This window comes from Chenopodium album, chromosome 6 (assembly GCF_948465745.1).
Source record: "Chenopodium album chromosome 6, dcCheAlbu1.1, whole genome shotgun sequence".
Lineage (NCBI taxonomy): Eukaryota > Viridiplantae > Streptophyta > Magnoliopsida > Caryophyllales > Amaranthaceae > Chenopodium > Chenopodium album.
Window position 1 is genome coordinate 38627063 of NC_137839.1, and position 72089 is coordinate 38699151.

Genomic DNA, 72089 nt, shown 5'->3' on the forward strand with positions numbered 1-72089 from the left:
GTAGATCCGCGCACTATCATATGCCGACAATCTAAACTCATCCAACTCATTGAGTTGAAGGAGTCTCGTCTTACCTACGGCCTTAGAATCCATGTTAAGCTCTTTGATCGCCCAAAAAGCTTTGTACTCCAATTCTACGGGAAGATGACATGCCTTACCATAAACTAATCTATAAGGTGAAGTACCGATCGGTGTTTTAAATGCAGTCCGGTATGCCCAAAGTGTGTCATCAAGCTTCATGTTCCAATCTTTTCTTGACTTGGCTACTACCTTTTCTAGGATCGCCTTGATTTCCCTATTAGAGACCTCAACTTGCCCACTAGTTTGAGGGTGGTAACTAAGCCCTGTTCTGTGATATACGCCATACTTCTTGAGGAGGTTATCCAATTGTCTTTCATGGAAGTGGGTACCCCCATCACTAATAATAGCTCGTGGAACACCAAACCTGGGAAATATGATCTTCTTGAAGAGCTTAATGACTACCTTGGAATCATTTGTTGGTGAAGCTATGGCTTCAACCCACTTGGACACATAATCGACGGCTACAAGTATGTAACAATTCCCATTGGAAGATGGGAACGGCCCCATATAATCGATACCCCAAACATCGAATATTTCAACTTCTAGAATCCCAGTTTGGGGCATCTCATGCCTCCGCGAAATGTTGCCAGTCCTCTGGCAAGAGTCACAAGCCTGCACAAAAGTGTTAGCATCTTTAAACATAGAAGGCCAAAAGAAGCATGACTCATTAATCTTGGCCACCGTTTTAGTGGGGCCATGATGTCCACCATAGGGTGAAGTATGACAACTGGTAAGGACGCCGTGAACCTCCCATTCGGGAACACACCTGCGAAATAATCCATCTGCACACTCACGAAACAAAAAAGGGTCATCCCAAAAATAATGTTTAACATCATAAAGGAATTTCTTTTTCTATTGGTAGGACAAGTCAAGAGGTAGAGTACCACCCACTAGATAATTAGCAAAATCGGCGTACCAAGGGTGATTCTCTACAACTGCATACAGGTTATCATCAGGGAAAGAATCATCTATAGGTAAAGAATCTTTACCCTCATCATACCTGATACGTGACAAGTGGTCTGCCACTACGTTCTCTGCTCCCTTTTTTTCTTTTATTTCAATGTTGAAATCTTGGAGCAAGAGAACCCAACGGAGTAACCTTGGCTTTGATTCCGCCTTGGCTATCAAGTATTTCAATGCTGCATGATCAGTAAAAACAATAACTTTATAACCAACTAGATATGATCTAAATTTTTCTAAAACATTAATAACAACAAGAAACTCCTTTTCTGTGGTGGCATAGTTGACTTGGGCTTCATCTAAGGTTTTGCTAGCATAATAAATAGCATGCAAAACCTTATCCTTCCTCTGTCCGAGCACGGCTCCTAGTGCAAAGTCACTTGCATCACACATGATCTCAAAAGGGAGGTTCCAATCGGGAGCACATATGATGGGTGCCGAATCAAAGCCTGCTTAATCCTGTGAAAAGCCTCAAAACACTCGTCAGTAAAAATAAATGGGGCATCCTTGAGCAAAAGCTGTGTCAGTGGTTTAGCGATTTTAGAAAAATCTTTGATAAAGCGGCGATAAAACCCCGCATGACCCAAGAAGCTTCTAACTCCCTTAACATTAACTGGGGGTGGTAATTGCTCAATCACTGATATTTTAGCTTTGTCTACTTGTATGCCCTTATCAGATATAATGTGACCAAGGACTAATCCCTCTGTCACCATAAAGTGACATTTCTCCCATTTGAGTACTAAGTTGCACTCCTCACATCTTTTCAAAATTTTAGCGAGATTAATTAAGCATGAATCGAATGAAGAACCATATACGCTAAAATCATCCATAAAGACCTCCATAATAGACTATATGAAATCAGAAAAAATGCTCATCATGCAACGTTGAAAAGTAGCAGGTGCATTACATAAACCAAAGGGCATTCTACGATATGCAAAAGTGCCGTAAGGGCATGTAAAGGTGGTCTTTTCCTGATATTCAGGGTGAATCGGAATTTGGAAAAATCCCGAATACCCGTCCAAATAGCAAAAGAATTTGTGATTAGCTAACCTCTCAAGCATTTGGTCAATAAAGGGGAGAGGGAAGTGATCCTTTTTAGTGGCGATATTTAGTCTACGATAGTCTATGCACATACGCCACCCTGTTACAGTTCTGGTGGGAATTAATTCATTTTTATCATTAGTTATCACAGTCATCCCACCTTTCTTCGGTACTACCTGCACAGGACTTACCCACTTGGAGTCAGAAATAGGATAGATGATACCTGCATCGAGCAGTTTCATCACCTCTTTCTTGACTACTTCCTGCATGTTTGGATTTAATCTTCGTTGGGGTCGAATGCAGGGCTTATAATTTTCCTCTAGATGAATCCTGTGCATGCAAAAATCAGGGCTAATACCCTTGAGATCATCAATACTGTACCCTATAGCCTTCTTATGGGTTTGTAGGACCCCTAGAAGTTGGGAAGATTGTAGGTCAGTGAGTGCAGTACTGATGATCACGGGGTGTAGTTCCTGCTCATCTAGAAAAACATATTTTAAATGAGAAGGGAGAGGTTTTAGCTCAGGTTTCTTGACCTCAGCAGGTTTTGATTCCTGAACTAAATTTACTACCTTCATTGTCTCCTTGGGGCTTAACTCTTCTAAGGAAAGAGCTTTTTCAATACTTTGGACCTCATTACCCCAAATGCTTGCATTATCGCTAGATAAATTCCCGCAGAGAACTTCCTCCAAGGGATCCTTCGCAAGAACCTGTGGCAAGCTATCAACACAAATATTGTCCATTATATCAATTGTATCAATATAACAACAATTTTCCTCCAACATAGGCCCTTTCAAAACCTTCCCTAAATTAAAAGTAATATTATCGTCACCTACAGAAAGGGTCAGTTTACCATTTTTCACATCAATAATAGCTCCTGCAGTATGGAGGAAAGGCCTACCTAATATAATGGGTATTTGTGTGTCCTCTGCCATATCTAAAACAACAAAATCGACAGGAATAAAAAATTTACCAACTCTGACAGGTACGTCCTCTAAAATACCTAAAGGGTATTTTACCGAACGATCTTCCATTTGCAAAGTTATATTAGTAATTTTTAATTCCCCCATATTTAATTTAGCACATATAGATGATGGCATGACACTGACACTAGCACCCAGATCACATAAAGCTTTATCAATAAAAACATTCCCAATGTGACAAGGGATAGAAAAACTACCGGGATCCTTTAATTTAGGAGGTGATTTATTTTGCAAATAAGCGCTACACTCCTCTGTGAAAGCTACAGTTTCTACTTCATTAAAGGCCCTTTTCCTAGTCAGAATGTCTTTCATGAATTTAGCATAAGCAGGTACTTGAGTGATTAAATCAGTGAAGGGGACTGTTACCTGCAGGTTTTTCACAACCTCTAAAAACTTACCGAATTGTTTATCAAGCTTACTCTTCAGTTGTCTATTAGGGAATGGAAGCTTGATAACTGGGCTTTGCACAACTCCTCCCTTATCCTGCAAGTTACCCTGCACAGAAACATTAGTAGGATTAGTATCTTTTTGTAGCCCTGCAGGACTAGCAGGATTACCGTTTGGTATAGAGGAATCTAGATTAGAAACCGGTCCATCTTCCTGTGGCATAGGAGGTCCATCATAATGTGAACCACTCCTTAGAGTGATTGCATTAGCATGATCTGTAGGATGGATAGGTTGTGACGGTAGAGCTCCCTGCTGACGGGATTGTAGGGTAGATGAAAGTTGTGCAATTTGATTGTCCATGATTTTATTGTGGGCTAGAATAGAATCAATTTGCGCATCCCTACTCTCCATGTGCTTTTGCATATTAACTAGCATCGCTCTAATTTCTGTCATGGCAGGGTCGGAAGATGATGAGGGTGATACTTGGCTTTTCTGGCCGGCATTAGGATGATAATATTTTTGCTGTGGTGGGGGTTGCTGTTGTGGTTGTTGTGGAGGTGGAGGGTTTTGTACATTGGTACTCCGGTATGAAAGATAAGGATGGTTTTTATAACCGGCATTGTAGGAATTGGAATAGGGGTTATTTTGCCTATAGGTTTGGAAGGCATTAACTTGTTCCATAGAGCTCCTACAATCTTGCTCCCAATGACCTACAATTCCACAATTTTCACAGAAAGCTTCGTGGTTAGCAACAGCAGAAACATTAGCTACAGAGTTAGGAGCAGCAGTAAGATTATCTAATTTTTGGCAAATAGATGTTAATTGAGCTTGCAAAAAGGATACGGAATCGACATTATGTTTTCCCTTATTTGCAAACCCCCTCGGATTCCCATATTGAGAATTGTGTATTGTCATGTCTTCGATAACCTGTCCTGCATCATCCACATTTAAATTCATAAACCTCCCACTAGCTGCCGAATCTAGTACTGATCTAGAAGAATTTCCAAGTCCATTATAGAATGCTTGGATCAATTGCCATTGTGCTAGATTGCGGTGGGGGCACTCTCTCTGTAGATCCTTGAACCTCTCCCAAGCCTCATATAATGATTCGTCGGCCTCTTGAGCGAAGTTCTGAATAGCACTTCTTAGCACCGCTGTTCTCTCTGCAGGATAATATTTATTATAGAAATTCAAAGCGAGAGTTTCCCAGTCAGTAATACCAAGTGCAATTCTATTCAAACCATTAAACCATAATTTTGCTTTGCCACATAATGAAAAGGGAAAAAGAATCTCCCTGATTTGGTCCTGCGTAACCCCGGCTTGTCTAATGGTGTTACAATATTGGCAGAAATCTGCGATGTGAAGATTAGGATCTTCACCCTTAGCTCCGCTAAACTGCTTCCTCTCTATCATAGTGATAAATTGGGGCTTTATCTCAAATTGAACTCCATCTAGGGCCGGAGTAGGAGTAAGGTGCGGGAAGTCTGCGAGCTTCGGTTGCGAATAATCACTGAGTTTCTTCTGGGCCGTCATCTCTGATTCTGAATCTGAAGGAATATCTGTATCACTAGAATCAGGGAGAGAATCTCTTCGATCGTTATCCTCCTCAGAACCCGCCAGAATTTGTCTATAGATTCTCCTTTGCCTATGAAAAGAACGCTCGATCTCAGGATCAAAAGGGATATCACCTGATCTAGAACACCTGGGCATAAACAAAGAACTAGAGACAAATATGAGATTTGCCTCAAAGAACTAATGTTCTCTGAGGCAAAAAGGGGGGGATAATCTAGACTACAAAAAATATAATTAGAAAATAAAAAGTAAAACCGTTTCCCCGGCAACGGCGCCAAATTTTGACAGGGTAAAGTCGTATCCCCTAATCAAAAATAATTACCTAAATCACTAACTACAATAGATAGGGAAGTAGGGTCGAACTCCACAGGGAAACAAGTCTTTTTAATTCTAATTAATTGTTATAATCTAAATTATCTAAGTAACCAATATTTTAAATATGAATTCTATACTACGAAGGATGAGTTTAGGGAGAAAAGAATCAATAATAAGGAAACCTAGGGTCACAGGTTCACCAATAATTAATATTCCGGGATAGAACGAAGCAATTAATAATTAACAATGCATCAATAACATGATTAACAGGCTCTCGCAATTTATTAACCAACATGGATCTAACAGGCTCTCGCAATTTATTAGACCTAAGTTCCTATTAAAAATAGCCTTTAATATTAAATCAACATATGCTCGATTCATCAATTCAATATTGCTAAACATTCACAATCAAATTACATCTGCTCGATTCATAATCTAATTGCAAAGAATTAAAACAATTCAATAGGAAATTATCATGCAATATCAACAATCAATAATAACAAACTATCCCTTCATATTAATTATGGATCCCCATAAACCCTAGAATTAAACTACTCACTAATCATCATAACTAATCCAATCAAATAAACAATTAAAAACATAAACAAGAAAATAATTAAAATAGTTGAAATTAAAGAGGGGAGAAATTGTACCAAAACAAATCTGGAATTAATGAAGGAATTAAGAACAAGAGTTTTGAGAGAATTCTAGAGAGAGAAAAATACTAAGTAGAGAGAGAAAGTCTAAGAGAAGGGAGTCATTAATTATCCGTACAAAACGAATATATATCTCTCCTAAAACACGAATTAAACAAAGCTTAGTCAGGTTCTAACAAAACATGCGCCCGATCGGGCGAAGGGGGCGCCCGATCGGGCCCGCCTTTTTTTCCTATGCCCGGACTATTTTGCCGCGCCCGATCGAGCCTACGCTCACCCGATCGGGCGCGGCTCTCCTTGGCAGCTAGCATACGCGCAGCTCGCCCGATCGGGCGTAAGCTTGCCCGATCGGGCCCGGCTTCATCTTCAAGGTTTGGACTTCGATTTGGGCTAGATTTCTCGGCCCAATCCATATTTCCTCTCGGGTCTCGAATACGTGGTCCAATTACCTCGTGATCCAACTAACCGATCCCTTAATCACCGGCTCGATGGCTCTAGCCGGCCGTGGGCTTCAAAAACGGTCGTGTTCCTCCAATTTTCGTAGTCGCTTCATAAAAATCCCGAGAAAATGCTCCAAAGGCGCAATTCCCTGCAAAACTTAACCAAAATTACGAAAACACTAGAAAACACATATTAGTAATAAAAGTGGCCCTAAAGGGCCAAAAACACTACTAATTATGACCAAGGGACGGGGGTAAAATACTATATAAAATAGACATATCATCTTCTCCTTTGGATGTGGAGTAGGCTTCCTATCACTGACTAACTTTCACCTCTCAACATGAGGAGTCTTTTTTAGCCGACTGACCCTTGCTAGAGCCAGTCGTCCTCTTGTTGATCAGGTCCTTGATTTCACCTTTGAAACTTGTCATGAATTTCATGAGCTCGTTTCGAGTGACTAGATCCTAACCTCGTGCCGCCTGGGTGTTCCCGAGCGGTGGTCCAGTAGACCTGCTAGTACCAGCTTTGTTGTTACCCCGTTCCAGCCTATCTTTGGGACGAAGGCGCTTTGAGATGAGTGACCCATCAGGGGCCACATAAGTTTCGACCTCGCAATCATTATCTTAATCATGATCCATGTGGACCTCCCCGTCGGTCGTGGGCCAGTTGGGTTCAGGTGGCGGTACAGAATCTTGAACCATCTTAGAGGTACTCTCCCCACAGACGGCGCCAAATGTTTTTGGTGTTTTTGTCTCTCGGGAGAATTATAGCTCGAAGATTGGTCCGACGCGCTTTGTACCTGCAAAACACGGAGACTCTGGTTGGTAGGAGCTCCGCCTCCGTCGATCAAGTTAGTATATGTTGAAGAATACGAAAAGGTGCGGAAAAGGTAAAAGTGAGATCTTCTCGGATTCCGAGATCAGGTGTTTTCTCTGTAGGAGTTTATAGGTAATACGCAGCGGAAAAACATGAATCATATTCAATTCAAGTATCAATCCCAAGAATCACATGCATAACACACAAGACACATAATCATACCTTTGACGCGTGAATTCCACGAAGCTATTCAACAGGCAAATCAGGGAGAGAATAGAGCCCCAAGCATTGCTCCTCTACTTAGTCCACGAGATTCGAACGAGTCGTCCACTAATACTAGATTGGTCGAGTGATTGAGGAAATTAAAACTGCGATCACCACCTTTATGGACAACCGACCACCGCACGAACCACCACCATCGCGACACACCACCGGCGCCTAGGAGGAGGAGAGAGCCGTGAGAGAGAGGACTATGAGAGGGGTTGGGTTTCATGTTTGCTAATTAGGGTTTGATCACACTGATCAGTTAATTGCTTACTTACTGCAAACCTAGGCACCTAGTCTATTTATAATCTCATTATAATTAGACTAGGGCACGAAGCCCAAAACTTCCTTGTCCACTCCATATGGTCGGCCACCTAGAGTGATGAGGCCCGTGATGGGCCTCGTCCTCTAATGCTCGATCTATCCCCTTTGTGTGACCTTATAGGATCCGTCCAATTGGGCTTTGGCCTTTTTTACTAGTCCAAAGATCATTAGTACCTCTAGCTATGGCAAAACGACGACCCAAATGTACGAACTTAATTATCTCCATAATTTGATCCAATTATATATCTAGTAATTGCACACGACGAAGACATAACTCCTTCAATCTCCCACTTGTCTGAGACAAGGGTGCAATATTCAAATTCCTTAAGTCAATATATGTGTCGATTTGATAATATGATTGCATCACATGTCGAGATCATATTAATCTACAAATCGTTTCTTGAAATCTGAGTTAGAATTACAAAACCAAATGATTATTGTGTAATGCATTTGAACGCGGCCACGTATTTTCTGAATTCTCCCTCTTCAAGCGGCCATGACACATTTCCTAATTTAATAGGTAGACTCTATCCAATCTTGTGGTAACATGACTCCCACTCAACTTCTGAAATAACCGGGAAACACCCTTTATAATCTCCAGTTACGGCTAGACGTTTGAGTGTACCACAGTCACAACATCCATTGAATGAAATCAATGTTCCACTCATGTCAAAGGAATCCACTAATATATACGGAAGCTCTATACTTGAACTTCAAAGTAGGTCAATAGTTAGATCATGCATCATTCATGCATATCCAAGTGATTGACCGAGCATCACTATGCCCCTATAGCCCATGAAACTGCGCTATTCAATCAATCTTACATGCTAGTTCATTTATTGAAATCATTTATGTCCACTTTAATGATCTCGAACTAGGAACTTTAAATAATATATGAATTTTGTTCACCTGTGGGGTTTCAATTCACCAGGTCATCAACCTAATGAGCCCATCAATTCATAATTATTTTGGACATTTTATTTAATTTCCAAAACCATAATTAAATAAGAGAAATAATAATTTCTATTTTAAACATAATTCTGCAAATTGATGCATTTCTCATGTAATATGTTTTCTCAAAACATATGCAACTTAAATTACACAACTTGCTTCAATCCTAAGACTTTAATATGACTCTCATATCTTAGTCCATGGAAGGGGTTTAGTGATTTCTCACTCATAATAAAATTTTGCAGAACACAACCTTCCGCTGGTCAATGATCTCATATTTGAGGTGATATCTTATATCCTTTTGTTTGGATTTGTGATGTGACTCTGGCTCCTTTGTTCTTGGGCAAAGGTGACCTGTTAGTCACATGACATTCTAATCCGAACTTCCTCTGTAACTATCTGACTATAGTTTAATACACATATTCTGACATTGAGTATGCAACAGTGCTCTGCTTTGAACTCTTCAAGCTCACTGTCCTTTTCCATCCAGACACAAATATGCATTCAGATCACCATCTAGAATCATCTTGCTTGTTTGGAAAACTTGCATTCGTGTAACCTTTTGACAACTTGCTTAAATTACCATTTAACACAATAGCTAGAAGAATTCCTTTTGGTGCTTCTCAAGTACTCAAGGATATGTTCCTGGTAATTCTCCATATGCTTATTCTGAATTTGCTTGAAAACTATTACATATGCATCAGTCATATGCAAAATCTTGCTTTGTACATTTCATGGCATAAGTAATGGACCCTTTTGCAAAAGCATGAGGCACATTATCCGTAGAACTCAACTCTATTAGCGTTTGAAGGCACTGAGTTTTACTGAGTGTAATACCATGAAACATGGGAAGACATCCTCTCTTAGAGTCTTGCTTTATGAACTTGTCAAGATCCTTATCAACATAAGTCTCTCGATTCATTCTAATCATTCTTCAAGATTCACTTCATGGATCTTAATTCCCAATATGTACTCAACATCTCCTAAGTCTCTCATATAGAAACAATCTTTCTAACCATTGCTTGATTTATTCAAGCATTGATATATCATTTCATATGAACTGTATGTCAACTACATACTAGACTAAAAAAGACCAATTACTCCCACTAAACTTCTTGTCTCTACAAGATTCCTTTTCGTTCTATTAAGGAAATCAAACTGTTTGATTGCCTAATCAAAATGAATGGCCCAACTCATTGATGCTTACTTCAATCCATAAATGAATTTGTGAAGTTTGCAAAACTTTCTAGGAATTTCTGGATTTCAAAACTCTTAGGATGTATCATATACATTCTCACCATCAAGAACATTTCATGAAAGTGATTTTGATATCCATTACTAGAATAATCCGAATAGGCTTACCCAACTAATAGGTTTGACCCTATTTGTAAGACTATTATGGACTAACACATTTTTACAAACATGGAGTCCATACTGGATTTCATGGCTTTGAGTCATATCCTGAGTTGGCATTTATCCAAAGCTTGCTTGTAGGGCATGGATTCTAACCGTTCTAATAAGAAAATTTTAGAATCCACCTTTTCTCAGAATTTCAACAAACTGCATGTTTTGATCCCAAGTAACCTACGATAGGTATGAGCGACAATAGAATTATTCTCTTCAACTCTTTGAAGCCTTTCATTCTAGTGGGACGATAGAAGCCTCGCTAGTGGAATTAGCTTGCTTCGACACATGTTTTATCAAATTAGCTGATTTCATATGCCTTCGTCTCTGATGTAGTGTTATCCACATCCATTTGTTGCTCGTCTCGAATCTCATCGAGATTTAACTTTAACTTTACTCCCACTTGGCTTTGTAGGAAGACATTCTTTCTATAAAGACACTATCGCGAGCAACAAACACTTTGTTTCTACGCGATTGTAGGAATAATACCTCTTAGTTTCCATGAGAAAAAACCCATGAAGAACTACTTTTCTGATTTAGGGTGTATTATGTTATCTTTGTAAACATTTTACATTGATTTCATAACCCTTAATCCTGTTTAGAAAAGATAACTTTTGGAACATTTCCAAATCATAACTCTTATGACATCTTTTCTACTGCTTTGGTTAAGTTTCTTGTTTAGTTTATCGCAATTGTTGTTGTTCTAATGCATATCCTCAAAACGATATTTGTAAATCATTAAATCTTGGATCGAAGAATGGCAAGCAAATTTTGATTCCTTCTTCATAAGAATACAATTTAATTGTAATGTTTCTGGATTGTGAATTAATTCAACAATTCCCTTTAGATGATCATTCCTTTTTTTTAAGTAAAATATTTATCACAACAATCATATTGTGGTGTTAAATTGTTTATCTCAAATTGATTTTACATTTCATTTTTGAAATTTTGAACATTTCAATGTTTCCAAGCTTTACTTCATTAAGTAATTATCGATATATTTACTTAAATCGTTAGTAAAAGCAATGAAATAGTTAAATCTCTTTGCTAATTTTGAACTTATTGGTTCACGTACATCATATGTATGAGTACCAAAAGGTCATTTTAGCTTCTTTTACCCTTTCTAATAAAAGGAAACTTGGTCATTTTAACTTTTATCAAGCATGACTTCTAATTCTCAAGTGATTCATAATCATATAAGAATGAGAGTCCATCCAAAACTTTGGATGTGCAAATGGTTTATGTGACCCAACCTTACTTTGTTATAAGTAAGTGTATTTTGAATCATCTAAATCTTATTTTGTGATCTACTTATATCAATGTCATAAAACAAAATTAACTCATGTCTAGCAAAATGAAAACAACTTATTACCTTGGTCATGGATCAACACTTGTCCAAGCCAAGTAAACCAAATTCAGTATTCAAAACAAGAAAACCGAAATATTGTCTCATCAAAACTGGAAATTGTTCTAAAATCATGATAAACTAATCAAAATTTTAAACTATGAAGCTATCTCTGGTCACTCAAATACTTCTAGTGCACCTTCAAGCTCCATTTCCAAGCTAGCTTCACTTATTTGCAGTTCCTGCGCAACATCACTATGTTAAGCACTGCAACTTGGTATCACATACCTAAGTGAAAGTTAAAATATTTATAACAAGAGTGTTAGGTAACTCTTACCTTCCACTTCATCCTAGTGAGGACATCCATGTTCAAGCACTGGCTTATTCTCCTTTCAGATAATCCTCTACATGATTCTTGAGTAAATCAACTAGTTTGACTCCAGAATCTTCATCATCTTGACAAAGTTTCTCGAGGTCAAATCCATCATGTAGAGAATGCAGAATTATATCATGAACTTGATGATCTTCATATGGTCTCCCTAACATACTCATGCGGTCAAATAGTTCAACCATCGTATCCATATGAATCTGTACTGACTGGCCTGGCAAGAGTTTTCTTGAAATTATCTCGCCATTGAGCTTGTAGGTTTCAAAACTAATACTGCCAGTCCAGGAGTCGTCATTCTTGGGAACCATATTAATGATTTCCTTGACGTTTTCATCCATTTCTCCATCAACATGGGAATTCAGAATTCCATAGCAAACATCACGTAAGCACTTGAATAAGAGATAAGGTTCATAGTTCATGAATCTTTTAGCCCAATCTTCTGGAATAGAAGACAACATCATATGCGCAATTCTCTTACAATCTGAAACATTTCTCAAATGCTTCTCAAGAGTCATGCCTGGACTAAATCTACCCTCGATTGGTAAGCCTAAACGAAATTCAAGATTTTCGTTCCTTAGAACACTTCTAAGTTCGCTTTCCCAATCATTGAAGTTGAGAAAGTTAAGCCTTGTTATCATCATTGGAGGTAAAGAATTGTCATCATAGTTACGGCTACCCATCTATGTCAAAATAAGGCAAAGTTTAATAATTATGTTTAATTTAAAATTTAAAGTACCATAAACACATTCATTTGATAACTTTAAAACACTTTATTCAATAATTAATTGATCCCAATTGAATTTAAGTGATTCCAAGATCCTTTATTTGTGCAATAATTGACCGGACTTTGGCCCTACCATCAACCATTACATTTTCAAGGTGAGTAAACTCTTTACTGATTACAACTCTTGTAATTCTTGGTTGAATAATTAATCATCACATGTTTAATTATTTCCCTTTGCTTCAAGGTTCTAAACTCTTTAGGTAACCTTGTTGAGCATAACCAATTAAAAGTGTAAAATTTGTTTTACCCCCACTCCCCTAAGATATAATATGACACCCAACTTTGGCATGACCCATCATAAATATCAAAGGTTTCATCAGGTTTTTAATTGGAAAATCAATCTCAATATTACTGGGATCTAGATTTATTATGTTGTGATTATTTAGTGAACTCTAGCGCATCATCAATCAACATAAATAAAATCTAACATGCATAATCTACTAATGCAATAAATCATGACATAGTATGGCCCCTTAGTCCTAAGAAAACTAGAAATGAAAAAGCTCCCACTTGAATCATCATGGATCTCCATCCACCTTGCTCCTTTGGGCCTTCATTTCATAGGCTTCTTTGGACTAACACTATTTAAATAACTATTCTATTTACTTTAAATAAAAGTTACAAAAATACTTAACGGTACGCAGACCGTATTTAGATTACAAAAATACATCACGATGCGTAGATCGTATTTAAGAATATATGGGACATACTAGTCTATATATATAGCAACATAATATCATATATTATAAAAGTGCCATATAATAAATCACTCAACATGCTTGTCTAAACTACAACATCGAATGTTCATAATAAAGTCAACGCATTTCCTAAAATATCTCATATTTTAATCATAATTAGATAATATCATATATTATTCATGACCGTTTATTAAATATCATATATTTAATTTAGTCATGAGATAGAATCAAATCATATTTTAATCTAGAAAGATAAATCATATTTAATCTTTCATGATTATCCTAACAAAATTTAGGAGATTCTATCCTAATTACTAGCCAATCAAATAATTTTAAAATCAATTATATCCTAATCTAATTATGGGATAATCACATTATTTAAATCAATTGTTATCCTTTTGGAATATGCTCAGTATATCCTAGTCAATCTTATTCAAAATTAACCACTTTAATTAGGATAATTACCAATTTAACAACTTTAAATATGGATAATATCAAATATAACAACTTTTGAATATTTGATTTTATTCTAAAATAATAGATTTTATCCAAATAAAACAAATTTTATCTTTTAAAATAAAAGATCATATTTTCAAAATATTTTATCTTATCCAAAATAAAACTGATTTTATCCCAAAATAATTAACAATTATCTTGAAATAATTTTTAAAATGAGATAATTAAAAAAAATTTTTTTTTTTGAAACACTGCAGGCCACCACCGCCGCCCACCGTGGTTGGCTAGCCGAAGCTAGCCACGGTGGTTGGCTGCCATAACAGCAGCTAGGGCTGTACACCGGTCTAAAACCGGACCGGACCTGACCCGGACCTGAATGGACCGGGACCTGAATTCTTGATTTATAAGGACCGGAGACCGGACCTGAATCAACAGGTCCGGTTCCGGTCCAGACCTAAAAAATCAGGTCCGGTCCGGGTTTGGACCTGAATAGACCTGATTAGTTTTTTTTTTATTTTTTTTTAAATTATATAAAAGTGTTGACCTGTTTGGACCTGTTTAGACCTATTATGGACCTGTTTGGACCTGTTATGGACCTATTTGAACCTGTTTATGGACCTATTTAAACTTATTAAATAAAAAAAGTAGTTTTACCGGTTTCAGGTCCGGACCTGAAATTTCCGGGTTTTACCCGGACCGGACCTGAAACCCGGAATCCTTGAATTTCAAGGACCGGGACCGGACCTGAATCTACAGGTCCGGATCAGGTCAGGTCCGGTTCAGGTCGGTTTTCAGGTCCGGGCCAGTTTTTGTACACCCCTAACAGCAGCCATTGCCGCAAGGCAGCAGCGGGCAGCTGCTCTGGCAGCCGTGGCAGCAGCCGTGCAACGCTTGCACGCTGCTGCCCACAGCCACCCCGACCTCCTGCCCTCCCTCCCTCCCTCTCGGACTGCCACCTGGTCGGCAGCCGCCGTGGCTGCGCCACCCAGCCGCGGTTGTCGACCACCTAAAACAAATTTTTTTTTTTTGTTTTAATTTAATTAAAATAACATTTATTAAAATTAAATTAAATCAGTCCAAAAGATTAAAATTAAATCACATTCAACTTTAAAATTAGGGTTCTTCATAAAATTAATCCCAATTTAATTCTAACTTTTAAAATTAAATTGATGATCATACACAAAACACTTTTTTATGCTTAAATCAATCCGATTAAAATTATGAATCATAAAATAAATCGAATTAAATCAAAATCAAGCACAAAAATCATATTTTAGGGCTAGGATTTTCGAAAAAATTCGAAATTTAGGGTGAGGGGGTTCGAAAATTTCGAACATATTAGGGCTAAAATTCGGTCTCTTCATGGCTATTTTGAGCATAATTAAATCACATTTAATCAATTCCAAAAGTCTAATCACATTAAATATAATAATTGAACCATAATTAAATTAATTTCTCCCTCTTAATTGATTATAAAATTAACATGGACATCAAATAATCGTATTATTATGATCTAGCGCGTTCATGCAAGAGGCTAACTGATACCACTGTAGGAGTTTATAGGTACTACGCAGCGGAAAAACATGAATCATATTCAATCAAGTACCAATCCCGAGAATCACATGCATAACACACAAGACACATAATCATACCTTTGACGCGTGAATTCCACGAAGCTATTCAACAGGCAAATCAGGGAGAGAATAGAGCCCCAAGCGTTGCTCCTCTACTTAGTCCACGAGATTCGAACGAGCCGTCCACCAATACTAGATTGGTCGAGTGATTAAGGAAATTAAAACCACGATCACCACCTTTATGGACAACCGACCACCGCACGAACCACCACCATCGCGACACACCACCGGCGCCTAGGAGGAGGAGAGAGCCGTGAGAGAGAGGACTATGAGAGGGGTTGGGTTTCGTGTTTGCTAATTAGGGTTTGATCACACTGATCAGTTAATTGCTTACTTACTGCAAACCTAGGCACCTAGTCTATTTATAATCTCATTATAATTAGACTAGGGCACGAAGCCCAAAACTTCCTTGTCCACTCCATATGGCCGGCCACCTAGAGTGATGAGGCCCGTGATGGGCCTCGTCCTCTAATGCTCGATCTAGCCCCTTTGTGTGACCTTATAGGATCCATCCAATTGGGCTTTGGCCTTTTTTACTAGTCCAAAGATCGTTAGTACCTCTAGCTATGGCAAAACGACGACCCAAATGTACGAACCTAATTATCTCCATAATTTGATCCAATTATATATCTAGTAATTGCACACGACGAAGACATAACTCCTTCATTCTCTAATGTGAGAGAATGTAGGGGTTTTGTAATAAATGTATGTCCCATAAACGGGGGAAATCTCCCTATTTATAGGGTCATTGGAAAAAGTGCCCTTTCTTAGGTCATTTCTGACCTAAGTTTGGTGGGTTGTGACGTAATACGACTTTCTTGGGATTTGGGCCAGGAAGGCAGCCTTTTCTCCCATTTGTTTGGAGGGACACATGTCATTAGGCGATTGATCCATTTGGATCTCTCATGGGTTGACACGTGTCAGATTCTGATAGGGCCACGTGTCTTGGGTATTTTTACCTAAAACAATATGTACCTAGAAGCTATTCCTTCCATAATAGTGAGTTGATCGTGATGCCTAGAGTTGTTAATTAAGGTATACAAGTTGGATTCGAGCTAGATTAAGTCAAGTTTGGGGTCATGTCGAATAAATCTAGCATCCAGATGATGAGGTTCATGTTTGAATCTAATCAATCCGGTTAAGGTTATGTTAGGTTGCTTAAGACTTGGCAAATAGGTCGTTCGGGTCAGGTTTGGATCGGTTTTCAGGTTGTGTTCGGGCCAGCACTTCGGGTCGCCATTGGGAAGGGTCAAGTTTGGGTCGAGTCAATTTGGACCTGGTCAAATTTTGGGTCCATATATCGGGTCAAGATTAGGTCGGGTTAAAATCGGGTCAGGACTATTCTAGTTGTTACTTTGAGTGAAGCTTTATTAGTAGAATTTTTTTTATACGAAATAATTATTATTTCTTATATAGAAAATATAGTTGTTAGTGTTAATATCATTATTATGTTATTGTTGTCATCTTAATTTAGACTTGTCAATCGGGTTTAGGTCGCTCTGGGTCACGGTCATTTCGGGTCGGGTTGCTCCAGGTCACGGGTTGAGAAATGCTCAACCCTAACCCAAAGTTTCGAGTTCGGGTCAACCCAACGGGATTAGAATAATTTTTTATTTAATTATTTTTTGGTAAAAATTCCTGGTTTTTCAAGCTTACTTTGCTACTACCTCCGTTAAATAATGTTATGTGCAACTTTTACCAAAAACGAATGATTAAGGTTATGTGCAACTTTTTATTTTCTTTCCTATTATAATAAAAATAAAAATAAAAAAGGTTAAAAAGACCAATATACCCTTATTTAAAAATCAAATTTGAATAATTAAGTGGGTTGGTCCCATTTTCTCTCTCCCTCATCATAAATTCATATTTTCCGAACCTTTTAGGTAGGGTAGTCCCATTCTCTCTCCCCTTTCTTTATTAATTCCCATTACACTAGCTAATTTTTGCCCCTTGAATTTTACCTTGGTAACCGCAACCCCCTCAAAAGTTGCACATAACATTTAACGGAGGTATATATTTTTGTCCAATTTTTTAATCGAACATTTTCACTATGCTATTTTTAGCCATTACATACTACATAATTTAAATCGTCACCATTTCACCAATATCAATTCTTAACTAATTAAATAAAAATAATAAACTTAAAAATAAAACTTTGAAACATACCAAAAGGAAGAGACCAACATAATTATATATGTGAACTATAATATCAATAGACTTGTCAATCGGTAATATGACGGTGATGTGAGATATACGGATGAAATTAGTGTGGGTCGATAATTGGTGTAGGAGGTGATTGGTATGGATTTGAGCTATAGTTATATGATATAGATAAATGAGAAAGAGATAAAAAAAAAAAAATTAAAAAAAATTAAAAAAAAAAAAAAAAGAAAAAGAAAAAAAGAAGGCTTGATGGTAGACAAACAATCAAACTTAATCAATAAACTAATATTATTTTTCTAATAAATATATTTATTAAAAAACCAAAAAATTGCGGTGACGGGTTGGGATTCGGATCGGGTTTAACATGCAAATTTGCGAGTTGAACAAGTTCGGGTTAAAATCGAGTTACGGGTCAAAAAATTTGTTCAAGACCCACAAAAAGGGTTCGGGTTCGGATTGGGTTTGCGGGTAGAGTCGAAAATTAATAGATCTATCTTCAATACAAGATTATTGTAACATCGAGAAAAGTAATATTCAAAATATGTAAATTACTTTCACTGTTACACATGACAAATAAATTTATTAAAAAAAAAATGAGCATGTTTAATTGCGATTATTTTGTATTTGGGTTTGTTCGGGTCAAGTATTTGGCTTAAATTGTAACTGGTCATTTCAAGTATAAGGTAATTATAGTTTGGGACACTTCAGATTTCATGTCTTTTTGGGTCAATTAATTCAAGTCAATTCAGATCGGGTCACTTTGGGTATCGGGTCAATTTCAAGTCGGGTCACTTCGGGTCAAGTCAATTTAGGTTTTGGGTCGGGTCGTCGGGTGTGTGTCAGGATTGCCAGGTCTAGGCTGCTTCCCAATTAAATTGTAGTGCGAGTTCAATTTGAACCAAATACATGTTTAGTTCATTTTCTTGTATAAAATTGTGTTTTATACTTATATGGTTGGTAAATTAGAATCTGAACCTGTACAATTGCATACAAGAGGTATCAGGTATATTGTATATCATATGTTATGAAAAACAACAATGTATCAATATTGTTAAGCCAAAACTAAGACCATTATCATTGTAATCACATAAAGTATTAAACTCAAGAGTAATTTTAATTGAACTTATTTTGGGTTCGGTAAAATACAAGTCAAGTTGATATCTAATTTCATGTTATTTTTGGGTCTGGTCAGTTGCTAATGACAAAGGTAGTCGAAACCAATTTTTCAGGTCATTAACCATTGTTCAATTACAATGGTGAGTCAATTGATAATGACAAAGGTAGTTAAAACCAATTTTACCAAGTAAATTGGTGGGGTTTACACAACTAAAATTTGGACATTTGGTAAATGGGGATGTTTTTTCCATTGATGTTGCAAACAAATGTAGCACATGTGCAGGCAAATTCAACAATATGCATACATTATTACACCCTCATGCCCCCCTCTCCAACCCAAATTCTTCCATAAGAAAATTATCAATGGTTGTTAACATTCTAAGTTCCGGAATTGAACAAAAAACCTCAACGACATCGGCAACCCCTCAATACAAAATTTGTTGCAGTGTATGAGGTTAGACACATTCCGTTGTATGTTCTCTAATAGCTGCTTCTATTTCTGCAAAATTACAATCACGCTTGTAATGAAACAATGGCAGGTATGAATATAATTAAAGCTTATGAATGTAGATAAGATCATACATTTACAGGTTGTACAATCAAACAGGGAATCCCAGGGCGTTCTTGACTCAGTGAATACATGGTAGTCAAACGTTTGAATTTGGGGGCGGATCATCTTTCCAACCTTTGCTAAGTAAATCAATGTTGATTGAAGCAAGCTGAGAGAGATTCTAGAGAAAACAATAAAGAGAAACACAGGAGAATGAGAATGAAGTAATGAACCATGGTAATTTCCTCCTTGCAAACATATAACAAATTGCAACCTATACTTCTACAAAACTTGCAGGAAAAAAAAAAAATGGTTAAATGGGAGACCGGAGACCATAACATTTAAGTTTAACCAATTATTGTGAGCTACTCATGCTAGAGTTGATTCAAAAAAAAATTGAACTTACATCCAATCAAAACTTGAGAGATTCCCTGACTTGTACAATTTCACACATGATAAATCTCCCATAAACATTGAATATAGCCTGTCTTAATCATATTTCCTACTTTAACCGTGTATTTCTTTATTCCAAATTTAGTGTCAGCAATATAAAATAGGCATCCTAGATCAGGCAGGTTTTAACCATCCTTGGCATTACAACAAACCCAAGAAAACCTGAATATACCCCATACAGTGATAGAGGGTGGATAAGCACCGTAGTCTTTGGATTATAGGTTGTTGATTTGGTCCATGAGCTATTCTCTCCCTCTCTCCCCCCTCCCCCCCCAACCCCATTTTCTCCCAAATATAGTTTCTTGTCTTTTTAGATCTAGCAATGGCATGTCAGTTTATACAAAAAAGAGAATTTTATTACTTTGTTGCCCATGTTATTGAGAGGGGGGGGGGGGGGGGGGGGGAGGAAAAAAAAAACTACTCTTAATGCAAGTTAATCCCCAAAACTGCATCACCCTATTCCCCTTCTACCAACACCTTACTCCCAACAATTATCATTGCCACGACCATTCACCCCACTAGCCTCAGCCAAACCACCAGTGAACCACACCACCCAGTGCCATTGGCCTGCACAACCCACAAAATTTTCCCGCGGAAAACCCCACCCTATGTTACCTGGACACGGCATTTTGGCCGGCATACCCGGGTCGATACGACGCGACACCGATCCGGGTATGAAATCCGTTCCGGATACTCCATTTTGCTCTCGGGTACGGCGGCCATTGAAGGAGTTGAAGCTTTGAAGAAGATGAAGACGGTTCTCAAACAATTTCGAAGATGAACACGGTTACAAGTTTACGACGGCCATTGAAATACTTGAAGCTTTGAAGAATTAGATGAGGATAGGAAGAAAGTGATGTTCAAGGAGGTTTTGTGACTGTAAAATTTTTACAGTTGAAGAAGATGAACCGTTGAAGAAGATGAACTGACTCTCAAGCAAAATTTTGCTATTCTGATTATATTATATTTACTTTTACTGTTTTACAGCTGTTAATTTGTGGGCAGTTGTTGCTTCCCAAGAAAAGTGGTACAAATTACTAGTATTAGATTATTACTAGTTTGTTGGCACTACTTTGGCTTCCCAAGCAAGGTTTCGAGTGTTTTTCTTTTGAGTGTTTGTATATACAGTACTATTTTTGATATATTATGGACAAAAGTATTGGAAAAATCTTACAACTAAATTACTGAAGTATATTAAATACAAATAATATGATACACTTTATTAAATAAATGGAGTATATATATAACTTTTATTTAATTTTTACACAAATGAAGTCTAATACTCTGTAATATTTTTTCAAAGAAGAAAACCGATACTAGAAATAGTAATTAGATGGAGTTTGTCTATATTTGAAAAACAAATGAATTATAATAAATGATATTTGCTACATTTTTAAAAAGAAACATTTTTCAAAAGAAATATTGTGTATAAAGAAATAAATTAATTTTTATTTGCGGCGTAGCCGCAAAAATTTTTATATATTTTTAATATAAAAGCTTAAAAGCTTGATTGATTAGTTCAATGGTTGGGAAATCACGCACATCCTAATTTTTATTTTTTACTAGAAAATGAGATTATAATTAATTGGTGAAATAAAAATAATTATAACTAGCTAATCGGTATCAACATCATAATATTTACCAATGATCGAATCAATTTATCGAATCAACATCATTATACTTACGTAGTAGTTTTAAATAAAACTAAACAACAAAGGAATCGTTTATAATAAGCTATTAGCTAACCTAATAAGAATCCAATAGAACGAGATTACCGAATCAATGTATTATTAATTTACCGATTGATCAATATCTAATTATGTATTGAAACAACATTAGTAAGCTATTGGCTAACCTAATAAGAATCCAATAGAATGATATTACCGAATCAATATATTATCGAATTATCAATTGATCAATATCTAATTATGTATACAACATTACAAGAACAACAATAAACAAGAAAGGAATCGTTTATAATAAGCTATTGGCTAACCTAATAATAGAATCAGATTACCGAATCAATGTATTATCGATTTATCGATTGATCAATATCTTATTATGTATTGAAACAACATTAGAAAGCTATTGGTTAACCTAATAAGAATCCAATAGAACGAGATTATCAAATCAATGTATTATCAATTTATCGATTGACCAATATCTAATTATGTATTGAAACAACATTAGAAAGCTATTGGTTAACCTAATAATAAGAATCCAATAGAACGAGATTATCGAATCAATGTATTATCAATTTACCGATTGATCAATATCTAATTATGTATTGAAACAACATTAGTAATAAGCTATTGGCTAACCTAATAAGAATCCAATAGAACGATATTACCGAATTAATATATTATCGAATTATCAATTGATCAATATCTAATTATGTATACAACATTACAAGAACAACAATAAACAACAAAGGAATCGTTTATAATAAGCTATTGGCTAACCTAATAATAGAATCAGATTACCGAATCAATGTATTATCGATTTATCGATTGATCAATATCTTATTATGTATTGAAACAACATTAGAAAGCTATTGGTTAACCTAATAATAAGAATCCAATAGAACGAGATTATCGAATCAATGTATTATCGATTGATCAATATCTAATAATTATGTATTGAAACAACATTAGAATGCTATTGGTTAACGTAATATAAGAACGAGATTATTGAATCAATGTATTAACGATTGATCAATATATAATTATGTATTGAATCAATTTAACGAACTAAATTATTGAATTAGTGTATGATTATTTGCTATCTCAATGAAGTATCCGTGTTACTTATATCGATACTACTATTGATATGGATATAATTATATAAAGTAATATAAAAATATTCTTTCCAATCCTTCTTCCTCGGTTCCTCCGTGACTACTCTAGCTATTCTCCATGACCCTTCCTCTTCCCTCATTAACTACTGTCTACCACTCTTCAAATTAAACTCTTCCGCTTCTCCATATAGAATGGTTTTCAAAAACCCCTATAAAAAGAGGATGTTAGTAAAACACTCCACAAAATTTAGTATTTACAAGAAAATTTATCAGATCTCCAAATATCACAAGGTATGTTAGTAAATCAAATCAAATTCCCTCTAAACTATTTTCTTTTTCTTATGATAATCTTCAATTATATCGCATGCATTATTTTCTATGATAATCTTTTTCTTATGATAATCTTTTTCTTATGATAATCTTCAAATTTTTATACTTTGTTATTATGATAATCTTCAAATTTTTATACTCTGTTATTTACTTGAATAATTTAATTGATTTGTTATTGTCTTATAATTTTGTACTCTGTTATTTACTTGAATAATCCAATATTAATTTTATACTCTGTTTTATACTCTGTTATTTGTATCCAGCATCCATGCCTCGGCCAACCAAGAATGTAGGGTTTGATGAAACACCATTATGGACTCATGTCGAGGTTTTGCGTGTATCTGCTGGTGGAGGTGGTAACAAGACGTGGAGATGCAAGTATTGCAACAAAGAAGTCAGTGGTTCTTATTCTAAAGTGAAAGCTCATTTGCTTAAACTTGCCAAACAAGGTGTTGCACCTTGCACAATAGCAGACGACGTGTATCGCGAGATTAAGAGGGAAAATGATGAAGCTGAACAAAAGAAAAGGGCTCATAATTTAAGCGTCAAACAGAGGCAGGATTACATCTCTCTCCCTGAAGGTTCCGATTTAGCTCATACAAAAAAAAGAAAAGGTCAAATCGAGATAGCCTTCAATGTGTTAGAAAGGGAAGAAGCCGATAAAGAATGTGCGATGATGTTTTATACAGGCATGCTCTCTTTCAACTTTGCTAGAAATCCTTACTTCAGAAAATTTTGTCAAAGGCTAGCCAATGGAAGCTTGTATGGGTATACTCCTCCTACTTATGATAGACTTCGAACGACGTTGCTACTTCAATTGAAAGCTCATGTTGAGAAATTACTCCAACCTATTAGAGACAGTTGGGTGAAGAAAGGAGCTTCAATTTGCTCAGATGGTTGGCAAGATCTCCAATCGAAGCCTTTGATAAACATAATGGCTGCCTCAGCTTCTGGCCCTATGTTTCTGAAAGCTTTTGATGCAAGCGAAATCCTTACAAAAGATGCTGAGTATCTGGCAGGTTTGTTCTCTGAAATCATTGAAGATGTAGGCTCATCTAATATTGTTCAAATTGTAACTGATAATGCTGCTAATTATAAGGCTGCTGGTGGTTTGATTGAACAAAAATATCCTCAAATTTTTTGGACACCCTGTGTTGTTCATTGCTTAAATTTGGTTTTGCAATCTATATGTGAGCCTAGTGAGAAAGCTGACCATTACAAAGAGTGTCAATGGATTTTAGAGTTAGTGAAGCAAGTTGATGAAATTAATTATTTTGTTCTGAATCATGGTTTGTCAAGAACAATTTTTGAACGTTATTCTGATTTAAGACTCTTAAAGGTTGCTGAAACTAGGTTTGGGTCTAAGATTGTGATGGCAACTAGGTTAAGATTACTAAAGGATGCTCTTGAAAAAACTGTAATGGATCCTGATTGGAAGAAATTCAAGGTCAATGGGAGGAATCCTGTTGAACTTAAGGCGAGGGAGGTTAAAGATCTGTTGGTGAGTGATGGATGGTGGGATAAACTTGACTATTTTCTTGAGTTTACACTGCCCATGATGAACTTCTTAAGGGCTGCTGATACAGATTCTTGTGTCTTACACTTGGTGTATGACATGTGGGATACGATGATCGAACAAGTGAAAAAAGTTATTTTCAATCATGAAGGTGCTGATTTTCTCACAGGGCAGTCTCCATTTTATGATGCTATTCAAAATGTCATTGAGAGTAGGTGGAACAAAAGCAATACCCCTCTACATTGCTTGGCACATTCTTTAGTTCCTAGATACTACACTCAAGAATGGATACGAGGAGATGGCAGCATTCCAAGAGTACCTCCTAATGAAGATGAAGAGGTTTCATTAAATAGAAACAAGTGTTTACAAAGGCTTTTCCCAAATGCCGATGATGCTAGAAAAGTATTTCTTGAATATGGAACTTTCTCAGGGGGTTTAGGGTTCTTTAATGAGCCCCATGTTATTGCAGCAATGGCATATGAAGATCCTATGTCATGGTGGTCCAACTATGGCTCGGGAGCTCCAATGTTGCAAAGCCTTGCGTTCAAGCTACTCTCGCAACCCGCTTCTTCTTCTTGTTGTGAGAGGAATTGGAGCACATATGGTGGCATCCAAACTATTAAAAGAAACAAGCTTAATACTCAACGACTGGAACTTCTTGTCTATATTCACATCAACTTACGCTTGCTCTCTAGAAAGCAAAAGGATTATACAGAGGGACCAACTAAATATTGGGATATTGGTAAGTAGCTCATAATTCTTATTTGTTGTTTTCAAGTAAACATGTAAGTTGTAAATAATTTCTCATTTTATCTATTTTAACTTCTGTTGTTTTCATTTTTAATAGGGGGAGATAATATTGATGGAGATAGCTTGTTAGAAGTTGCTGACCTTTCCCTCAATGAACCAGAATTTGAAGCTATAGCATTTGATGACATTTGAGAAGAATTGAAGTGTTTTTTAGAGTTATCATAGTGCTGCCAATGATTTAGACATTTAGTTGAACAGTTGAAGAACATCTTTTGATATCTATATTGTTTTTGTATGACTCTGCTTGTGGTCTTTTATTACTTAGTCGGCATTGTTTGGGATATTTAGCTTTAATCAGTTTTAATGAGGTTATGTAATCAGTTTTATCCAGTTGAAGAACTTTTGTTATGCGTTTATCAGTTTATGTAATCAATTTTTAAATTTGTTGCACGAATTATCTATTTATTTTTTTCTTTAGAAAAATTATTGCCGTATCCGTACCCGAGTCCAATGTTAAGACGGTGTCCCCGTGTCCTAAATTTTTGAGAATGGCGTATCCGACACTCGGATACGTACCAATATCGGATACCCGTACCCGTGTCAATGTAACATAGACCCCACCATTATATTCAACCTTCCATCGATCTCAATCACTTATAACCATCATCACAACAGCCCCACCATTCACAAATAAAATTCTACACTAAGATGGGTGAAACCTGGAACTATTCAGATCGATTCACCTCTAAAAGTTAATACTCGATGTTAGTCACTTTACTCACTTAGTCCAATCATATACGCATCATAAAAAGTATTTTTCAAAATAAAATTAGCAAGCAGCCACTGATTTTGATAACTTAGTGATCAAATATAGCAAAAAATTCACCCAAAACTTCAAATTAGATCATCTTTTTTTTTCTTTGTTAAGGGTTCATTAATCATTTACACTATATTTCATAAGAATTTCTGGTTGAACCAAATAACATTTAGAGGCAATGCAAGAAAGATTAAAAGCCACATGATGTCAAACAATCGAGTATCAAGAATATACACTCCTCAATTTTCCTAGGTTCTACTCACTTTCTGTTTTCATCTGTTTTTTTAATTTCCACTGACTTATTAATTAATTCCTTTGATGGCATTCAATTCAATTTTGTCCCAATTTTAGAGAAAGAGACTATATACTAATACAATTTTTAGACAGGGTAAGAAATAAGTCCTAGCAATTCTGGGTGCAATGTCTGTTCAAAAGGTTTATATTTTTCCTCCTGTGCTTCAATAATCAATAAAAATAAATAAATTCACAGATATGCTGGAGCCAAGAACACACCTTGAAGGAGAAATTACTAAAGGAGTAATTAATAGCAGAGCCAGATTCAAACTCTGTCAATCCACTGCATTCATCTCCCTGATGACAATATTACCAACATCAATACATTAGAAGTCAAGGATAATGATGACAAAGTAACAAGCTCCAGTTCAACAGACATTACCAATTCATCTTGTTTGTCACTCAGATAGCCACTGCTCCCACTAGCAGAACCATCATCACTGCTGTCTTCAAATTCACTAGCTGCATTAACATGGTCATCTGAATGATTCCAAGAATAACGACTTGTGAAGTAACTCGTATCATCTGCACTCTCTGAAGCAGGAACAAATGCTGCCTGAGGTATTTAAAACATCAGATAGCGTATACACATTTAATAAGTAACAATAGTCACAGGCGTTTAAGATCAGCTTAAATGTTGCACCTTCTGCCTAGCCAGTGTGTCCCAGTTAATATCTCTGAAGAAAGGATGTGCCTTCACCTAAATTGTAAATTTATGGGATTAGGGGATGATACATTCACAGGAAATTAAAAAGAAAGATATTTAAAAGCCTAGATGAAACACAGTATTACCTCTGATGCTCCTTTATCTCCAAGTCTCTGATTAGGATCTTCAGTCAATAATCTGAATTATAATGGCCACAAACACATTTGATTGTAAGAAAAAGTATTAGTAGAAAAGATCAGAATTGATCAAAGCTTTTCCATTATAGCTATTTATAGAACTCATGGCATGGTCTTATAACTTGATTATATCATCAAACCAAACATGTTAACCACTCTGGTGACTGGTCTTTATAAATTGTAAGCTTATAACAACACGGATAGAATAAAGCAACTGCACCACAAATTAAAAAAAAAAAAATCTGTATACTTCTCAATTTTTATGACCCTATCAAAAAGCATGGTCACAGAAACTCTGATTCACTATAAATGTTAGCTAATTCAATTCCACACTCACATAGAAAGCTATAAACAGTATTCTATACAGACCATTACAATTAGATGAAATAAACTCCCCAAAAACCTATGAAGCAGAAAACTCTTGTTAGCTGTTGGCATTAAACTCTGTCTTTTTTATGTGAGCCTGGTGCTGATTACACGTATAATTACACAAATGTGCACTCACACACACACACCCACCCATCTCTTATTTTTTTTTAAATAACTTTTCTCTTGGTACAACAACAAAAACAAAAGTCCTATTGATTTGGTTGGCTAACATGAATCGTCAAGATTGCCTCAGAATATACTCGCCAATAAATCATCAAAGGCTGATTTAAACAGTCTTGCCTTTCTCACATATAAACTTTGTAGCCTCTGCTAAATTTAGTGAGGATATGCTGGAATTTTTAACCATAATCAAATTGTTTTAAATACGAACTTTACTTAGAATCAGTATATCATGCAATTATGACTCTGATGAGCTTGGTCCCCACAAATCTACTGTTAGATTGCAAACATGGTAACAGGAAAAATAAAAACAACTACAAAAAAAAAAATTAAAAATAAAATTAAAAAAAATAAATAAATAAAAAAATAATAATAAAAAAAAATAAAAAAATAAAAAATAAAAAAAATAAAACTTGAGGTATGCTTAATCCTGACAACATTATTTAACATGATAGACAGACAGAACACCATCTGATCATAAACAAAGCCAAATAACTTCTTGTTACTTACTTGTCTATAAGATCTGCTGCTTCAGAGCTCATTTCATCTGGAACACGAGGCCAGGGAATATTGCGATTGAGAATATTATCAAAGATTATCTACAAGAGAAATAAATTTGTTAAAATGAGGCAATAACAATGAAACTGCCCATGGAAAACATGAATTCTTCAAAACCAAGAAAGACTTAACGTGTGTTCATGTCCATGTAATGAGGAGCAATCACATGCACAAAACTGCATGAAATGACCAAAATCTAGAAGAGACTAACACTAAAAAAAATAAAAAATAAAAATTCTATTCCTTTAAATGGTTATTCTACAAATTTGAATGCTTAGTTTTAAAAGACACAAGGAATCCAAGGCGCTAAAGTCCTCTTTTTTTTTTTCCCACTCATGATCTGCATGGGATTCCTTTGTCAAAGGTGAACAAAAGCCCTAAATATTTGTTTCTCATATTAATATACTTATTTGTAGATCTATGGCTTCAATAATTAAAGATTTGATGTAGTTGTGCCCGACAGTAAATTACCATATCTTACCGGAATTTTGTACCAATTGACAGTTTGGTAATAAAGGAGACCCGCATAATTCTTTACCAACGACCCAACTTCTTGGTATCCCAAGACTAGATGGGGTTGGACACCGACACTACTTACATTGAAAATAAGGTGTGTGCACAAATACACTAGTCTAGGGATTCAAGTTTGGTACTCAATGGCCCAATCCATGTTAAAAACAGATTTGGGGCTTCCAGTCCAGTACAAGTAAAACCAAAATGTTCTAGTCTGGACCAAAAACCCGTTTTACACGGAATATAACTCTTTTTTTTTTTTTGGGGGGGGGGGGGAAGAGAGAGAGCATATTTAAGACAATTATTCAATTAATGCTCACTATTTTCCCTCTTGCCAACAGTTTGACACTCAAAACTCCTTCATTCTCTCTCCTTTTTATATAATTTGAAGTACTGCTTTATTTGCATGTACACCTCTTTCTTTCTCTGTCTCTCTCAAGTTTTTCCTCTTATACTCCATTAAAAATCATCATTTCTAAGTTCTCGAGTTCTTCAATGGAGCTAAATCATTCACGTGAATCTTCTAGAAGATTTGAAAAGGAAAAATCGTGACTAAAGCAATCTAGATTGGCAAAAAGACTTTACAATTGCAACTTAAAGTTGGGTAATTTTGAGATTCGCAAACCTTCACATTTCAGTTCTTTCTACCAAATCGCTAGATTTCTAGAAGCTAATTTTTTTATTCCAAATTCAATTATTTTAGTGAATTATGTTATTTAAGTATATTTGTGATCCATTTATGAAGCGTTTAATGATTCCTTAATTAAACTTTAGACAAATTTGTTAATTACAATCGGTAAAAGTATCCATTTTGCGGATTACAACCATCACTTTATATTTTGCAAATCGCAACCAAAAAAGTCACCAAACTATATAAACTACAACAAAAATCCGATTTTTGGCCACTTTCACCGGAATGTGACGTCATTAATCATTTATTGATATAAAAGATAACCCCGAGCCAATATTAGTTTGGGATCATTCATTGATATAATGACGTCATATTCCAGTAAAAATGGCTGAAAATTGGATTTTGGTCGTAGTTTAAAATGTTTAGTAATTTTTTTGGTCGTAATTTGCGGAAAAAAAAGTGATGGTTGTAACCCGCAAAATGGGTAATTTTACGGGTTGTAAGTGGAAGATTTTCTTAAACTTTATAATTGAGGACCTTTTTTCATAAGAACAAGATCGATTAAGATCTAGGCCCCGTTTGGTTTGATGTAAAATGTTTTCATGGAAAATGATTATTCCTTTTTTTCCATTTCCTTTGGTTGGTTTGTAAAGGAGTGGAAAACAATTTTCCCAAAGGTGGAAAATTACATCCTTACTGATGGAAAACATTTTCCTTTTACAAAGAGAAGCCACATTTTCCTCCTTTTTCCTTGCTCCTTTTACTTTCATCTCATCCATCCTCACATTCCCACTCCTATTTTTTTAATTTTCTTTTTCTTTGTATGTAACCAAACAAAGGAAAACTAATTTGCAATTGTAATTTTCCTTTAAAATATGTTTTCCAAGAAAACTAATTTTCATTGAAAATGTTTTACATCAAACCAAACGGGGCCCTAGAGTGTTGTGTTTAAAAACTTCATTAATTTGATATAGCATATAAGGATTATTTGAATTAAGATCTTTCCCCTTTTGTCATATTTTGAGGTTTGCTATACTTAACCATATCTAATTGCGGCTTATTCTTTATTAAAACAACTAAATAAATAAATAAAAATTGAGGTCTATTCCTGGTTTGAATCCGGACCGGACATGAAATTGAGGTCCAATCCAGTCTAGACCAACTATTTACTGGTCAGTCCCGATCTTCAGAATCTTATGATTTACGTTCCGGGGAATCGGGTACAGTCTGGTTAAAGACCGGTGCACAGTCCCAATAGACTTATAAGACCTGAAGTCAACAGCTAATGATGATGATGAAAGTGGTTGAAAAGGTATTTTATTAATAGGGATAAATTTATTTTTCTCTAATGTGTTGTTAAAAACATGTGCGTCTTTTGTATCTCAAACAATGAAGGAAAAAAAGAATGACATTGACACTGCTTGGAGCAAGCAATTCTACATATAATGAATATATGTAGGTCAAAAAAAAAAACCCCCCACACCACCAAGTGGCTAATATTCGGTAGTTCTAACACATATTTTCTCCTTCTTGACCAGAACGAACACACCATATCAAACATAGAAATTCCATTCTGTATTTTCACACCCATACTAAAATGATGCGGCTCCGGTTAGTTGGGTATGGACATATTAGGTCCAGCTTATAGATATTGTTAATATGACATCCCCCTAACCCAGTCTAAAAGTATTAAAATAAAGAGAAATAAAGTCTGCCTTGATTGAAGCTTTTCAAGTCTGAAAACATGCATGGACACTATTTCTAGTCTGCTTCAAAGGACTGTTTCATTTATAAGGAAGATATTTATCTTTCCATGATGCTAATTTTAAATTATAATTCAAAAAAAAATAAAAAACTAATAAAATAAAATAACATATATAAAATTGTAAGCAAAGCAGTGGAGGTGGATGCATCAAAATCACATGCGAACAATATAATAGGAGCAAGTGGGTGTTGATTAGATTAGATAGATGCCTTTCTTTCTTGGTTCTTCGTTGTTTTATAAATCTACAGTTTTTTTTCAAGGCAATTTATAAATCTACAGTTAGCACGTCACCACTAGCTGTATGTGTTATTATCTTTACACTCTTTATTTGATTTAATGTTGCCACTTAATTAGTATCTACTATCTTCACCAAGTCATTGGTGCAAATATGCAGTGTTTTTGAAACCAAAACAAGATATTGGAATTAAGACACTAGAAAAACAGTTCTCTATAGTCAGATTTCAAGATTAGCATGACTATTTGTAAGTGTTACTAATTTTAATTTCAATAGACAATTCCTATATATACCTCATCTGCTTTATGATATTGGTACCAATTTTTTTTCCAGTGACCAAGAAAGTTGCACAGGATTCTTATTTTTTCTTTGTAAACCTCATTTTCATATTGATTTCTTTGTGTATCAATAAAGTTATGGAGACATAGGGAGAAGAAAAGGAAGACAAAGGCTAAGGTTTCTGTTGTTTTATTCAATTCTTTTACTTTTTGACTTTTAGCCGTTCTTACATAATAAAATTCTTCAAATTTTCTGATGTATTCCAGCATAAACAATTACACATAATATTAGATGATGAGCCCCATTTTTTTTTGCAAAAATACTCAAAGACCAGGTTATGCCTACGTCACATTCGACATATTGCAGCAAACATTGTAATCCATTAGCCAAACAATTTTCCTAGGACACAAGGTATTATCTGAAACCAGAAAATACACTTCCAAAAAGAAGTATATTCTTTTCCACGACTCTCAAAGGAGGACTAATCCTCTAGCCTTTACAATGACCAACTCTTACAGATAAATAAGCCATATTGCAGGAGCCAACTAGTCCTGCCCATATTGAAGGTGAAATACAAAGAGAATATAACCAAATTAAATTATAAAAAGTAAAAAATTACCTGGGGATGTTCAGCATTGAAGGGAGGGATTCCAACAATGAGTTCGAATAGAATAACTCCAACAGACCACCAATCAGCCGTAGCTCCTAAAAACAAAGATTTAAATAATAATAATAATGAATAAAAACCCAGATACCACATTAATCAATAATTTTTGAAAATTCAAGCTAAAGTAAATGCGAAATAAAGATACAGGAAAATCAAGTATCAACACAGTGCATTTCTCAATCTATTTTATGTATCCATCCAAAAAACAGAGTAAAATGTTCAATTAAATAGATTATTCTACAAGAACTATTGCACAGTTCCACAGCTTTATACTAATAGCTGCAAATAATTTGCCCATGCATCTGGCTACACCCAATGGACCAGAAAGTTGATGACCATTAAACCATTTAGTTGAAAACTACATTTGATACCTCATATAAATCAGGCAGATTTCTATATTCAGGATATAAAGTAAAAGATAAGGAAGATAAACCATGTCCTGTTCCCAAAAGAATCTCAGGTGCCAAATAGTCAGGTGTTCCAACTGCAGAACGCTTCTTCCTTCTTTCCTGCTGCTTCTCTGAAGCAGATAATTGCGGTTGATCATCTTCAAAAATGGCTGTCCCACTAACAGCAGGGCCAGATAAATCATCAGTGCTGTTGATGAGACCAACTTTTGATAGCCCAAAGTCTGTCAACTGACCAAATGTGGAAAAAATGCAGTAAGTTTCAACAACAACAACAACAAAGCCTGAGTCCCAAAATGATTTGGGGTCAGCTAACATGAATCGTCATAAGAAATCGTACATATAAAGAAAAGGACATAACAAAATAATCATTTAAAAGAGTTTGGAAAAGGTGAGTAAAGTGATTAAACGAAAGAGCTTTGAATAATTAAGGGAATTTTAAAAGAGAACCAAGAATAAATTCAAAAAAAAAATTAAGAGAGTGGTTAAAACATTGAAGTAGAAAACATAAATGTTTGAGAAAACTTTAGCAAAGGAAAAAAGTTCATACAACATTGGTAGGCTAAGAAAAAATTAAATACGAAATTAAATATAGAAAGTATAAATTTAGAGAGTATATAAACAATGCAGTGAGATTCAAGAGACGTTATTATCTAATACTTCATATAGACATTATTAATTTGTTCTAAATTTCTGATAGTTAAAAATCTGATTTGGCTTAAATATCCTAAACTATATAGAGAAGTAATGAAACTAAGATTGGTGTGATCTCAACCGACGGGTATGTAGGGAGTCACTGTCAAAAAGATGCAATCGCATATAGATGATGCAATTTGTTCGTCTAAAATTTGAATATCTTTCAAATTCTGAATAATTCTCTAATTTAAGCATGATAAATAAATGTGTAGAAGAGCAGAATTTTTTAGGAGAGGAGAAATAAATGATAAGTAGAATGGAAGGAAGGAGTTTTTACAACATGTTCCATTGTTAAGTTAGAAGAGCAACTTTAGTCATTCTGTAATTAGTGCACTAAAGCATTATGAATTGATTAGATTTTAACGTACAAATAATCACGTCTATAAAAGATTAGAATATAACTTTAAAAGTTTTATTTTTCTTATGTTTTTGTATATTCTTCACATTGTGGTTCTTTGCTTTTCACAAACCCAAAGGCAAATTATAAGAGTAACAAATATAATTAGAAGCCATATTTTCCATACAAGCTCCATCAGGTTAGGTATGCTTCAAATATGTGCAAATTGAGTTTAAAAATTGAACGGACACAATAATCATTTTATACCTTGATATGACCATCATGGGCAATTAATAGATTGTCCGGCTTGAGATCACGATGAACCACATGAAGAGAGTGCAAATATTCTAAAGCAAGGACCTGAAAAATATCCAAGGCTCTCAAGAGGCAATCTTGCATTTATAACGAAATTTAACCAGAAGATAAAAGATATAAGGAAAAAACTAACCACTTCGGCTATATAGACCCGAGCAACATCTTCTTCTAAGCAGCCTAAATTCCTTAACAGTGAATACAGATCTCCTCCATTCAAATACTCCATAACCAAATACAAGTTTTCACGACAAGTAAATGAATAAAAGAACCGAACCTGATAGTAACAAGTAGAGATTAAAGAGATTATCATTCACTGAAGGGAAGAGGAAAAACAAGATAGACCTGCTCACCACAAAAGGATTGCGGACAGAAATCAAAATATTGCGTTCTGCCAAAATACTCTCCACAGCGTTCTTGCGAATCATATCTGCCTTAGCCAAAACCTACATAAATAGCAAAATTTAATTTAGTAATTGATGGCTTTCAAAATTTACATGTGACAATGTCAAAAACAACGAGATTGAAACACCAATAGAAGTACCACAAAATTCAAATAAATCAAAAACATCAGACTATACATACATTCAAAATGACAAAGAAAAAGGGTACCTTTATAGCAAAAAGATCTCCTGTTGTTCGTTTCTTAGCCAAGAAAACCCGACCAAATGCCCCACGACTAATAGGTTTCATAATCTCAAAGTCATCAATTGACGTGCGATCCTTGGCAGAATGAATAGGGCTGGTTCTTAAACTACGTATGACATCATCTTCCAAAGGTGCATCTTCATCAATTACAGTACTTACAAGATCAATTTTCTCATTATCAACCAGCTCCACTAGTTGTAGGTATTTTTCTCTGAAGAAATTAAGGCAGTGATGAAGGGTGTAATTATAAATGAACAAAACAGCTGAGCATCAATAACATTTAAGCTACTTAAAGCATCAGCACCATATAATCAATAAGCATAGCTCCTAATACTCAAACATCAGCAGAACCATAGCTGCTTCTTCAATTGAAAATTCGAGTCATACCCCCAGTACAAACACACACACACACACATACACACACACACACACACAAACAAACAAACAGAAAGAAAGAAAAGACTGACCGAATCAACTTCTCAATTCGGGCTCCAAAAGTCTCTACAGTGAGTGCATCAAATTTCCGACGGCCAATGACAACGCTCAAATCCTCCAGACATGTGAGTAAATAGTTCATTGAACGATCATCTTCAGACAGCGCATTTGCTGAACATCGAGCAATGTCTGCCAGTTCAGACATCTGCATCATACAAAAAAAAAATTAGGGATAGAATAACCAAAAAATTTATATCAGTATATTAAACATTTTCACGGCATTGTAAAACTACTGAAAAATTGGACATTGCTAAGTAACAAGCATCTGTGAGTGTAGTCAAGCTTGAGGGAACTTTTATTTTTAAATTTGTACCCCCCCCCCCCCCCTTTTTTTTTTTTTTTTTTTTTTTGTTTCCCAATAATTAAATAAGATTTTGGCAAAAGTAATACTATCACTATAAAAAAAAAAAAGGAAGTTGCTTTCCTTAGGTAGGTAAGAAGACCTCTCAAGAGCCTTAACCCAACCAGATTTTGGGCCAAGACTACTCAAGATTGGAGAGATCAAGGAGATTAAAATAGAAAACCTTGGGAAACATTAAATTAAAGCATTTCAAAGCGAGACTATTAGAGGCTATGATAAAGTAAAATGGAAAGCCCTAAAGTAGAAAAGTATGAATTTTTACCAAGTATTATCAAGCAAATCGACAAGGAACATTATGAGGCAGAAAAGGTTCAGTACTTCGGTGCACTTTATAATATTAGCAGAAAAGACATAAACCACAATATAATACGACAATTTTTAATTGAATTAAACTTAGACCTACCAACATTATTCCACAATTTAGTTTTACATCCACAATCAAAATAGTATTCTTAAAATTAGAAGTTACTTTTAGCAAAAGTCAGATGAACTCACCACCAAGACTTGCTTTATAAGCTAAGGAAATAAAATGATGATTTTTGAATTCCCTATTTAGTATCATTATTCAACATAGAAAGAACGGAGATTTGGATAACAGCAATTTATGTAGTCTATGAATCAATACTCTTTCACTCTCAAATCTCAATTTCAAATTCTATCTTCAAAAGGATAAGAGACTTTTACAGTTTTGCTATGGAGATTTCCAAAGAGAAAGAGAGAAGGTAGGGAAACTGCATTGTGTATATGTTTTGGCATGAGAGATATGTATTATTGTTAATTATCCGAAAGATTTACATTAGATATTGTGTTACTTTGCTTTTATGTAAAAAGTTGTACATGTGCTATTTCATTTCCTACAAAGTCTATACGGCCTCCAAACATTTTTTTTATATCGTTAAGAATTAGACTACGTTTAGTTCACCTTATTTTTACTTATTTGACATGAACTTATTTTTTGATAACACTTTGACCTTATATGTACGTTAATCCATACGAAAAAAATATACTTCCTCCATTCTTTAATTATTGCACCACTTTCCTTTCAAGGAAGTTTCACAAATATTGAACCATATCAATTTTAGGAAACAACATATCTCCGTTCACAATGTAAATACCCAATATACACTTACATTTAACACTTCATTCTTTAGTTTATGTTTACATCACATGGATAATTTTGTATTTGACCCCTCTCTATCTTCCTTTGTCACACTACCAAAAAATGTGAGCCCATGTGCAATAATAAAAGAATGGCTTAAGTATATCAAGCAGGGTCTTGTTAGATTTGTAATAATGTGTATGGTGTTAATATGTACTTAATACATTTTCCCATTACATAATTTAAAGATATCTAGCAATTTAAAATCGCACATATAGCAATAATGTATGATCAGAACTTAATTTTTCTAATCTAGTCCAAACTTATTTTTTCTATTCTCATATGAAATAAGTAAATTGAAGAGTTCAAAATAATAATTGGAGTTCATCAAGGTTCTACATTTAGTCTTAAACTTTTTCCAATAGTCATGGAAGAATTGACGAGCTCGATTCAAGATGATATACCATGGTGCATGATTTTTGCTAACAATATTTTGATGATTGATGAGACAATTAAAGGTGTGGAAAGTAAGTTAGAATTGTGGAGACAGACTTTGGAGTCCCGTGGCTTAAAGGTGAGGGAAATAAGACGACATATCTGGAATGTGAGGTTGGAATTCTATCCGTTGGGGTTTAAACGCCGATTCGGGTGTTTTGAGGGTGCCAACGGTGGGGATGTGAAGGGGAGAGGGGTTGTCGGCGGTAGTTGCAAAGTTCAGTGGCTGGGTAAGGGTTTAGGTTTTTATTTTTTTTTATTTTTCTTTTTTTTAAAACCAATCCATGAGTACTTAGAGCACTCACATCAATGAGCATTTTTTTGCTCATGAGCAAATTGATGAGCAAAAATAGTAAAAATGTTACTACATCTATGAGCAATATAAAATATGCTCATGAGCAAGTTAGAATTTGCTCATAGGATGAGCAAAATTGAAGATGAACAGTAAATACGTGGGCCTCAACATTCATCCAAAATTGATGAGCAAAAATGGTAAAAATGTTACTACATCAATGAGCAAAATAAAATATGCTCATGACCAATTCAATTATTTTTTGATCACTAGTGAGATAAAATTTCCTCACCAAAAATGCTCATGAGCAAATTTGGTTTGGAAGCGAGAGAGTGACTAGAGAGAGAATGAGCAAATTTTTTTTGCTCACTAATGTGAGTGCTCTTAGTGGGTCCCACTAACGGATTTCATCCAAAAATCCGTTAGTTGGTGGTGAAATCAAATTTTTTGGTTTTTGTGTGGTGTTATAATAAAAATTTGAGATAATGTGATTTTATAATCAATTTTTTAAAAAATTTGTGGTGTTATTTTCTAAAAAATCCTAAAAATAAATTAACATTAAAAAATTTGCGCCTCATATTCAAGAGGTGTGCGCTTTCGCTTTGCGCTTAGGCTACAGGGAGCCTCTCTACGCCTCGAGCCTCGCGCTTTTTAAAACTAAGTGGAAAATTTTTAAATTATCACCCAAAAATGTGTCCATTTTCAAAATAACCACCCGTTTAATTTTATTTTCCCTTAAATTAAAAAAATATTCAGACTACCACCCACTTCAAAATTCCGGTGGATTTTTCTTATGTGGGCCCCACCCAACGAGTAGTAGTGGCAATTCAAAAGCTTTTGGTTTTTTTAGTTGTTTTCTTTTGGTTTTAGGTTGTCTTGTACTCAATAAACTGGTGTAAGGGAGAGGTGGAGTGAAGACATGGCCGTTGATTGTAATGCTTAGACATAGCCTGTACTAGTCGTTGGATGAGTCCTCATAACAAAAATCCATCGGAATTTTGAAATGGGTGATAATTTGAGTAGATTTTTAATTTAAGGGGTGGTAAAAATGTAAAATAAAATGAAAAATTAAACGAGTGGTTATTTTGACAATGAATACATTTTTTTGTGATAATTTAAAATTTTTCCAAATAAAGTTCCAAATTAGTTGACATGTAATCCTTTTTAAAAAGTTTCTTGTTTATTGATGCGTTTTATTTTGGTTCACTTTTTAATACTTCCTCCGTTCTTTTATTATTGCACCACTTGCCTTTTTAGAAAGTTTCACAAATATTGCACCATTTCCTCTTTAGGAAAAAAATTATTTGTGTTCACACTACAAATACCCAACATACCCTAGCTTTTTCACACTTACTTTTTAATTTATCAATATGTCACATGGGCAATTTTGTATTTTTACCTTTCTCTCTCTTACTTTTTTCCACTACCAAATATTTATACTCAACCCCTATGGTGCAATAATATAAAAACGGAGGAAGTATGTTAAATTGTCGATTTTACACTCATCCTCACCTTGATTTGTCTTCTCCCTTCTCCATAACAAATTCAGTTCTCACTTTCACCCACTTAACCCAAGACCTCCTCTCGTAGGCGTCATAGCCACCACTAAACACACCATCACATTTTCTAACTCCTACCTTACAACCACCACTCCAAGTCAACATTGGAACGGAGGACGTAAGAAAAAATACATTTTTGTATTTTTATCATTTTGCAATTTTTTCCTGCCATTTTCTTGCTTTTAGGATTGACGCCTACTCCCCATATCTGAGATATAGACAATTTCTGTGTTACTCAGAGACCAAGTAAAACGGTATCACTAGAGTATCATATGATTTGCCAATGAAGAAGCTGGAAGTGAATTGTTCTTGCACTACAAGACTGCTATTGTTTTAATGGCATTAGCAATTTAGGGTAATAGTAATGGAGTGGACATGCCGTATGCCCTTCTAGGTCTCACAGCCCTTGAAAATTCCAATGCAAGATTAGAAAGCTAAAAGAAGTGGAAAACAGGCTGGTAAGGCAGACTATGGTGTTGTGGTCAGGAAAAGAATACAAATTTTGTGTGCTGTGGTGGGAGTAATGACATATCTCTTTCAATTAGTTGTTACATTAAGCTTCTTTGTGGGATATAGTAACATTCTTTACTATTCTTTGGAATGAACGCATTTGAGTTAAGCCTAGAATGTGCATTTAAGATGTTAAATTAAAGTGGAGCTCTCTTTTAATTTCCTCTATAGCTCAAATCTTCCTATGGATATGTCATCTTTCTTCTTGAAAGTATTTTTTATCCTTTTTCTTCTGTAGTTGAAGGCAGCCCACTTCCTCTTCTGATTTTAGTAATCACGTAACTCCTTTTCCCTCTTTCCTAATTTTTTTTAATAATATTTTAATGTTATTTAATTATTAAATTTATATAGTTATATTTTAGGTTATTTCCCTATGTTCAATACCAAGACAGCTGTAGAATAATTAAAATAGAAAATTTTTAAAAAGTGTGCCTCATGTACAAGAGGCACGCGCCTCCGCCTTGCACCTCACGCCTAGGCTCCAGGAACCCTTTGCGCCTCGGTGCGCCTTGCACCTTTCAAAGCTAAGCTCCCAAAACAATCAGGAATCAAGATTCAAGACATGCAAAGGGAATGGATCCTAGAGTAATCCATTATTTCTCCAATGAAACGAGAGGCAGCCAATCTCTAAGGATTTCCAGCTTGTCCTATTCGAAACTAGGGCAAGGGAAGATTTCGAGCTTCTCTAATAAATCCGTTGGCTCGTGGATGATTGTACAAATGAGGGAAAAGACTACTCAGAATAAGCATTTGTTAACTTACAAGGGTACGGACTCCAAAAATCTACAATTTTTGTTCATGCCTCGTAGGAAGATGAGTCCAAGAGAGAGGAGACATGACAAAAAATCAAAGAGGAAAAAGGTCAAGCCCTCTCAGAAGTGGTCAACCAGTTTGTTAGCCCTACACTTCTGTTGTTGAGAGGTTTGATGAGCCCACGTTTTCACGTATAATTGATAAAAGCAATGAAGATTCAAGCATTGAGGATGGGAGTGAAGTTCCAGCGAGAGACTATTCTACCACTATTAATGCTGAAGTGGAATCTGTTTTTTCTAATGAAGAAGACCCTATGGCGTTTGATCTAGGCCAGATATAGTGTATCGCAGGTTGTGCAGGTCCAAGAAGCGCAAAGGAACAAACACCAAGCATCTTATAGCTAATGCCTGCGATGGAATTCGTCAACCCCTAATTTGTATTCCTTAGCAAGTTATGAAAGTTGTACCACCCATCCCCCGATATAGTCCTAGTGTTAGTTTGGTTAAGAGAACTACGCTCTCTCCTTGTTGTATTAGTCTTTGAGTCTGTTAGGAGCTAGTCTCCTTTTCTGACATAAAAAATAAAATAAAAAAAATAAAAAAAAATTAAATTAAATTAAAAAAATAAAAAATAAAAAAAAAAAAAAAACATCACAAATGACTTGTTACAGCCACAACAGTGTTCTGATTTTCATACAAATGAATTTCTTCTTTTCTAGCCCTATTTTTGGAGGGCCTCATTCTTCTAATCCTAACGGAAAGCTTTTTTAGAGATTCTCAGTTTTTGAGGTGGCAAGTGCCTTTATTTTTCTTTGATCGGCATACTGTTATCCTTTTCTTGGTGTTTACGCACCTGTGTTTCAAGTAATCAGTCATGTGCCAAATATCATAGAGCACAACAATACCAACCTACCTAAATGCAAATTTGTGGTTTCTACCTAAGTAGTAATGTAACTACTCAGTACTCAGCAAGCTTAACAGTGGAGCATTACCTCATATAAGAAGCAATGAGGTGCAAAAAAGAAAGGCATGTAAACAGACAGCATGAATATGAGGTTTACAAAACTGAGAAAATTACCTGAGGATGATCTTCGTGTTCTGAATAACCACCTTTACTAGATAGAAGCAAATCTATTTGGCTGGTTCTTGGTGTCATTAAAGGAGACCTAGGAGTCATGCTACCAGCAGATGATGTTGTCATTCCTTGATCAGATTTTGGGCCAAAACGAGTCTTACAAGACATAGATGATAAACCTTTCAAATCATCCATGAATACAGCATTATCAGTGTCAGGAAAAGAGTCCAGCATGTCCTCTGATCCCCTGCGAGACCAGTCACTAAGTTTTGGAGAAAAAACATCAGACTCTTCAGTAACACTCGAATTTGATACTTTTGCAGCATCAGGGCTCCCAATTGCAGGTTGAAAATCCTTTTGTGGAGGACATTCAATCATTTTTTCTAAAGTGTCAGCAATTCTTAAAAGGCGTTCATTGACACTTAAGCCCTTCTGATCACATCTATCAGCAACTGCACATACTTTTGAATGATCTTCTACATGTAAAGTTAGAACCTCTTCCTCACATATTCGGCATATTATGGAACTCTCATCTGATACACTTGGCTGGTCTCCCCAGTAACCCCAGGAATTTTTCTGTCGGTGTTTAGACGAAGCACAAGTTTGTGCAACTGAATCTTTGGAAGAAAGGGCCTCAGATCCCTTTATAGAAGACGGATCCGTATCTAATATTTCACTTTTGTTGGATATGTTTATATGCTCCAATTTACTATCACTCTGCTCGATTTCAAGCGGAACTTCTGTTTTTTTAACACCAGGCGAAGGGAGTTTTTTCCAGGAAGTAATCCGCTCCCTCCCAGAAGGAGACTCAGTTATCTTTGTCGCTTCAACAGGAGTGAATATATCTGAAGTACGCAAACTGTGACCATGTTGTTCTTGACTAAAGGATTTTTGTGCAGATGATCCCCTTGAAATCTTTCCAGAAACACTACTTTTTCTATCTTTTCCAGGAGGAAGCCTTTTTTCTGCAAACTGTAAAATTGTTGATTGGCGCAGCTGAAGGGCATGTCCATCTTCTGCTAATCCACTTTCCTTGTGAAATTGCAACAATCTGGTACATCGCGTTAGTATAAAAAGCATCCGCGTATGAAGCTGCTTCAGAGTACCTGGAGGCAACTCCTGACGCCTGTCATCCAATTCCTGAACTATGCTTTCACACTGAAGCCAGAACTCATTTGGTTGTGTCATAGCACAACTCCGAGCTAGGATCAATAAGTCCTCAATAGTTTCCTGCCACCCAGGTTGATTTTCTGTGTTCTTTTCTAAGAGACCGACTAGATCGGCTGCGAAAACAGCTAAGTCAGAGTCTACTTCTTCCTTGGCTTTCTCAAACCTTCCTCGTATCATGATTAAAACTTCCTACATGAAATATCAATTTCTAAAAGTAAATAAGTACTGAAAAATTATACCATCAGGAATGAGTGAGACTACAGCACATAATAGTTACCTCCAGATTATTTAAACCACGTGGCTTCCAAAATGGAAAAGGCCGTACTCCCTTAGAATTCAACTCATGGGAAAAGCTTTTTATATCTGCTGGATTTCTTTTCCTTGGCCCACTTGTAACACGAAGAATGGCTTGAAAACGAGGAGATTCAGATTCCTTTGGAGTTTCACAATCAAAAGCCATCTGAAGAATATAATATTATAATTCAATAAGATATAACGAAAAAAGAAAAACAACATAGCGCTTCTAATATGCAGAGTGATGAGAGAGGAAACTAACAACCTGTCCTTCAGGAGTACAAATATCTGGACTTTGTATGCTTCCTGACTGCTCCCAGGATGAATTTAAATTTCCTGCATAGAAGGTACAGACTTAGTAGGATAGGTGGAAATAATCACATGTCACTCCATCAACTAAGAAGTAATGACGACATGCAACATGGGCTACATGGCACACAAAGGTATAGAGCATAGGAATAAATTCATTTCATATCCTATAGAATTCTCAAAATGTTATAAATATTCAGGTCTATGTCATTCATTATGCCGCCATGTTTGTCAGACATTGGTGGACTACCCATACCTACTCCTATTCCCATGCCCCTACCCCCACCCCCCCCCCCCCCCTCCCCCCTAAAAATAGAATAGAGAGATAGAGGTATGTTTAAATGCACAATGATAATAGAGCTTGCCTGCAAGCAAAGCATAAAATTGTGCATTTGTTGAGGTTGTTGTATAGGTGAAAAAAGTGTTAGGTTAAGACCATAGATCGAAATTGGGGTTTTGGTTGCAATAGTAGTAGTAGTTGTGGATCCACAGTAGCGGGAATGATGTGGACATCAGGAAACTGATTGTAGCTGAACTAATACAATTTTGGGTATTTTCCTCTTTTTAAATGAATGTTTTGAAAAATATTTTGGTAAACTTTTTTTTTCCATAGTAAAATAATTCTTCTATTTATTTGAAAACAGCATAAAACAAAAAATTAATTTCCTTTTAATGAAAAGAAAAAAGGTCCAAATCATGGTGACAACTAAAGTACAAAAAATAAAGATCTGTTTTTTTCAGCTGATTTCCTCTAAACTTATCATACAAAGCTTTATATATTAAAGTTAGTTTGTCTACACTTATATTTGATCTTATCAAAACTCATTTTGTGTTAAATAAGTCATAACAGAGTAAGACCTAAATCCTCCTTTTAGATAGGTTGTCATCATGAAAGTCTTCATCTCAGCCTTTTTAACTAGTACCAGAACAAACAAAGGCTACACTAGGAAGCTAATTTTGATTATTCTAAGGAATAATGAATGACACAAACTCCTTTCTTAATTCTTTAAGTTCAGCTCTTCTTTCTCCCCTTCCTTCCCCCCCCCCCCCCTCCTCCCCCTCTGCTCTCCCCCTATATCAGAAGAGCTAACTTGAGCAAATTATAAGAAAAAATAAGCCTAAATAATTTAACATAATTTTGGAACAACTCTGCCTTATGTGATGCACGTGCCTTCACTTTACACATTGGCATTGGACTTGAGCACAAAAAGATAGACCCTGGGTTGACTCAGCACCATGAATAACCATGTTCCTGACATTGGGGCTGTTTGGCATTCCATCAAAAGGAAAAAGAATCAAGAAAGAAAAGCAAGGGGAAAATTCAAGAAAGGGAACTTGATATTTTTTTTTTTTGCTTGGTCAAAGCAAGGTATGCAATATTACCTTGTCATACGTTTGGTTGTAAATATGTAAAATTCTGTGGAAAACTACAATCAACCAAAAAAAATACGTAAATAAAAACATTTATTAAAATATATTATATAGCAAAGTAAATGGTTGTTTGTTATATGATACCTGGTGTCTTAAGCAAAAACTGCCAAGTCAACACCAGATTTTTAAGCTAAAGGCTGTAATCCGACAAAAGGTAAAATTTTACAAAAATATTGATACAAGAAAGTTTTTTTTATGAAAGTTTTTGAAAGGAGTTCCTAAAGATAAAAACACAATTTATTTTTTTTCTGTTTACTGGGCTATTGCATATGAGTCACAAAACTGACAATCATAACAAAGCACATGCCCATCACTAATTCAACCCTATCATAAATTATCTCCTCATCTCAACATTATAAACCACAATGCAACCCCACTTCCACATGCTGACATGCATGTTGTCATCACTCCCCTTATTACAACCATTGCAACCTCCTCCGCTAGCAAATAAGCTGTAGGTGGTCACATTTAATCATCAAATGGGACAATCTAAAGCTGTAACTCTATGGTGTTGAGTTGATTCTTGAGTACTTCTATTCCTTTTCCTCTTCTTTGAAAAATTTCTAAAATGGGTGTCTAAGAGGAAAAGTAGGTTTGACAAGAATACCGTCGTGGTACAAATCAAGGTCGTGATCTATTGCCTATTAAACCTGTATACCCAAATACGTCAAATGACCACATAAATAGGAAGCGTATGAAATTTTTCTTTTAAACTCTCCTAGATGCCAATACAGTAAAATAATAAATTGAAAAGTCTTGTGACACAAATCAGAACCACATTGTTACATTAGCAGACACATTTGAAAATTGTCGAAATTCAAAGAAAACACTATATAACTCTCTAGTATGAGCACGGGCGCGCACACACACACACTTGCTCACATTAGCTTTTAGCCTCAAGAAAAGGGGAAGTCGGGCAGCAGAAAAGTAAAAAGAGTAGCTTGCACTTTTTTCCGACGCTTTAACATTTGAAGGTTTTAAATTATCAGAGGGAGAATATACAGATGCAATTCCATTTCCACCTCTTCTCATTTTGATATCCAAAAAAAAACTCATCACGCCGAATTCCATTCCCTCCAATCTCATTCAAAGACATCCCAAGACTGCATATAGAGAACCTAATAATCAACGACGCACCATAATAAAAAACGGTTTTTCTACCAAATCCCTTGATCTTTTGAAAAATTCACCTAATACCCTCAAGTTTTTCAAAATTCACCAAATACCACCACTGACGTTTGTTATTATTCACACCGTGACCTCAAAATACTCTTTGACGTTAAAGGTCCATTAGCAATAAAATTTAATTCACCAAATGTCATAACTTTGTTAAATAATCACACAATATACCTCTATTTTTTTAGGTACAACGACTAGCTTGAAATTTAGAAACGTAACCGTTAATTTTGGTTTTTACCTATTTTTGCATAAATACTCACCACATAGCAATCCTTTTATTTGCTTAACCACAAATTTTAATACCATGAGTTATATGTCTAAATCCTCTTCCTCAATACGTAAGAGTTAAAAACAACCTCCATTCATAAAAAGAAGTAAAAGAAGTGTTGGAGACCAGGCAAATAGAGAAAAAAAAAAGGGGTCAAATTAAGTAGATATGATAATTTTGCGGGCTTGGACAGGAAACAGACCGGGTTTATAGTTCATATATTTTCCATCAGGCTTAATATAGCAAACTCAAGCCCCTTTTATGCAGGATTGACAATTTGTTCATACCTGTCCTAGTAAATGGTCTGGGCTAGTCCACAAGCTAACGGAACGGACTCAGAGCTTCTAGTTGTAACTTTTCTCCAACAACTGCATTATTTTTTACAACTCTTACATAAAAGTACTCATACATTGAGGAAGATGATTTGGACATATAACTCGTGATGTTAAAATTGTGGTTAAGCAAATAAGAGGACTGCTATGTGTTTAGTATTTATGCAAAAAAGGGTAAGAATCAAAATTAACCGCTAGTTTCCTAAATTTCAAACTAGTCGTTGTAACTCAAAAAATAGAGGTATTTCATGTAATTATTTAACAAATTTAGGGCATTTAGTGAATTAAATTTTATTGCTATTTGCTAACGGACCTCATAGGTCACAGTAGGAATAATAACAAACGTTAGTGGTTAGTGGTATTTGGTGAATTTTGAAAAACTTAAGGGTATTTGGTGAATTTTGCAAAAGGTCAAGGGCACTTGGTGAAACAACCGTAATAAAAACCATCATCATCATCAACCTTAACAGCCACCATTACTAACACCATAAAATCATCTAGCACAAAGCAACTTAAAATAGAAACAAAGTTGCCCACTTCCTATTATTTCTTGGAAAATCATCCATGTCAAAGACTGACAATACGACACGGCTAAAAAAAACCAACCAGGTAGGATTGTACTACATGCTACTATCCATAACTACAAGAATTACAAAAATGTACATAGTTACATAACTACAGGGTAAACAATTCTCTCCTCCGTTGATCAAATCATCACATAGTTACACAATTATAAGCAAGTAAGAAACCCTTACCTACTCCTCCAGACGACAGTCTAGACCGCGGCAACTGGCCTACATTTAACAAACTCGGGCTCGGGGCAGTCCCACCGCTCTCGGGCGACATGCTATCAGAATTACTTCCACTCTCAACAACATTATCCAACCAACCCATCTCCTTTTTCCCACTACCCTTACTACTGGAGCCACTCCCATCACTAGGAATCGCAGCACCAGGCTTAGAAAGATTACTAGACCCAAGCACAACACCGCTCTTTTCGGGTCGAAACCCAAAAAAGCTCTCCTGAGGCAACGGCCCTGATCTCGTCTTAATCTTGTTCAAACCCAAAGACGAAGCAAGAATCGGCGACACCGAAGCCGACGGTGACCCTGAATTGGTCTTAATCCCAGGATCAATTCGAGCTTCCTTACCTTTACCGTCCTTTTTTTTGGTAACAACTGAATGTCTCGAATTACTACTACTATTGTTAGTAGCAGAAACAGTAGAATTACTATTACTAGTATTATTAATTGAATCTTTTTCAGATGATTTACCCTTCTTCTTCTCGGATCTACTGGGTGAATTGAAACGACGAGGACTGTTGGATCCATCAGAGTCTGATGATTTCTTCGAGGAGAAAAATCTGCCTTTAAATACCATTTTTTTTTTTTTTTTGGGAAAGTCGAAAAAAGGGGTAATCGGAAAGTATTACTACATCATAGCCGGAAAAATGGGGAGTTTTGTAGTGAAAATAGGAGGAGAGTAGAAAATGGTGGGTGGAGTTGGTCGTCTCCAAAGTTTCAAAGATTGGTACAGAAAATAGAATAGATAGCAGATAGAAAAAACGAGAGAGAGAGAGAAGACGGTGATGCGCGTTTACAGCATATCTGCTGTGATTTCAGATTAATGCGTCAGTCTTACTATTTAGGGAATGATGGACCGCTACCCGTGTAGGCTACCCCTTTCAAGTGACGTCAGATTTTTTTTTTAAATATATTTTATTTAGGGTAGATAACAATACTTAATGACTCAATAACAGTTTTTGATAAATTATTAACGGTACCTTAATTTAAAATAACAGTTTTTAATAATACACTGATTTTTACTATACTTCGATCTGATAATTACTTAAATGACTTTTATTGATACTAGTTATCACTACTCTACTACTTATACATAGAGATTTATGGCGAGAGTTAAAGGATTTTGCTACGTCTCATAATAAACCTTGGATGATTGCCGGGGATTTTAATGATACTAGGTTCTAGGGGTGTTCAAAAAAACCCGACCCGATTGTCCCGACCCGATTTCCCGATGACCCGGCAAATACCCGATGGGAAATTTGGGGAAAAAACTGTTTTTTCGGGACGGGTACCCGACCCGGGAAAATTACATGTTACCCGAGTCGGGACATGGGCCGCATTTTTTAATACTCGGGTACCCGAATTCCCGAAAATAAATTAGTATTAAAAAAAAATCTCTGCTAAGCCCAGCCCACAATCCCCACATGCCCCTTCTGTTTCGAAACAAAATTAGGGTTTCTTCCTCACAATCGCCGCTCGCCTCTCTCTCTCTTCCTCTCTCTGAGCTTCCTCTCTGTTCCTGCTTCTCTCTCTCTCTTCCTTCCTTCTTCTTCCTTGAGTTCCTTCTTTGTTCTTCATACTTCTCTATCCTCAAACTCTCAAACCTCTTCTCAATCGTTGCTTCGCCTAACTCCGTCGTCGCTGCTGATTCTCAAATTTCTTTATCTCGACCTTGCTTATAATACAATATTTACCCTTGAATTTGTGGCTCGTGGTTCTTACTCGCATCATGGGTCCAGTTTTGTTTGAATTATGAAGGAGTGGGTGGTTCAATTTTGTGAGGGGCAAGACATATGTGAATGATGGTTGGTGTTGATAATGATGGCTGATGTTGGTGATGAATTAAGGCTGTGAGCTACGAAATCTGGGCTTCTTTTTTTTTTTCTTTTTTTTTTATATAATGTTCAATATAGTAAGATCTATTTTTAGTTGTAATTTTAGTTGTACTTACTTTTTCTAATTATGTGAAGTTTGGGTAAATAAATTCTAGATTGTTTATAATTTCACATTTTGGGCAAATTACTGTCATATCAAATTCGAGTACCCTATGACCCGACCCGAGAAAATCGGGTACCCGAAACCCGGGTACCCGGTCTTCTCGGGTCAGGTCACGGGTCGAGTTTCAAACTACCCAAAGATCCGAGTACCCGTTGTTTTGGGTACCCGAAAACCCGGGTACCCGGATTTGAACATCCCTACTAGGTTCTCTTATGAACGAAGTACAAGCTGTCCGGAAACATCAAGAAGGATGGCCCGGTTCAATGAATGGGTGGAGGACATGAACCTCCTTGAAATAAAGTTCAGTGGTCCGCACCATACATGGGCAAGAGGGAACTCAGTCCAAACTTAAACTAGTGCAAGGCTCGACAGAAGCCCTGTGAAATGGAGATTGGAGTCTCCGTTTTGCAAATGCAGGGGCGAAAAATCTTCTAGCAATTCAGTCAGATCATTGCCCCATCATTATTGCTCAATTATCCGCTATTATCCTATTAATAAGCCTTTCAAGTTCCAAACAGCCTGGCTAACGCATGAGCATTTTCGTAAGTTTGTTGAGGATAAATGGAATAAAACCGAGCCCCTAGTGCCCCAATTGAAGAGAGTTGCTATTGATCTTCAAGAGTGGAATAAAAATGTGTTTCATAATATTTTTTTAAAAAAGAGGAATCTCATGGCTCGAATTGCAGGAGTACAAAGAAGTCTATCTCAACAAAAATCCAGAGATTTAATTAAACTTGAGTCGAAGCTCCGAAAGGAACTTGATGATGTCCTTGAATAAGAAGAAATACTTTGGTACCAAAAGTCGAGAGTTGAGTGGATTCGAGATAGGGATCGTAACACATCTTTTTTCCATCTAAGTACAATAGCACGACGGTGGAGAAACAACATCACTTCCATCAAGGACATCTCGAACGGATAATGGCTTTATGACAAACAACAAGTCCAAAATAATATTGTGAATTATTTTTAAAATCTTTTTGAAGATGAAGATCAACAAACCATAGGGCCATTGCCAACGGATATCTTCCCGGAATTCACTAATAGGGATTGGGACATGCTCTCAAGGCCCTTTGCGAGGTGTGAGGTGGAAAAAGCGGTGTTTGAAATAGGTGTTATGAAAGCACGGGGTCCGGATGGTTTACAAGCTCTTTTCTACCAAAAGCACTGGGACATTGTTACTGAAAATGTATATCAACTAGCTCTTGATGTTTTGAATGGGAAGGGCCTCCCCAATAATTTGAATGATACATTTATTGTGCTTATTCCAAAAGTGGACACTCCGGAACTTGCAACTCAATTCCGACCTATTAGTCTCTGCAATGTAGCTTACAAAATTATAACAAAGACTATTGTCAACAGAATCAAACCGATGATGTCTCACCTTACATCTTATACACAAACAAGATTTGCCCCCGGGAGACAAATAACGGATAATATAGTTATTGTACAAGAAGTAATTCATACCATAAAGAGCAAGCAAGGTGGGAGGGGGCTAATGGCAATCAAAATAGATTTTGAGAAGGCGTATGATCTCTTGAAGTGGAGTTTTATTCGTGATACTCTCTATGAAATTAGATTTTCCCCCCTTATCACCGATCTAATTATGGAGTGTATCACCACGTCTTCAATGAAGGTTCTTTGGAACAGGGAACCAACTCAAATGTTTAAGCCAGAACGGGTCATACGTCAAGGGGATCCTTTGTCACCATATATTTTTGTTCTTTGCATGGAACGATTAAATTAATTAATAGAGGAATCTATTATTGAAGGTATATGGAAACCCATATATGCTAGTATAAATGGACCAAAGCTATCAAAGCTATGTTTTGCCGATGATATTATTCTATTTGCGGAAGCCACAGTTGATCAAGCCATCATTCAGGAATGCTTGGCTCGTTTCTGTACTCACTTAGGGTAAAAAATAAGTTATCCGAAGTCTCGAGTATAATTCTTAAATAACATGAAAACGGAGGATACTACTGCTATTTGCCACGCCTTAGGGATTGATGCAACAAATGATTTGGGCACATATCTTGGGATGCCAACCCTTACTAGCAGGGTTACTCGAGAGACCTTTGCTTACCTTTGTGAAAAAAATATAGGAGATTGGCAGGATGGAAGTCGAAGTACGTATCATTGGTTGGGAGAATTACCCTCGCAAAAACAACTCTAACGACATGAGTTCCTATGCTATGCAAACGACAAAAATCCCCCGAACTATTTGTGATGAGATTGACAAATGCACACGCTGTTTCATATGGGGTGGGGATGATGAGCATCGAAGGATTCACCTCCTCTCTTGGGACGTATTGCAGCAACCAAAGGAGAAGGGTGGACTAGGCATAAGGTCGGCCAGGCAAACTAATGCAGCCTTCTTGGCTAAGTTGGGATGGCGTGTGCTAACTGAGCCAAATGCTCTTTGGTCTCGAGTTCTGAGGGCCAAATATTGTAAGGGACGATGTGATGTTGACATGTTTGAACCAAAAGAAAATATGTCAAATGTTTTGAGGGGTATTTTAGAAAATGCAAAGTTAATCAATGAAGGGTCGAGAGTTGTTGTAAGTGATGGAACAAGAATTGAACATTATTCTGGGATCACAATTGGGCAATGATTAAACCATTACGAGCTGCTACTATTGCTAAATTCCCTGAGGAAATTGATGGAGCTACAGTTGAGGAGCTATGGGACGAAGAGAATGGATGAAAGTGGCAATTTGTTTGCTGAGCTTCTCCCTCCTAATATCTTAGGACTCATTGAAGCTCATGCTTTAAGGAAAGATCCCTCCTCTGGGGACTTATTATATTGGGGTGCAGTGGGTCGAATAATGGGAAATTCTCTATTAAATCGGCATTAAAAATCATTCGGAAAGAAGATGAACTGGAGAATGATAGCACTTGGAACCTAGTTTGGAAAGTCAAAATCAAGCAAAGAGCAAAAATGTTTCTCTGGCTTACTATGCATAACGGAATAATGATAAATGCAAACAAAGTAAAAAGGAGTTTATCCCATAATCCTTGGTGCTAGTCCTGCTAGGGGTGTACAAAAACTGGCCCGGACCTGAAAACCGACCTGAACCGGACCTGTTGGGACCGGACCTGATCCGGACCTATAGATTCAGGTCCGGTCCCGGTCCTTGAAATTCAAGGATTCCGGGTTTCAGGTCCGGTCCGGGTAAAACCCGGAAATTTCAGGTCCGGACCTGAAACCGGTAAAACTACTTTTTTTATTTAATAAGTCTAAATAGGTCCATAAACAGGTCCAAACAGGTCCGTAACAGGTCTAAACAGGTCCAATCAGGTCTAAACAGGTCCAAACAGGTCTAAACAGGTCCAAACAGGTCTAAACAGGTCAGCACTTTCATATTATTTAAAAAAAAAAAAATAATCAGGTCTATTCAGGTCCAAACCCGGACCGGACCTGATTTTTCAGGTCTGGACCGGAACCGGACCTGTTGATTCAGGTCTGGTCTCCGGTCCTTAAAAATCAAGGATTCAGGTCCCGGTCCATTCAGGTCCGGGTCAGGTCCGGTCCGGTTTTGGACCGGTGTACATCCCTAAGTCCTGCCATGTACATGAAGAGACAACCTTACATGCTCTTAGAGATTGTAAAGCAGCCGTGAGGTTTGGAGACAAGTGGGAGGACCAGCTACGGCATCCCTCTTTGCAACTGGCACTTTGCAACAATGGATTGCAAAAAATATTAAGGTGCAAACTAGGACTGATCTTTCCCCTGAGATTTTGCCAATTTACTTCACTTTAACTTTGTGGTGGATATGGCGATGGAGGAATAATGTGGTGTTTAATAGGGCTAATGAAAATCCGATTGATATAAAGCAATTTCTCCTAAATAGATTTGAGGAAATTTGGAGAGCTTTAGGAGAGGAGCAGAGTAGTCAGCAGCAACATCCTAGCAGAAGACAGGAGATCTATGTCAAATGGTTGGCACCTGTAGTAGGGTGGGTTGCTCTTAATACGGATGGTGCAGCTCGAGGGGCACCTGGACCAGCAGGAGGAGGGGGTCTGATTAGAGATGAAAGAGGCAGACTGATGTATGCTTTTTCCCTGAAATTAGGGGACTACAACGCATATATGGCGGAATTAAGAGCTATTAAATATGGATTGGAATTAGCGCATCACATGAGGATAACAAAGCTACAGATACAACTGGATAATCAAGCTGTAATAGCTGCGCTTACTGACTCTGTTACTCATCGAGGCTAAGGATTCCACATTGTTCAAAAATGTAAGCTACTACTCGAAGATGAAAATTGGCAAGTGCAAATCCATCATGCGTTATCGCGAAGCAAATAGAGCAGCGGATTGGTTAGCAAATCAAGGTGTAGACCAGAACAACAACATAGAGTTGATTCAATTCCCTCCTATTCAATTAGGACGTATCTTGCATGAGGATGTTGTAGGTGTGGCTATGCCACGTTTAATTTCTGTTTTTTTTTTTCCCGAGGCCTAGCCTCTCGTATGCATAAAAAAAAAAAAACTTATACATCGAAATGAATTACTTTAACAATTTAACAGCCCACCATGATTCGCAATAATAATTATTTAACTAGAGAGTTTTGACCAATACCCGAACTTAGTCGACAATGGAACCTCAGGCGTGAGCTTCCGGCTTTACCAAGGTAGATAACCTCAACCCCGTCTTCCTTAGATTAGGCTCAGTACAAATCTAATTCGTTTCTTACCTTAGACCGTAATCTCTAATTAGACAATCCTTACTGTGTTCATGATGGAACTTCTTAAACAGAAAGATAACTCATTTGATATATAAGGTTCAAGGGGATAACGTTCCCTTCTTGAACGAAACTTTTATTTAATTTGAAAAGATTACAACACTCATATATTACAACAAACACACAAACTGAAAGCTTAAATAAACATAAGCTGGACTAGAGTTTTCTCTACTTTAAGAGAGATGGAGAACCAATCTATCACTTAAGGTATGCATTTTTCTCTAGAGGACTCTCTAATAATTTCAGAGCAATTTTCTAGCTAACTCTTCCTTCACTTCTTTGCCTAATGCCCTTTATATAAGGAAAGGCTCATCAAGGTCACCGACATTTTCTATGGCTTATAGAAGACCATGACTCATCAAGTAAATATCGTTCACTACTTTTCTAAAGATTCTTTAAAACAAATAAAACGTGCTACAACAATAAAAGTAGAATACATAATTGCTGATGGGATCAGGACTCCATCATATCTTGTAGACCACCTTTGTTGTCCTTACTGTCTTTATAATGGACATACATTTGGTTGTCTTCTTCTATATCTAGATCCATCACAGATTTAGCAGCATACACTAGGTGAAAAAAATGAAATTGGCACCGCCCTAAGGGCACCGGTTCTTAAGAACCGGTGGGGAAAAAAAAGGGGGAAAACAGGTGGGGAGAGTATTGCCACGGGTTCAAATGAACCGGTGGGAAAACATTAATCCCACCGGTTTTGAACCGGTGGACTTCCCAAAAAAAAAGGCCTTTTTGATGCAAAGCCCACCCATTTTCTTTCTTCCTATATATTAGCCCTTTTTCCCAAACCCTACCCTTTCATCTTCTCTCTCCTCCCTCATTCTCTCTTCACTCGTCCCCTCTGATCTCACTCCTCCGAAAATTAATTCGATCTCTCCTCCTTCATTCTCTCTTCTCTCATCCCCTCCTCCATCCTCTTCACCTCTTTCGACCACTTACCGCCGCCGCCGCCACTAAATTTCGCCGAACAGCACCATATTTGAGGGGTTTTTGTGGTGGTTTTTGAATTTTGCCGCCGTCACTTTTATTTATTTATTTTTTGATATTTTTGGTGGAATTGGTGGTTTTTGTGGTGGTTCTGGTTATGGTGGTGGCTGGATTTAATTATTCGAGGTTATTAGGGTTTAATTTCTAAGTTTAATTCGGTTTTAATCGATTTTGTGATTTTATGAGTTTTTTTATCGAAATTTCAGGGTTTTGTGATTTTAATCGATTTTGTGATTTTAATTTTGTGAGTTTAAGTCGATTTTTATTTGATTTTAATTCCTTCTGGGTTTAATTCGATCTCCTTCTTGGTTCAATTCGATTTTAATTCTAGGTTTTTTTTTCTGAGATCTAAAATCAATTTCTGGGTTTTTTTTACTGGGCTTTTAACGTAATTTATGGGTTTTGTTTTTATTTTTGTGGGTTTTTTTTTTTATTTTCGCAGCTTCTTGAGTTCTGGGTACATGCATAGTCTGGGTTTTTTTCGCAGCTTATTTATATTAGTGGATTTATTTTTTTTAATTGATGCAGGTACGTATATTGATTTACATCTTAATTCGAAGAATCAAGAGCAGGAGTTGTATGGGTTTTTTTTTTAATTTTGATGTTGCAAATTTTTTTTTGATTTATATTGTAATTTTTTTTATTGTAATTTTTTATTTGATTTATATTGTAATTTTTTTTAAAATTTATTTATGTGTTGTAATTGATCTATATTGTAATTTTTTTGATTATATATTGTAAAATTTTCGATTAAATTGACTGATATTCGAGTTATATATTGATGTTGTATTGTTCTTATTAATTTTTGTCTATTTAATTTTTAAGTGAATTTTTTTTTTTTTTATGTTTTTGGGCACTTTTGGCACCAGTTAATTTTTAAGTGCCAAACACAATGAATAAATTTTTTTGGGTCATTTTTGGAACCCGTTAACCGGTGCCAATAATCATTTTTGCCACCGGTTTGAACCGGTGGCTTTTCTTCTAAGTAAATGGCACCCCCCACATTGGCACCGGTTCAAAACCGGTGGCATTGAGTGGTTTTGAATCGGTACCAATTTCATTTTATCACGTAGTGATAGGATTCATCCCATGTGACAAAGATCTCCAATAAGTGCCTCTAAGGATAAATATCTCCCAGCTTCAACTTGTTCGAGATAATCATAAACTGATTCACCATGTAGTACTCCTTATAAATAATTTCTTAACCATTCTGGTGCTACTATAGTAGTATTTTCCACATGTATTATGACTGGTGGTTCTTCTTTTAATGCTATGTACTGGTTAAGATATTGAGCAATATAGAAAAATACATAAGCTCTTGCCTCTGTAGGATCCTTTACTCGTCTTTGCTGGATACATATTGGATCTTTGTATTTGCGATGAACGTCTTCAAACATGATCAGGAAATGTGGAGAGTTAATTTTTCCTTCAACCATTTCAATGTTTGCACTTTGCCCTTAGACTTGTTCAACTCTTCCTTTATATATTGTTGCTTCATAAATTATCTTTAAAACATACTTCTGGAATTTTGTGAGCTTCTCAAAGAACGTAGTATTATTATCAGGAAATGGTGCAATACTATGAACCATCCCATAATCCCAAGCTCTGTAGTGCTCCGCTACATATGGTGCCCTCCGTTCCATTAAATGTGGATGAATTGACACATTACCCACCCTGGAATTGGTGTTGAATATTATTCTAATTCCTCATATATCATAGACACCATACATCTTGTATGACCTTGATACAACTAGATCATACCAAAACCTAAAATCGTTATATTTTACTTAGTATTATATCCTGAATATCAAGAATAAGCCTCAGGATAATGACCATCACTTCATACATTAGGAACCTTCTATAACACCCTAGAAATTCCTTTCTTTTGAAATACATGTTTTGCCCTGTATAAAACTTTAAATAGGAATATCTAAGACATTACCGCTACCGTGATAACGGCTAAGGCAATTATCAAAGACACACAGCGGAAGACAAATTTCAAAACCCTTCAAAACAAGTCAACTTGAAAAGTCAATCAACGAAAGTAAAGTCAAACCAAAGTCAAACGAAGTAAAATAAAATCAACCTACAACTTGGAACCATTATAGGCCCTTATTAAAACCAAACCAAATTCAAAACCCTTTTCGTTAGTCACGCATAGTAATAATATCATAAATATTTAAAGCGATAAACACATCATATACTTATGGAAACTAGCATAATACGCTCTTCACTCATGCCCATTCATGAATATGCTTCAACACCTGAAAAGCTTATCTCTACCTATTTCCACTACTCTCCATTAAAAAGGGGTCATCATAGGGCCAAGATAAAGACAAGGCCAACAAACACACAAAACACTCAATCAGCAAAGCTGAGTACATAAGCGCAATTAACACACTAGCATACAATTCTCTATCAACACACTACTTACCTTGTTGCACCTGTTTTTCAAGCATACCACATTCAATAAAAATTCTCACTAGACACTAAATAATTTATTTAGCGTTGATTATGCATCGAACGGGTTTCCCACTAACCTCCCCCAATAAATTGAGTTTACTGACACGGGAGCTAATCGTGCCAGCATCAAAAACCACACATAGGTGGCGGAATTCCTGCGCATAATAATAATAATAAAAGGAATACAGCGTCCTGTACTCCAGTAAAAGTTATGGTTAAATATAAAGCCCCATAACTCCCCCCATATGTTCATACTCGAGGTATATACGTTCCAAGAGTTTTGATGCGTAATCTCTTTCACTTTACGTTATTTACAGATTATTAAACTCAGTGATGACCCTCAAACCATAATCATTCAATCAACAATAACTATTCAAACAATCAAACACACCAATTTAATTCTTGAATAACTAGTGACCACATCATATTTAATGTTGAATCCTTTTTAGTTCTACCTCGATGCCAATGACACCTTAAACGCATAAAGCGCCACAAATCCTATCCCTCGGTGTTAAAAACACCTTAAGTGCACTAAGGCACCAACATGCAATTTATTCCTCGTGTACATAGACACATGAAAGGAATGGTGTCCTTCGAACAAGTGTATTATTCTGATAGCGGGTTGAGAATTATGAGAAAGCTAATATATTCAGCAAGGTCAAGTGATCGGAATGCCTGGGTGGAGGCCGCTTCCGATAAGTAATATTAATATAATTAATATTACAGCTTAATCTTGACTGAACCCTTCGGGTCACACCCAAGCAAAATATACGAACTAACTCGATGAATTAATTCGGAAGAAATTAATTTGTCGCCCGAGTGTTAAACATTTAGACGTCGGAAATTCGAGCTTGGAGCGTCGAAACCGAGCGTCGGAGAATCTCAAATGTCGAGCCAAAATTTAGGATTTGGCGAGACGGGAAAATGCATCAAGTAACAAGTAAAATCCTAGCCACGCAAAAGGCTAGGAATGCATGACCAATATGAGCATGCCACGTGGCAGCACACATGGCAAAACGCCATGTGGCAGCACACGTGGCCGCCATGTTGGCAGCAGCCACGTTGGCAGCCGCCACATTGGCAGCCACCTAGTGGCAGCGTGCCACGTTGGCAGCGTGCCACGTGGCAGCGCCATGGTGGCGGCGCGCCACGGTGGCGACACATGTGGCAATGGCCGTGGACCCGGGTTGATGGGTCATGGACACGAGCCAAAATAAAATGGGCCAACCGAACCCAACTTGGGGCTCAAGGTTGGGTGACACATGGTTAGTTCACATTGCATGTGAAATGCCTTGGGGACCAAGTGAGAAAGTGGTCCACACCTAACCATGTGACACTTGTTACTTGTTCCTTTGTTTATTTAACTAAGGGTTGAATTCACCAATCTTTCCATGTGGGATCTTTTTGTGAAAAGTCCCACATTGAAAGATGAGTGAAATTCACAAGGCATACTTCCTTATAAATAGTCATGGCATGGCTTGAGAATTCTTTGCTTGAGTGGGAGTTAGAAAGAGCATTCCATATTTTTGGGAAAACTCTTAAACTCTAATAACACTCGGGTTTTGGTCGGACCTTGCTAACTCCAAGGTAGCGGACCTTAAAGTCGTGTTCGTCCTTTGTGGGTGGATACCGTTGGAGGCACGGCGCTTGACGTGCTCGTAGCTTTCAAGTAAGAGCCCCGGTTTTTGGGCGAAGCTTGCTTCGAGGGTAAGATTCGTTATCTTTTCTTTGTGATTATTTATTTATGCTTTATGATTTTAATTATTGCGAGTCGTTCCTCGGGTCGGGGTTGTTTCCGCGGTGAGTCGGACTCACCAAACCCCAACAACACATATATAGTTCTTTCCTCATGCTTATAGCATCAATAAAAATTATATGAACCATAATAAAATTTCTTTTCAATATTCCAAACCAAATTAAACATTTAGTTTAATTAAACATGCTCTCTAACATGCCATAAATAAATATGTGGCTCATAAATAATATTCCAAGCTATTATTTTCCATTCAATAATCCATCACAGATAAATCATGCTTCATAATCCAATCACCAATAACATCCGAATCATAATTTCCAAACCAAACCTAGCATGATACTACTTGTAATCAATCAAACACATTTAGCATGCTATTACATCAACATAATTATGCTAAGTACGCGAACGTACCTTGAATACGATCTTAATATCGCCACAATTAATAGAAATCACTAACTTCAAAGTCTCCTACAATTTAAAATCATAGAAGAATATTAAAATCCACTCTACACAAATTTCCAGCAATATATACTATTATAAAACCCCTTATAATTTATTTAAAATAATCTGATATTATATTTAAAACATCATAATTCAATCCCAATTAATGGGTAATTAAAATTCCTTAAAGAAACTTGATTTTTAATGCTTTACCAAAAATTCCAGCACTATATTTTAATTAAATCATGCTGTAATTTAGTCTTAAAACACTTTAATCAAAGGTTTACGCCATTATATATCATAATCCTTCAATAATTATAAATCAAGAACCTAGGGTTTCAAAAATTGGGGCTTTTTAATTAAAAACATAATCTGAAAGTTAATTAACATAATACTTATAATCAAACATCAAAAATCAAATCACAAAACCCATAATTAATATTTAGATCTAGGATTAAATTGATTTTTAAAACAAAGATTAATTTTTTTTTATTCGAAAAAGAGGGAGGAAGGACAGCGGCAGCCACCACGCCGGCTGCCAGCGCCGGTGGCCGCCTGGCAGTGGTGGTGGTGGTGGGCAACTGAAAAAAAAAAGAAGGGTTAGGGGAAGAAGGAGAAAGAAAAAAAAAAAAAGAAAGAAAATAAGGAAAAAGGAGAGAGAAGTTTACCTTGGGTTTTCTCCACTCTGGGCAAAGTTTGATTTGCCTCATATGTGGGATATTTATACCCCTTTTCTAAAACCCTTCTCCCTAAACTTTCCCTTTTTAATTTTCCTAATCCCATCCCTAATAAATCTTTACTAAAATAAACTTTCCTAAATTAAACCCTAACTTAATTAAAATAATTAATTAAATAAACTTTCCTTTTATAAAATATTTCCAACTTATTAAAATAAATAACTAAAATACTTTAAATAAGACATTTCAATTCAATTAAATACTTCTCAAAATACTTATTTTAAATAAAATACGTATAAAAATATGAGGTATTACACCTTCGAACTGCTTTATGACAACTTTTAATTAAACCATCTCGAGATTGTCTTTTTGACGAAACAATCATGGCCTCCATCAAGGCCCAAGTGGAGGGTGAAACCCGCTCCATTGCTTTATCTGTTTCTTCAATAAGAGTTTTTCTCTTTGCCTCCATCTTTTCTAGTTGATGAGCAGTAGGTTTTTCTAATGTCTTGTGCTTCTTCGCCATTAGCCAATTCTCTAGTTAGGCTCTCGGCTAAAGAATTCTTCGATCCATGTATATATCCATAGTAAAAGAGAATAGGTTAAGCCATAATTGCCAACGCAGGAGTCTCCCTTGCGATTGCATATTTGATGGGCGTTAGAACGGTCGCATGATCCACACTTAATCAAACACATTTATTAACAAACACCTTACAAACCAAGCATAATGATAAGTAAGAGTTCGGTCCACAAGGAACGAGATATGGTTGCAAAAGATCTTAACACTTAAGCTAATTCAAAGTCTATATATGGTCAATTGGGGTTCGTCAAGTAGACAAACAAACTATGATTCTAAATCGATAGATTAAAGTCACTAGGGAATGAGATCCACTCAACCAAGGCAATTAGGCAAACGAGGAGTAAAATAGACAAGGTATAGCAAGGATAATATGTAAAATTGACCTCATGCAATTAGAAAACAACTCACACTATTAAACTTAGATTCCTCATTAGATGATACATACATAATCAAATTGCAAAAAGTAATGACATACTCAATTTACATTCCCATGTCAAACTAAGCATATATATCACGCTATCAAGCTCCTAATTCAAGAGTAGCTAATCCTATCATGAAGAACTAACAAGAAATCTCATATAATCAATTTAATTGCAATACAAACATCAATGCTTCTCCCACATTTGCATAACTAACCCAAAAGGTTGAGCTTCACCCAACCCCTAGCAAGAAGACTACTCACAGCTCATGTTTATCAACATGCAAACAAGTATTAGGGTTCTAACTTCTTCAATAATTGGGGAAAAGTGATTAACAATTGAAATAACTGTCATCCAATAACAAATTATCAAGAACTAAGAAGATTTAAATATCATGCAAGAACAAATAAAATCAGAAATTGAATGGAGAAAAGTAGATGGAAGTTATTAATTGAAGCTTGGAAATGTTGAATACAAAGTGCCAATTCTTGAGTATGAATCTTGAAACCAACTATTACAATGATTAATTTGATGAAAACTAAGCTAAATTAATTAAAAGGAATGTTTCAAACTAAGAGAGATATCTGAAAACTAGGTTACTATTCTATATGTTATAAATGAGCTAAAGGGGAAGTATTTATACTCCCCGAAAAACATAGGGAAATCCGTCAAAAGAAAACGGATTCCCAGCGAGGAGCTTCTGCTCCACAATCCATTCTGCTGCACGCCCGCTCCTCCAGCTTCAATGAAAAGTCAGATTTGAAAGTATTAAGGAGGAGCGCCCGCTCCTGGTCAGGTGCACGCCCGCTCCCCTGTTCCATAGCATAGGCAGTTTTCAAGTTCAAAGGAAGGAGCGCCCGCTCTTGGTTAGGTGCACGCCCGCTCCTCACATACTCTGGATTTGGGCAGAATGTTGCTGAAGTTGAGGAGCGCCCGCTCTAGTTGAGGTGCACGCCCGCTCCCACTGGAGCGGGCTCTCCCTTCTTTGTCTTCGAGCCTTGAAAGTTACTCCATGCTTTGAGTGCTTGTCAAATTGAGATATGGTATCTGCAAAACATGGACAAACACAAGCAAAGAAGGGGCGAAGATTACAAAATTGGGTTTAAATCAACACAATAAGTGGTCAAATAAACCACTTATCAATATTAGACAAACTAGGTTAGAACCCGTGCGATGCACGGTTTATATAAAGCCTATTTTTTTTAATTTGTATATTTTAAAAATGAATCGCTACTATAGATGAATATAAATAAGAATTATGTATATTTTGTAATTTTAATTTTTTTTTATTTTAATCAAAATTATGATATGGTATCTGTTCAATGTTGTCTAATTTATAGTTCAATATAGGAGGTTGTTTATTAGTGTGCTATTTAAAATTGTTTCAATTTCCTACGATAAATTGATAGGTTTTAGTTGTAATGTAGAAGCTTCCAATATTTAAATTTCAAAAATGTTAAATATGACAGCTCTACAAAAAAAATGACATCCTCTTTGCATTTTGGCGGAAATTTTTTTTATTGAGAAAGCCACACGTGGGCAATGGTAATGTCAGCAAGTTCTATTTTAGTAAAACCGAGTATGCCTTTGCAATATGTTCTTATTAAGAACTGTTTAGGGGCTAAGAAGATTAAGAACTTCTCAATCCCGACCCTCTAATAACTGCAAAAATTTCCTTTTGCATCGTAGGATAATTTAACTCAGCTTTATTAAAACTTCCACCGCTATATCTGCAAAGTCTTTCTCCTTCTTTTATTTTTAACAAAACACTCCAGTTCTCATTACTAGCATCTGTTTCAAGGATTAAATCATCTTTACTAGTAGGTAGTGTTAGTACAGGAAAATATTTACACATAGCTTTTAACTCTTGAACAATCTTGGAATCATTTTCCTTCCAGTTCCAAGTTATTTCTTTCTTGAGTTTTTTTTTTTTTTTTTTTTTTTTTTTTTTTTTTTTTTGGGTAATGGTTTTCTTAATAAAGCAAGATATTATATGAAATCAGAAGCATAGGTTAAGCATCCTAGAAATCTTTCTATTTTTTTTCTATCTTCAATTTTATATGGAAATTTTTCAATCTTTTCTAAAAATATGTTTTTGCAATATTATTTGCCTTGCTTTAATTTCTAATCCTAGAAACTCAATTTCTTGTTTAGCATAAACACATTTATCCTTTCCAAGGATTATACCATGCTCTACATACTTTTGAGTTACTGCTTTAAGATCATTCTTATGTTGTTCTAAATCTTTTGAGAATATTAGGATATTATCTATATAGACCAAACAACAATACTTAAGTTCTCTAAAAATATTATCCATTCTTCTCTGGAATATTTGTGGAGCATTTTTTAATCCAAAAGGCATTACTAACCATTCATAATGCCCTTGAGGGGCACTAAATGCAGTTAATGGAATACTCTCTTCTTCCATTTTAATTTGCAAATAACCACTCTTACAATCCATCTTAGAAAACCATGTGGCTCCTTGTATTTTTATTAAATAACACAGTTTTATTAGGAATGTAATAGCCATCAAAAACAATATTGTCATTTAGTTGTTTATAATTAATGACCATTCTAGCTTTACCCCTTTTTTCTTCTGCATGATTTCTTACCATGAATGCTGGACTATTATGAGGACTATTGCTATTCCTAATTTTCCTTTTATTCAACAATTCTTTTATTTGTTCACCAAATTCCTATATATCTTGGTAGGTATAGGCCATTTGTCTTACTCTAATAATATTATTAGGATTTGTTAGAGTTATCTTAGCAAATGCCTTATCCTTTTCCCAATGTTCTAAAGGATTTGTTGAATATAATTTTTCACATAATTTTTCTTGCTGCTTGTTTATATGATCTATTAATGATGAATCACACTCAAAAATTCTAAGTGCAACCTCTCGTTGTGTAGGAGTAACCCTATCACCACGCTGGTTGTGCGTAAATTCCATAGTCTGATGAGTATAAGCCCTTGTTATTTTCTGTATAGGAATAGAATGACCATTAATAGTAAAGATTATTTGATCAATAGTTTGAGAGCATAGAGATTATTTGTTATTTTTCATAATTTAATTTCAAAGTTTCAAATTATTAATCTGGGTCGAAATTTATTTGAACAAATTATTTTATGCACCTTTATTCTACAATTTATGTCCAATCACACAAGCCTAACCCATTTGTTTACTTAATCGACCCATTATTTTTATGAGGCCCAATCTTCTTATTTACCCTACAATTCTCTCCTATAAATACCCCATGAATCCCCAAAAAATTTCCCACACAAAAAGGTTAGTCTTATTTTCTTTCTCCTTAGTTTTATTAATTTGTGTAATTATAATTATTGATTTATGGGTTTTGATTTTATTGTTTGAAATTAATTTAATTAGTATTAAATTGTATTTTGATGATTAAACTTTATAATTTCAGATTTTATAAGTGTCATAATTTTCAGATTTTGTAAATTTTATAACCTAGGGTTTTTAATTATTGAAAATCATGATTTTAGGGTTTTTATGAACAATTGATTTAGGGATTTTTATAGTAATGATGTTTTGAAATTTTGGTGATTATAAGTACTAATTAGTTTAACTTAATTCCAGATTGTTTTGAACACTTAAATTCGTGTTTTAATTTTAAGATTTCCGTTCATTAATATTAATCCCGTTTTAATCCCGATCAGGTTCTGAACTCATCCGATTTTGACAAAAAAAAGTAGTGTTTTCCATGTGAAAACAACTTCAGCCTATAAATATGATTTTCGGGCAGTTTTTTATTTTAACGAAGTTTTTTTATACTTAAAATATTATCCTTGAGTTTGATTAATAAAATTAATTATGTTTAAAGTTAATTAAGCATAAATATATTTTTTTTATTGAAGTTTTAAGTGTTGGAAATAGTTCCTAAGTACTACTTTTGATGTTTTATAAAGAGGGTTTAATCACCCATTTAAAAGGGAGATTATTAGAGGTTTTTAAATAATTTTAAGATTTTTATTAAACTTTAAACTTGTTGTAATTTCATTTATAAGAGTGTATTTTAAGGTTTTTATGAAGAAAATTTAAAGAACTATATATAAGCCTTTAATTTTAACTAAAGGGAGGGTTTTAAAGTGTTGTTTGATTTGGATTTTGAAGGTTTTAAAGTAAGTTAGTGTTGCTGTAAATTTGATTGATTAGGTATTGATTGAGATGTTATTGTTTGGTTTAGGAGAGGAGTTTATTGAAGGTGATTTCTAGTTTTTAAGTGGCCAACCGAATTGTTTACACGAGGTACGTACATGTCTACTTCGTTGTAAGTAGTATCATGTTTAGATACCAAAGAAAAGAACTTAGTTTCATGATTAGAGAATACTTGGATGAAAATTGTTTGGTTATACATTTAATTAATTCATGTATTTATGTTTATGAGGCATGTTTTGGTGAATTAATTATGCTTGTATGGAATTATGGATGCAAGTATGTTGAATTATATTGGATTAATTGTTTGTATGGAATGTTGATACAAACATATTTTATTGGATTGGTTTGTTAACCACATTTGGATTATTAAAGGATTGAAATTTAATGATTTAAGTGGAATGAATTTATTAATTATTCCACAAGGTTGTTATTTATTTTATTTATTACTCAATCATGACTTATTAGTATATTGAGTAAAGGTGGATTAAGCCGAAATGGCTTGGTGGGTTGACTATGTTCAACAATTTTGAATAATTTGGAAGTTAATGAAATTAAAGGTCAATTTGTGATGTGATTACCATTGTCCTAAATAAGATTAAAAGTAAATTGATGTATGATTTTTATGTATGGTCTATTTGATTGAGTCGGCTATTAATTAAATTTGTAATCACGTAAAGTGAAACATGGATGAGCAATAAAACTCTAGAAAGCGTGCACGGTGCACTTCTAGAGTATTGACAATTATGGGTTGGGGTACGCGGTGGTAGCCCGTGGCTTTCCGAGGCTTGTTTGATCAACATGTCCTCTTCTCTTTTGGTATTTACATTTTTATTTTATAATGAAAGTTAGATGGGATCCTAAACTAACTTTGTGAGAATGGAGTCGCGCCCATTCTTGCATCGCGCTAAACTTTTATTTTAAATGGTCATTTGGGACCAAAATAATTTGGTGGATTGGACAACCTCGTCTATTGCTTACTCCAAACTAAATTAATTAAATTAAATATAAAGAGTCGAGTGTTTAGAATTGGTTAGAAAGTGTGTTGAGTCAATTGAATTGTTTAAGTGTGGAGTCTTGATTAATGAATTCAAGTTGTATGTTTATTTACTTTAATTAGTTGAGCATGTCAGGTTTTGTGCGTTGTAGCTTGTATGTACTCAGCTTTGCTGATTGCGTGCTTTTGTGTGTTTTCTTTTGGTCATGGCCTTCGCCCTTCAATGACCCTGTGATGATCCAATTATTACACTTGTATTATTGGGGAGCAGTATTGCACAGGTTAGCTTGATGATGTGAAGTTCGGGGATTTGACATACGCATTGTCAAGGGATTGGTGTGATTGAGAGTATTCGTTCTTTGTGTTGAACTTATTTATGTTTTACTATTTTAATTATGTTTTGGGATTTTGAATATTGGTTTGGTTTTAAATAAGGGCCTTATATGGTTCCAATTTGTAAGCTTTGACTTATTGGTTTTATAAATTATATTATTTTAAGATTTAAGTTGGATTTCCGCTGCAATACTTTGATAAAGCCTTAACGTTTTAACACGTGGCGGTAGCACGTCAATGGTTCTCCACTATTTTATTTAAAGTAAGTGGTTTGTAAAAGGGAGAATTATTGGGGTGTTACACTTTAGTTGACCTATAGTCATTTTGCTTTTATCTTCCTCATTGTCATCCGATTCTGAATTTTTTTTCTAATTCTTCTCCTTCCATCATATTATTTATTTCTTCATCATTTTCTTCTTCAATGATTTCTACTATTCCTTTATTATTGCTCAAACCCAATTCTAAAGTCTCGTCTTCTAATATTTCTATGTAATCCCTACTTCCTAAGGCTTCCATTAATTAATGATTAGCTTTCTTACATTCATTAGCATAATGTCCTAATTCCCCACAAGACCAACACTTGCATGTCTTCTTTTTCTCAGGACAATATGTTTCTTTCTGAAAAGCCTACTTGGTTTTCTATATTTATGTTTATAATACTTCTTCTTATAGGTTTCTCCTCTTGATCGGTCAGATTTATTTTTCTTATAATTCCTTCTCTTATTATCATTTTTTCCTTCACATCCATAGATATTTAATTTGGGAAGTCCCAACAAGTGAGAAATTGCCTTTTCATTTCTTGAGTTCCTGCAACCTCTCTACATTTTTTTTCAATTCATTTTCTTCGAAAAGCAATTCTATTACCTAGGGCATCCCTAGCTAAGAATTTCTCTCTCCATTCTTGATATTTTTCACTAATTTCTTCATTAATGGGATTTGGTAATTTATTGTAGAACATTTCAAGATTTATTTCATTTTCACCAATTTTATAATAATATGTTTCAAATTTCATAATGTAATTATCAACATATTTCATATTACAGATGGACAAATTACTTAACTTCCTTTGATATTCCATTCGTTTTTCATTAGGATCGGCTCTAGGACCAATGAATTCTAACTCAATGTATTGACATAATTGTCTGAACATTCTAGTAGGTGATTCACTAGCTCTTAATGCATTTTTAACTTCTTCATCAATTCTATCGTACCAGTCTTCTACACAGCCATAGAGACTATGTTCGATATAATTTAAGAATTTTCTGAAGTCCATTCAGTGTTTAAATTAAGTACACTACTCATACTCTTTTTCCCCTGATTCAAAACATCTTGTCTAAATCTTACACCATCTAATTTAAGCTTATAACCTGTTTGACTTATAGTTTCAAGAGTCACTTCTTTTTGTTTAGGTATATGATTAGGCATAACCTTGACACTAAACCGGGTAGTCTTCCCTAGTATGTATCTTGGTCGTGTGCATCTTTCTTCTCCTTGATACCTAGGTCTTTGGATAACATTGTTTACGCTAATGTTTTCATTAATAATTCCCTCTCCAACATCATTATTATCCATTACTCTTTTTCCTAGTTTATTTTCAATCTTTTGTTGAACAACTTCCATGGGTAGAAAGTCTAGATCATTTAACTTCATTAACCCCATTTGTTGATATAAATCTTCCTCTAAAGTAACGTAATTATTTTCCTCTATTTCATTATCAGAAGCAATCCCTTTTTCAGAAATTAAGTTCATGATTTCGTTAAGCTTATTAGGGTCTTCTTCCTTATCGAATAAGGCTTGTAATTCCTTAAGCATTTTCTCCTGAAGATGAGGGTTCATCTTTAGTTTCTTTATTCTTTTCTTGGTTACTAGTAGGTCTTTTAGGGAGTGATATGGTAAACTTTTTATATTTATCTAAATTTTGAAAAGAATACTTATATTTATACGGGACAATTTTCTATTTATTAGGTGATACCTCTTTTCCAAATTGATGCCTAACTTCGTTTGTTAAAGCAAGTTGAACTTGTTTAACCTGTTCTTTTAGATCACTTATTTTTTTTTTATTAATATCGGTTGTGGTTATTGATATCTTATTTTCGATATTAATACAACGAGCATGTATGTTATCAACTTTTGATCTTAATTCACCAATTTGATCTACTATATAATTAAGGAGTGGGCCAAAATTACTAGTATTTTCAGGAATATGATAATAATGCTTAAAATCAGTTTTCTTACACTCAGTAGAAGGCCTAGTATTCTCCGGTTTTACCTAATTATTAATTAAATTAACAACTTAATTTAACTTTTAACTGTATGGCTCTGATACTAAATCTCGCAGCTTAACAGTTTCCAATTTATAATAACAGTATTGTCTTCCTTAATAACAGATTTTCCTTATGCGATAACAATTTACAAATATAACACTTAATTTCTAACACAAACACTTAGCCTTTTTTATATATAACTAGTTTTGTGTCCCGTGCGATGCACGGATTGTTTATTGGATTTTAAGATAAATTTTCAATCTATATCAATTTTTAAAATATATAATTAATACAAAATTAGTTAGGAATTGACGTGCTTTTGTTACGATTTGTTATCTAGTAGGCATATAATGACTAATAATAATGTTGGTGAAATTTTCGATTTAATATAATACATTAAAAAAATTAGAAAAAAACATTAGCAAAAAATAAATTAAATAAAATAAATGTTCAAAGCCCGTTTGGTTGACTCAAACCCAAAACTTTGGGTAAGGGTTGAACATTTCTTGACTCGTAACCTGAAGTGACCTAATATTAGACGACTCATGACCCGACCCTAATTGACAGGTCTACATAGTGACATGTCTACATAGTAATAAATTTTATTAGATTGTGAATCATATTATTTTAACCGATTTGTATATATTATAAATGAATGTTTTACGCTTTAAACTACTTCCTTCACTCCAAAAAAAAAAAAAAATTATGATATAAAAAATAAATTTATAAGATAATTTTTTAGAATTATAATCTAATAATTTTTTTTGAATAAAATTTTAATTTAATTTGTACATTTGAAATATTGGTATTTTATCAAAAATAAAACTCTAAACTAACAATTTTATCCTAAAATTCTATCCAAATAGAATTCTAAACTAATTTTTTTTAATCTTATGAAGTCTATTGAAATCTATCCAACGTGGCGCGACACTTGACAAAAAGTTAGAACGCCAAGTGTCGCTGCCTCGTGACTTGGCTAAAAGTTTAGCTTTATATATATTAGTTATATGATTCATCATTGTAGTAATATTTTATGTTCCCGTAAAAAATAAAATAAAATTTTAAGTTATTATCATTTCTAATTTATTTTTAATTTTACCAAATTGTGGATTTCAATCCAGTGGAAGAGTCAAACTAATAATAAACATCATAATAAAATATTTTTTTTCCTATGAATAAAGACTTTATGTAGGTTTTACTAACAAAAAATAAAAATTAAGTTTGAAACTAACTCTATTTTTTTATTAGCTGCAACTAAGAAATTTTTTATATCCCATAAATAATACTCCCTTGTACAATTTGCAAGTAAAAGAAGCGGGGTAATATTAAAAAACAAATATGTTCAACATTAGTATGATTCACATAAATTTTAGAATATGTTCACTCGAGTAGCTAGCCAACCCTAGCATTGGCGGATCTATATGAAGGGGCCTGGGTGGCACCGCCCCCCCCCCCCCCCCCCCCCAAATTTTTTATTTTTCATTTTTTTATTTAAGTAAATATATAAATTTATAGGTTAAATACAATTTAAATAACATCAAATTAGCTTTGTCATAGTGGTAATGCATTAAGTGGTAGGTTTTAGTCTTATATGTTTAATAACAAAAATCATCAATAATGTCAAGCAAATAGGCTAATTCGAGTTGATGAATTCCTTACTGCAAGTCTTCTAGCTCAATTGTCAATTTGTGATTTATCATTTTTTGAAATATTGATAAGATCGTCCATGCCGGTAAGCTCTCCATAACATCTATAATAACTTATAAAAATATTAAGCCCTGTTTGATTCACCTTAATTTTGCTGAACTGAAACTATTTTTACTGAACTGAACTTATTTTTACTGAACTGAACTTATTTTTACTGTACTTAAATTATTTTTACTGAACTGAAATTATTTTTTTTTTTTACTGATTTTCTATTATAATTCTTCTTTAAGAAAACTGAATTTTACTGAATTGAACTTATTTTTACTGAACTGAAATTATTTTTACTGAACTGAAATTAATTTTACTGAACTGAACTTATTTTTACTGAACTGAAATTATTTTTACTTAATATTATTTTTTTTAAGGTGAAGAGAACAGGGCCTTAGTTGACAATTTTAAAAAATACGAAATTTATAAAAAATGGTTAATAAATTGATATAATGAATCGTACCTACTAAAATCACCTCATTGACCTGTTGTTTAAGGATTTTGTCGAAGGACACAAAATCAAATCCGTATTGAGGAAGTTGTGCATCTTTACAATCCCTAACAATAGTCCTATAATAGAAGTTCAATTTACAGGCATGGCTAGTAGCCAAATGTTTGCCAGCATTAGTAATTATTCTGAAGCTAGAGATAATACGGGGAGTGCCCTCTTTCACAAGACCTTCAAATCATCGAATGAGTGATTCTTTGATAGTTGCTTGTATTTTAGATCCCTGCGTTTAAACATTATCATATCAAAATCAATTTTGCACTATAATGTATAAGTAAACAATATTACAAAAACTAAACATACCTAAAAGACGAAAATAATTATGAAGCTATAATAGTGTACCTTCTCATCAACTAAAATTAACTCAAGTGAGTTGATTTTTTTTTTTTTTTTGGATTGGAATAATCAAGTTGGTACCATAGCCTCACAATTCGAACTTTTATTCTTCGTGATTCTTTAAGAGGGGTGAGGTCAGATATCATAGTGAACGCCATTAAAAATATATTAACCTCGATAATATGACCTTGAAATAAAAATTGTTACGATTTATATGACTCTTATTTATATAGTTGATAATACAAATAATATTGTATCTTATTTTATTTTTTGAATATATATGATTTGATTTTAATATACATATTATATTTTATTTTTGCCGTTTTTTGATCAAAATATGTAACAAAATATTATACGTAGGATATTCCTTATTTTTTTGTTAGAATGTTACCTTAGGTTTTAAGATATCCTACATCTTTGATCTTTCTCCTTTTTTTGGTAGAATACGAATTACCATACATATGTATTTTGATATTTTCTATACTAAAATTTTTTGTCCTTATGTAACTTTAATTATTTATATATAGTAAGATATTTTTTTTATACT

At 35.1% G+C, this 72089-nt stretch overlaps 2 protein-coding genes across 3 annotated transcripts; one reads left to right on the forward strand and one right to left on the reverse strand.

Moving 5' to 3' along the window:
- Positions 1–18995: 18995 nt before the first annotated feature.
- On the reverse strand, positions 18996–47951 carry LOC145636036 (putative serine/threonine protein kinase IREH1). 2 transcript variants are annotated; one of them, XR_014113992.1, is made up of 18 exons: positions 47103–47951; positions 43094–43164; positions 42812–42994; positions 41368–42723; positions 35194–35366; positions 34691–34937; positions 34432–34524; positions 34215–34355; positions 34034–34126; positions 32760–32964; positions 32279–32364; positions 28189–28277; positions 27079–27130; positions 26930–26986; positions 26669–26842; positions 26506–26583; positions 19362–19510; positions 18996–19278 (listed from the first exon to the last, which is right to left on the reverse strand). XR_014113992.1 is itself a non-coding variant. In XM_081687470.1 (17 exons), exons 1-17 carry the CDS (start codon positions 47725–47727, stop codon positions 22723–22725), a joined length of 3789 nt encoding a protein of 1262 aa, XP_081543596.1. In that variant the 5' UTR covers positions 47728–47951; the 3' UTR covers positions 22477–22722. The 2 variants fall into 2 exon arrangements, 1 of the variants encoding a protein (XP_081543596.1); XM_081687470.1 differs by lacking the exons at positions 18996–19278; positions 19362–19510 and adding an exon at positions 22477–22788.
- A 1020-nt stretch (positions 47952–48971) lies between these two features.
- LOC145636899 (uncharacterized) lies at positions 48972–51760 on the forward strand. The gene is made up of 4 exons (XM_081688436.1): positions 48972–49000; positions 49566–49690; positions 50132–50781; positions 51251–51760. Exons 1-4 carry the CDS (start codon positions 48972–48974, stop codon positions 51758–51760), a joined length of 1314 nt encoding a protein of 437 aa, XP_081544562.1.
- Positions 51761–72089: the final 20329 nt, after the last annotated feature.

Bases quoted from the DNA above. Each gene is read 5' to 3' on its own strand.
- LOC145636036 (XM_081687470.1), bottom strand. From the start codon at position 47,727: ATGGTATTTAAAGGCAGATTTTTCTCCTCGAAGAAATCATCAGACTCT. The intron at 43,165-47,102 runs GTAAGGGTTTCT...CCTTCTATGCAG, and splicing joins ACTGTCGTCTGGAGGAGTAG to GAAATTTAAATTCATCCTGG. The intron at 34,127-34,214 runs GTTAGTTTTTTC...GATATTTTTCAG, and splicing joins GGGTCTATATAGCCGAAGTG to GTCCTTGCTTTAGAATATTT.
- LOC145636899 (XM_081688436.1), top strand. From the start codon at position 48,972: ATGGCTGATGTTGGTGATGAATTAAGGCT. The intron at 49,691-50,131 runs GTAAGTTTGTTG...ATCTTTTTGAAG, and splicing joins GCTAACGCATGAGCATTTTC to ATGAAGATCAACAAACCATA. The intron at 50,782-51,250 runs GTTCTTTGGAAC...AAAAAAATATAG, and splicing joins TCACCACGTCTTCAATGAAG to GAGATTGGCAGGATGGAAGT.